The following is a 72089-nucleotide window of genomic DNA, read 5'->3' on the forward strand; positions in this document are numbered from 1 at the left end:
GTATATTTGGAGTTTGCGTGTCTCTCTCATCATCATCATGGTGGCTAGGAGATGTTAACTACCTCGCCTGGTCTATAGGAGGTCGTGGGTTCGATCGCGACCCTGTCGCCTGCTGCTGTATATTTGGAGTTTGCGTGTCTCTCTCATCATCATCACGGTGGCTGGGAGATGTTAACTACCTCGCCTGGTACACAGGAGGTCGTGGGTTCGATCGCGACCCAGTCGCCTGCTGCTGTGTATTTGGAGTTTGCGTGTCTCTCTCTCTCATCATCATCACGGTGGCTAGGAGATGTTAACTATCTCGCCTGGTATGCAGGAGGTCGTGGGTTCGATCGCGACCCTGACGCCTGCTGCTGTATATTTGGAGTTTGCGTGTCTCTCTCCCCGTGGTCACGTAGATTTTTCACGTGTCCTGCGGTTTTTCCCCTCCACGTTTAGAATGAACGACACGCGTTTAGAGTATTTGGCTCCTGCTGTAAATGTCCACGCTGATGATGATGATGAGCCACTTCGCTGAGCCGGTTGCTTCTGAACAAGGAGCTCCACAGCTCAGCGGGGCCTGACCGGGTGACACAAAGAGCGAGTCGAGTCTGGCTCGCGGCTCGCGGCTCGTGATTGTTGGCGAAGTGGCGACCACTGCCACATCACACGGGGACCTCCGTACACCCCCCCGCACCTCCGATTCGCACGCGTGGCTACGTACGGTGCGATAGAAGTTCAACACACACAGCACGGTTGGCTACGTACGGTGCGATAGAAGTTCAACACACACTCGTACGTACGAAGCAAAGCGCAAATCTTCGTAGTAGTTTGTATTTTATTTACGTTTAATACAAGACAAATATCCCCCGTGTAGCCTCAACAGACTGTTGGGGCAAGTGCTGTTAGTGAGTAGCAGCACCGATGAAGGCTGGCACTGCACATGACGGGGTTGGTGGCCAGCACCACCACGCCCCGTCCGCCTTTGTCTCCCTAGCGGCGATGTTTGCTGCACCCCGCACTGAGGCAGAGTTGACCTACAGGGGGAGGGGCCCAGGACCGGTTCGGCTGACGGCCACACGTGTGCTGGCGGGGGCCGCGTGCGGGGATCCAACTAGGGCCTCGGGCTCGTAGTCGCGGCGTGGTGCTTCACCGCTACGCCACCGCTGCCCCCCCACCCCACACTCACACACCTCGCAGGATTGTCCTGGGTGGCCAGGCGGATTCGAACCGCGAATCTCTTCAATTGCGATACCGCTGAGCCCACGCCACCGTCCCCAAAATAGTCACGTCACGGAACCGATATCATTTAAAGAGATTAAATACTTCTGCGATCGGATATCCCCGGCTACTAAGTTTACACCGCTCAACACACACACAACACATCAATACGCACTGTGGCCTTAAATGGAAATATATATGATGGGCGACGTTTCGGGCAATGGCCCTTCATCACAGCGCGCACAAGATGTAAAAGTCAAAACTCTCCAGTCGTGCTCATTCCATAACAGACGGCACAGTGTAGAACATTTGGACATTAACCAATGGCTGCACCAAAAACAATACAATCCCATCACGCTGAATTTGATTCTGCAAAATATTATTGCTACATTCCAGTCCTGAGAATTTAAAGTGTTTAAGTGTGCGATGAACATCGCTGTCTGTTAGCAGGGCGCGTAGCGAGAATGCTGCTCTGTCGACTGTGTGGACCAGACATTACTCGAACGGATCTCAGATGTAGTTCTGTGATGTCCGCTTCGTCAGGCCGTTCTGTATGGATCAGAGTATTTTAAAACGACACTTTTTTCTTTTGCCATGTAAGGCCCACTGAGCTATGTAGCTCGCTATCGTAAATGATAGCTCAACGAAGTGGCTTTTCATCTTCATCACGTGGACATGTCTAGCAGGGTCGGTCTCGAACCCCGCCCTCCTGTATATGCCAGCCGAGGTCGTTCACGTCTCGCCACCGCTCCGTGCTGCTGCGTGGACCAGAGTGGTCACGAGAAGAAGAAGGCGCTTTCAGAGGTAGCTCTGTGACATCCACGTCCGCGGGTCGTTGTCTAGAACGCTGCTCTGGATGGCTCCGCCGTGGGACTCCTCACCTCGTGACGGGAGGCCGCTGGCGGCAGCGAGCAACGGAACGTCGCGTTTGACATTCTTCGCGTAAGATTTCAATTTTAATCCAATTAGACGAGAATACACTCTCCAAATGTGGAACTCAAACGTTGCAACAAATACTCGCACATTGCATAAATTAATAAAGACAGCATCATCATCACCATCATCACCACCACCATCATCACCATCATCACCACCACCATCACCACCACCATCATCATCATTACCATCACCATCATCACGATCGCGCACTACCTGCTGGCGGTACGTGACAAAAGGCAAAGTCAAAGATCCTCCGTATAGCCTTCATATATTTTTGGGACAAGTGCAGTTAGCGAGCAGCACCTATGAAGGTCGGCACGGCACACGATGGGTGGGTCGTAAGTAAAAAGCACCACCCCCGGCCGCCTTTGTCTCACCAGTGGCGATGTTTACTACACATCGCAGCCGGTACTCACTTGAGGTCGAGTCAACCTAGGGGAGGCCCAGGGCCGATTCAGATAATCGTTGACGGTCTTGACACGTGAGCAGGAATCTAACCCGGGTCGCCGGGTTCGTAGCACAGCGCGACAGCCGCTACACACACACACGGTACACACACGGTGTGACACACGCACACGTTACACGACACACACACACGGTGTGACACACACGGTGTGACACACACGGTGTGACACACACACACGTTACACACACACGGTGTGACACACACGGTACACACACACACGGTGTGACACACACACACGGTACACACACACGGTGTGACACACACGGTACACACACACACGGTGTGACACACACACACGGTACACGACACACACGGTGTGACACACACACACGGTGTGACACACACACACGGTACACACACACACGGTGTGACACACACACACGGTACACACACACACGGTGTGACACACACACACGGTACACGACACACACACGGTCTGACACACACACACACGGTGTGACACACACACACACGGTGTGATACACACACACGGTGTGACACACACGGTACACGACACACACACTGTGTGACACACACACACGGTGTGACACACACGTTATACGACACACACACACGGTGTGACACACACGTTATACGACACACACACACGGTGTGACACACACACACGGTGTGACACACACGTTATACGACACACACACACGGTGTGACACATACACGGTGTGACACACACGGTACACGACACACACACTGTGTGACACACACACACGTTACACGAAACACACGCGGCGTGACACACACACACGTTACACGACACACACACGGTATGTAACAATCCCTACAGAACCCATCGGAGACAGAAATGTACAAGCAAGCCACGGGCCGGAGTAATTGGCCGCAAATAACTGACCTATGGCAAGGACAGAGGGGGGGGGGGGTGGGGGGCGAGTGGGGGGGCTCCGCTATTTTTAGGAGTTGCTGGCAGGCGAGGCGCACCGCGGCGCCGCCTTAATCGGGCATCGCCTCGCCGCCACGAGCAGCAGCAGCCGCAGCAGCAGCAGCCATCGGCTGCCACCCGCCCGCAGCTGTCGCGCCCCAGCGTCCCCGGGTGTCGCTGGGGGGCGCGTTCTTTGGAACCTGGGGGGCTGTGGGCTTACACCACCCCAAGCCCCCCCCCCCAGCTCCCCACCCACTCTCTGAGCTCCACTCTGGGCACGCTGAGCGATATGGGGTTGGGGTCACGGTGGAGGTGGAACGGCCCTTTGGGGGGGGCTACTGCTTGTAGCGTGTTCGCTACGAACTATTCCAACTATTTTAATTCATGGATATAGATTTTGTTTTATCTTACCAGGTAAGGCCCCGCTGAGCTGTATAGATTTGTTTTTTTCAGAAGCGACTTGGCCACCACAAATCATCGTCGTCGTCATCGTCGTCGTCCGTGTGGAAATGTGTCGCGGCCAAATTCTCCAAACTCGTGGTGATGTCGATTCTAAATGTGGAGGGGGGGGGGGAACGCAGGACCTGGAGAAAAATCCACGCGAGCACGGGGAGAGAGAGAGAGACGCAGACTCCAAATATACAGCAATAGCAGCAGCAGGCGTCAGGGTCCGGATCGAACCCACGACCTCCCGCAAACCAGGCGAGGTCGTCAACATCTCATAGCCACCGTGACGATGCCAGCAGCAGCAGCAGCTAGAGCCGTACCTCGGTGCGTGCCACAAATGAACCCCAGCACCTCGCTGACCTCGTCAAGGAGTATAAACCTTCATCACGCCAACTGCGCTCATCGCAGCGGCAGCGGCGGCGGCCGCGCTGTCAGACGCGCTGCTGCTGCGGCCGTCTGGAACGCTCTTCCTTCCGACATGAGGAAGCCACTGGAGCTATGATGCACTTTTACATCATCTCGACTGACAACCACGTTTCTCTTAGACCTGCCTTTAGTGTTTAGTTCGTTGTCCCCGCCGCCCCACCTACGATTATCGCGGTTGGCTTCGCGCGGTGCTAAAGAAGTGCAACACACACGGAGTAGTGGGACACGTCGGCTCGAGCACACGGTGAATCGGGGCAGCCGCCCCGGGCCCCGCGCTTGGGGGGGGGGGGTCGGGAGATTCGCCCCGGGCCCCGCACGCCCGCTATGGACAGCTCTGCTGCTATACACCTCCACACGATAAGCCACTTTGCTGAGCTATCATTGGCGACCAGGTCGCTTCTGAAAAAAATAAGTTAATAGCTCAGTGGACTTAACCTGGTAAGGTAAACAAGCTTTAGTTGTATTTGTAAGTGATTTGTTTACCTTTCCTATACTTTGCACTCCCGTCGTGTTTGTGTTGCTTGTTCTTGTGACGTTTTGACGCCATGCCCCGACTGGACATCTGTGAAAAAAGAGCTTCATAGCTCATAAGATTCCTGCTCCAGTATCAATAAATATTTACATTCTGAGCATCAATGTTGGTGTTGTTCAGGATGTCGATATCCCAGTGCTGAGTGTTCACATGTGGGATGAAACCGGAGCTCCCGGAGAAACCCCACGTGTGCGTGCGAGGGGGAAACACTCTATCCCCGTAGAGACGGGACACGGAGTTCCACGTCTTACTTGCTGTAACCGCCTTTCCCTGGCAGAGCCACGGGTCGGCAGGGAGTTTCGCAACACCGTCGCTGTGGTGAGCCACCAACCCTGGCTGCTGCTGCTGCCTGCACAGGGCTACTGAGATTGCAGGCAGCCAGCCACGCGCGGTCAGCGTAGCCACCACTGTGGCCCCGCTCGAGTGTGCAGCTGTTAGAGAGAGAGAGCGCATGCCACGTGAACCACTCCTTGATGTGCACGACAGGCGCTGTGGTGTTCACGCGTGCGTGACATACGTGGACATTGCACCGGGGAGCGGTAGTGCAGTGGTGAGCGTGCTGTGTGTGTGGGAAGTGGTGGTGCAGTGGTGAGCGCGCTGCGCTACGAACCCGGCAGAGACCCGGGTTCGATCCCCGCTCACGGCCACCACCGGTCACGATACTCATCTGAACCGGTCCTGGGCCTCGCCACTTACGGAAACAAACGCGGCCGTGCGTGGTCCCGGTCCCACAAGTGATTGAGTCAGAACCAGATTATCGTAGCAGCACAAGTAGCTACACATGTGAAGCTACATAAGTAGTAGCTATACATATGTAGCTACACATGCAGCTACACATGTAGCTACATATGTAGCTACACATGCAGCTACACATGTAGCTACGGGCCCCGCACTTTCAAGGGCCCCGCGCTAAATGCTTTCAAGCTGTTAATTCCGGTTCAGTGAGTCTGCCCTTGCTCTATTACTATAGTACTATACCGCCTTCAACTTTTACGAACGACTGGGTGTTTAAGGTTAGCGATTTGTTGTATTATCTGGACAGAGGGGAACGGAGGGAAGGCCGCGATGAAGAGAGAGAGAGATCTCTGTAGTAGGACAGGGAGAGAGAGATAGGAAGAGAGAGAGACGTCTCTGTAGTAGGACAGGGAGAGAGATCTATGTAGTAGGACAGGGAGAGAGAGATAGGAAGAGAGAGATAAATCTCTGTAGTAGGACAGGGAGAGAGATCTATGTAGTAGGACAAGGAGAGAGATAGGAAGAGAGAGAGGTCTCTGTAGTAGGACAGGGAGAGAGAGGACAGGGAGAGAGATAGGAAGAGAGAGAGATGTCTCTGTAGTAAGACAGGGAGAGAGATCTATGTAGTAGGACAAGGAGAGAGAGATAGGAAGAGAGAGAGAGGTCTCTGTAGTAGGACAGGGAGCGAGAGGGAGTCTCTGTAATCGCCGCACCACGCCGAGCAACAAGGTTGCTGAGTGACTCCACGGGGCATTTGATTTTCGCGGAGCGGCAAGTCAACGAAATCTTTATTTGCGCGCGGGGAACGCGCGCTGTGGGGTCTGCGGTGCGAACGCGAATCTCGTGTCGGCTGCCTTGACAGGACAGGGAGAAGAGAAGGGGGGGCTGCGGGGGGGGGGGCTCTGGTATAAACAGATGTTTGCTCGCTAATGAAGTTGCCCCTGGGTTGTTCTGGGTTCTCCTCCCACACCAGCCCCCCCCCCTCTGTCTCTCCGCGCTCATTCCGCTCGCCGCGGCCAACAATAATAAATAAATAAATTGACGCGTCGGAGATTGCGGCCGTGGTGAGCAACACGAGGGTCTGACTGTGTGGAGCTGATGATGGGTGCATGGTGGAGTGGTGGGTGGGGTGGTGGGTGGAGTGGTGGGTGGGGTGGTGGGTGGAGTGGTGGGTGGGGTGGTGGGTGGAGAGATGGGTGAATGGTGGGTGGGGTGGTGGGTGGAGTGGTGGGTGGGTGGGTGGAGAGATGGGTGCATGGTGGGGTGGTGGGTGGAGTGGTGGGTGGGGTGGTGGGTGGAGAGATGGGTGAATGGTGGGGTGGTGGGTGGGGTGGTGGGTGGAGTGGTGGGTGGGTGGAGAGATGGGTGCATGGTGGGGTGGTGGGTGGAGTGGTGGGTGGAGTGGTGGGTGGAGTGATGGGTGGAGAGATGGGTGCATGGTGGAGTGGTGGGTGGAGTGGTGGGTGGAGAGATGGGTGGTGCATGGTGAATCTAGAGATGGGTGCATAGTGGATCGGGCGCCGTGGTGGCTAGGAGATGTTAACTCACTCGCCTGGTATGCAGGAGGACGTGGGTTCGATTGCGATCCTGACGCCTGGATATTTAGATTGTGAATATTCTCCCCGTGTCCGCATGGATATGTTTCCAGGTACTCCGGGTTTTTCCTCCACATTTAGAATCAACATCTCGCGTTTAGAGTATTTGGCTGCTGTACATTTCCACGTGATGATGATAAGCCACTTCGTTGAGCGATCATTTGTGGCCAAGTCGCTTCTGAAAAAGAGTTATACATAGCAGCTCGGTGGGCCTTACCTGCTGAGATGAAAATATAACGCTTAATTTTAGTTGAGATGGGTGGAGGGGTGATGGGTGGAGGGGTGATGGGGGCATAGTGGAGTGGTGGGTGGAGTGATGGGTGGGTGGAGTGATGGATGGAGTGGTGGGTGGAGGAGTGATGGGTGGAGGGGTGATGGGGGCATGGTGGAGTGGTGGGTGGAGTGATGGGTGGAGTGGTGGGTATAGTGGTGGGTGGAGTGGTACGTGGAGGAGTGATGGGTGGAGGGGTGATGGGGGCATGGTGAAGTGATGGGTGGAGTGGTGGGTTGAGTGGTGGGTGGAGTGATGGGTGGTGTGGTGGGTGGAGGAGTGGGTGGATTGGTGGGTGGAGTGGTGGGTGGAGTGGTGGGTGGATAAGGGGAGAGAGCGGAGGGCAGTGATGAGTGGATGGGTGAAACTCAGTTGGGGCGCTCACAACAATGGAGTCAGACCGGCACACGTGGCACACGCTGACTGATGGGGTGGCTGTGTGTGATGTGTGGCTGTGTGTGTCTGTGTGGCTGTGTGGCTGTGTGTGTGTGGCTGTGTGTGTGGCTGTGTGTGTGTAGCTGTAGCTGTGTGTGTGTGGCTGTGTGTGTGGCTGTGTGTGTGTGTGTGTGAGGCTGTGTGTGTGGCTGTGTGTGTGTGTCTGTGTGTCTGTGTGTGTCTGTGTGTGATCAAGGGATGGCTCCCTATTGGTCAACCACGTTATGTATGCCGATGATTTGGTAATAGCTGCTCATTCAGAGGAGGAGTTGGAGACGCTGCTGCTGAGACAGGAGCGTGCCACTAAGAGGTGGGGCCTTAGCATCAGCCCCACCAAAACTACGCACCTGCCTGGGTATTTTGTACCATCGGACACTCCACCCCCACAACTCCCAATCGGTGATGGGGCAGTAGTGGAGAGAGTGGAGAGTTTCCCATACCTGGGCAGTGTGCTTATAACCGGCTCCAGTTTAACAGCAGAGGTCTCACTCCGAATCAGTCAAGCGGCAATATCTTTTCATCGGTTGCGTAACGCTGTGTGAAAGCTACCTGGTCTGTCGCTCCGCGCGAAGCCTCAGGTCGTCTCGGCCACAGTCATTCCCTCCCTTCTCTACGCTTGCGAAACGTGGACCCTCCTAATGGAGCATCATCCTCGGTTTGACCAGGCTGGATTTGTGTGAGGAGCTCACAAATCCTTGAAAGATATTGGCAAAGTCCCATCGGTGAGCTCCTCCGGCAGGCAAGGCTGCGTTGGCTGGGTCATGTAGCCCGCATGCCCAGCCACCGCATGCCTAAACAGCTTTTGTTCGGACGGATCGAGGGGGCTAAACGGGCGCGGCACGGGCTAGAGAAGAGATGGAGTGATGTGGTACAGGAGGACGTGGAGCTGAGTGAACTTGCCGATGACTGGTACCAGCGGTGTCAAGATCGGCCTCAGTGGAGGAGGCTCGTGAAGGACGCTACTGGGCAGTTGGAGGCAGTCGCCCTCTAACAACAACGGAGGGCTGAGGAGCGACGCTCACAACAACGAGCGGAGCGCCGGGTCGCTAAAGCACAGCAAGTTAGCACAGTAGGGGGCACAGGTGGTGCATCAGCCAGTCATCTCGGTCACCTCAGTCAGTCGACCCGTGGCACCTGGGTCTGCCCCGTGACCTCCTGCCAGCGGGCGTTCGACACTACACGTGGCCTCAAGGTGCACATGGCCTGGCACAAGCGTCGTGGTGACGTCACCGTCACTTAGTAGCGAATGGCGGTTGTTGTTGTGTGCCTGTGTGTGTCTGTGTGTCTATGTGTGTGTCTGTGTGTGTGGCTGTGTGTGTGGCTGTGTGTGTGTGTGTGGCTGTGTGGGTGGCTGTGTGTGTGTAGCTGTGTGTGGCTGTGTGGGTGGTTGTGTGTGTGTGTGGTTGTGTGTGTGTGGTTGTGTGTGTGTGGCTGTGTGTGTGTGGCTGTGTGGGTGGCTGTGTGTGTGGCTGTGTGGATAGCTGTGTGTGTGGCTGTGTGTGGCTATGTGTGTGGCTGTGTGTGTGTGGCTGTGTGGGTGGCTGTGTGTGTGGCTGTGTGTGGATAGCTGTGTGTGTGGCTGTGTGTGGCTGTGTGTGTGTGGCTGTGTGTGTGTGTGGCTGTGTGTGTGGCTGTGTGTATCGATGTGTGCTATGGGCACGGACCCAGCAAGAGCTGAGTGCCGTTGGCGATGCTCTCAAGGAGCCTGTGGCCGCCGCCAATCTCAGCCAAGCGCTCGCCACGTGGCCTCCTGCACCACTTGCTCCAAAACGTCACAACCAGCAGCAGCAGCTACTAAAATAGCTCTCTCGGGGGTCACTTACACCCCCTCCCCCAGTGTCTCATCCCCCTTCCCATCCCATCGGACCGAAAAAGGGATGCCCATTTGCCAATAGGCCACTATTCAGCAAACTGGTATAAGCTTACAGCCCTGGGCACGGGGGTGGGGGTTGCAGAGCGATCGGTGTGTGTGTGACTCACAAGGGGTCGTCCTCTCTCCGTCTACTTCACTCGCTCACTCGGCCCGTCTCTCGCTCTTGCCACCAACGCCGCAGCAGCCGCCGTCGTCCGCGAGTGCCCGTGTGCCGAAGCTGTTGCCGCGAGTTCGTAGGGGCGAGTGAACGGAGACGACGCCGAGATGGAAGCCATCAAGAAGAAGATGCAGATGCTGAAGGCGGATAAGGAGAACGCCATCGACCGGGCCGAGCAGGCCGAGACGGACAAGAAGGCGGCGGAGGAGAAGGCTCACAGCGTGCGTGGCTCGGCGTGATGAGCGCATCACACCCGCGTGTGTGTGTGTATGTTGAGTACATCGCCTGTGTGTGTGTGTATGTTGAGTACATCGCCTGTGTGTGTGTGTATGTTGAGTACATCACCTGTGTGTGTGTGTATGTTGAGTACATCACCCGTGTGTGTGTGTATGTTGAGTACATCACCTGTGTGTGTGTTGAGTACATCACCTGTGTGTGTGTGTGTTGAGTATGTGACCTGTGTGTGTGTGCTGAGTACATCAACTGTGTGTGTGTATGTTGAGTACATCACATGTGTGTGTGAGTGTTGAGTACATCACCTGTGTGTGAGTGTGTGTATATTGAGTATGTGACCTGTGTGTGTGTGCTGAGTACATCACCTGTGTGTGTGTATGTTGAGTACATCACCTGTGTGTGTGAGTGTTGAGTACATCACCTGTGTGTGTATGTGTGTATGTTGAGTACATCACCTGTGTGTGAGTGTGTGTATATTGAGTATGTGACCTGTGTGAGTGTGTTGAGGACATCACCTGTGTGTGTGTATGTTGAGTACATCACCCGTGTGTGTGTGTGTGCTGAGTACATCACCTGTGTGTGTGTATGTTGAGTACATCACCTGTGTGTGTGTGATGGGTACAGGGTGGTCCAAATATCCTGTGACCCCCACCCCCTAATTAATTAACACTTAACATGCGTTCACCCACCCTTTGCACATTGATTTCTGTTTGAGAGAAAGTTTACTTTTGTTAAACCAAACCATGTGCGTCACATCATCCTCACCGCCGCCGCCGCCACGAGCAACCTCGCCGACTGGTGGCCGCCGTGTCCCTGCCGCAGGTGGAGGACGAGCTGCAGGCGCAGCAGAAGAAGCTCAAGGGCACCGAGGACGAGCTGGACAAGTACTCCACGTCGCTCAAGGACGCGCAGGAGAAGCTCGAGCAGGCCGAGAAGAAGGCGGCCGACGTGAGTCGCGCGGCCGCTCGCCACTCGCACGCACGCGCGCGCGCACAAAGACAAAGGTGCCCCCCCCCCCCCACGGTGTAGTCTCGATAGGCTGTTGGGGCAAGTGCTGTTAGCAGAGTTACCCGATGAAAGGCTCGGGCCGCCCGCCGCTCGGCCGCCTTTGTCTCCTCAGTGGCGATGTTTCCTACACACCGCACCGGACCGGGTCACGTAATCGTCACCGCTGTTGTTGGTGGCCGTGAGCGGGAATCAAACTCGGGGCTACGGGACAGACCCAGGTGCTATGGGTTGACTGATGTGCCAGGCTAGGTGCAGGAGTTCACGGGACAGACCCAGGTGCTATGGGTTGACTGCTGTACCAGGCTAGGTGCAGGAGGAGGTCACGGGACAGACCCAGGTCATATGGGTTGACTGATGTGCCAGGCTAGGTGCAGGAGGAGGTCACGGGACAGACCGAGGTGCTATGGGCTGGCTGCTGTGCCAGGCTAGGTTGCAGGAGGAGGTCACGGGACAGACCCAGGTCCTATGGGTTGACTGATGTGCCAGGCTAGGTGCAGGAGGAGGTCACGAGACAGACCCAGGTGATATGGGTTGGCTGCTGTGCCAGGCTAGGTGCAGGAGGAGGTCACGGGGCAGACCCAGGTGCTATGGCTTGACTGATGTACCAGGCTAGGTGCAGGAGGAGCTCACGGGACAGACACAGGTGCTATGGGGTTGACTGACTGACATGACTGGCAGGTGCACCACCTGTGCTCCCCACGACACCAACTTGTAGAGTTTTAAGCGCCCGGCGGTCCGCTCGTTGTTGTGAGCGTCTGCTCCTCGGCCTTCCGCTGTCGTTGGATAGCGACTGCCTCACAGCTGCCCAATAACCTCACATGCACCTAGCCTGGCACTGCCGATGAGCGTCCCTTTGGCGAGCCTCCTCCTCCACAGGCCGATCTCGTGCAGGAGGCTCGCAGGCCACCGCAACACCACACACAGAAGTGAGTGCAGCATTGAGTGCTCTCAGCCTTATCCAGATCAACAACTCCGTAGAACTGCAAGCAACACGAATCGATTAATGCGGCCAAACCACATTCAGAGTGAGCTGGAGCTGACTCGACTCGGGGTAGCAGGGCCAGTCGATTAATCCCATAGTTGATCAATTAATGAATGCATTAATTAGTGAATTACTTAATAACTTTCTGAATTCACTATCAATCTTTATTATGCTTTGATATTTGCATTGTCATTGTGCTAGTCACGTGTTGGCGTTGCTCTGTGGTCGAACACCTGTGGTGAGACATGGGCATGAAGGAGGCTGTGGTTCTGGTGCAGACCAGCCAGTTTCGAGGACAATGCACACATTATTGTTCTTCATAATAAAGGTGTTTGGGTTAGATCGCGTTATTATAAATGTGTCGTAACCCTCCACCACCCGACACGGCCAAAAAATAAAAAAAGTTCACTACTTTAGCCCACCGGTGTGTTGAAGAGTGAATAATCAACATCATTTACATCCAGCATCAGCAGCATTTGACAAATTTCACGATTATGCTGGATGTAATTACCAGCGAAACGTCGTACTCAAAATTGTAAATGATGTTGATTCACTTTTCAACACACCGGTGGGCTAAAGTAGTGAACTATTTAACGTGACACATTTTTTACTGATTGGCCGTGTCGGGTGGTGGAGGGTTACGACACGTTTATAAATAACGCGATCTAACCCAAACACATTTATGATGAATAATACTGGTCGCGAAAGCCTACATGTTAAACTAATTATTATTATTAAAGGATGTTTATTTGCATGTTTTACCACGAGCATTATGTATGCGTGTATATTTAACTTATTTCGCATCGTACGTAGCCAACCGCGTTAATCGGAGCGGAAGAACAACAAACTGAACAAAAAAATCAGTTCCAAACAAACGAGTTTTCAACTTAGATTTAAAAGTGCATCACAGCTCCCAGTGACGTCCTAACCTATCGCAAGGAAGAGCATTCCAGACGGCCGCGGAAGCGCATCCGAAAGCGCCGCGCGCCGCCGCGAGGACGAGCGGAGTGCGCGAGGCGGCGCGTTGGTGCTCCACCACGAGGTGAGACCACGAGGTGAGACCACGTGGTCTCTCTCACCCGTGAGCCACCTCGTGTGTCTCTCGATGGCCACCGTCTACACGGCCGCGGTGCCTGGTGAACTGGGTGAACTGGCCGACGTGGACGGCGCCTCGCAACAGCCGGGCCCCGCTTGGCTCGTGGAACATCCCGACGGCTCTCCCGCGTTATTTCTGGGTGGGGGGCAAGCGCGGCTATTAGTTATTTATTTTATCTCCTCTTCTTCGTCGTTTTGATACCGGCAAAAACAAAACACGGGGTCCCAGAGTTGTGTCAATCGGCCCAATTGCTATTCGAAGCCGTCCACTCGTCGTTACTGTGGCAAGGCTGTGGACGGCGCCGTCCACTCGTCGTTACTGTGGCAAGGCTGTGGAAGGGGGTGGGAGGCTGATGCTGTGTTTGTGGAGACACGAGTGTGAGCCCCGGGCTTCGTAGTCGCTGCGTGGGATGTGGTGCGGGAGAGATCCCAGAGCGGGGAGCGGTGGCGCAGCGGTTAGCACAGCGGTTAGCGCGCCACCGCTACGAACCCAGCGGCCTCCAGTTCGATTCCCGCTCACGGCCACCAACGCCTGTGACGATTATCTGAACCGGTCTCTGGACACCCCCTAGGTCGACTCAGCCTCAAACGAGTTACCTGGTGCGGTGTGTAGTAAACATCGCCACTGGGGAGACAAAGACGGCCGGGGGTGGTGCTGGCCACCCCCGACCCCCCTCGTGTGCCACGGTGCCGACCCTTCATCGGTGCTGCTCGCTGACAGCACTTGCCCCAATAGCCCGTTCAAGGCTATACGGGGATCTTTGTCTTGAGATCCCAATGTTGACCGTGACACCGACACGGAATGGCGAATTGCCACGGGTGCAAAGGGACCTCGATACGTTCCTGTGGACAGGTGTTGTGGTTAAAGACGTCTTGACCTGCAATGAGAACTTCAAGATTAGTCGTATCAGCATCATCAGCATCATCAGCATTGCCATCGTCATCATCAGCGACAGTAGCCGAGGCAACAGCAGCAACGCCATCAGCAGCAGTAGCATCGGCATCATTATCAACATCGTGAATCAGATCATCGCCATCGCCATCATCTTCGAAACATTGCACTTTGTCGGAATTCATCAACGGCGGTGGTTCCGCGGATGGACTGCGCACCCGCCATGGCAATGTGGAATTTCCACACGCCGTGTCTGAGCCTGCGTGTGATCCAGTAGCGCTGTGGAGGCAGCGTCGAGGATGAGCCGAAGCCCCTGGCGCTGCCACGAGAGGGCGGCACAGAGCAGCGGTCGGCAGCCCAAGTGACAGGGAGAGACAGGGAGAGACAGGGAGAGAGCTGCGATGCACGCCAACTCCACACGGTGGCGAGATGCGAACTGCCTCGCCTGCTATTCAGGCGTTCGTGGGCTCGATCACAAGCCTGATGCCCATATCATTGGAGTTCGCGGTGTCGCTCTCTCTCTCTCTCTTCCCGTGGTCGCGTGGATTTCTCTTCGGGTCCTCCGGTTTTTCCCTCCACAGTTAGAACGGACGTCACGCGTTTAGAGTCTTTGGCTGCTTAAACATGTCCACGTGATGATGATTATGATCACAAGCCGCCACTTCGTTGCGCGATCATTTGCGATCGCCAGGTCGGTTCTGAAAAAGAGCGAAATAGCAGCTCAGTGGGGCCTCACCTGGGAAAAAAACTAAGTTTAGTTGATGATAGGTGTTTCCTCTTTCTTCTGGCAACAAAACAGGTGTTAAGATGTTAAAACACCAAACTGAAACCTTTCACAAGGAATCACGTCTGAATTAACCACAATGCTTGTGGTCACTCTGATAGTATATGCATTGTCCTTGAAACTGATTGGTCCACACCAGAGACACCTTTCTTTTGAGCCTCGTCTCAAACGGTGTTAGACCAGAGGACGCCAAAAGGCGCACACAGCATAAAGACAATGCACTATCAGAGTAACGAAAGCTCGGGGTGAGCATCTACAAAAAGGCCAAAGGAGGTCCCATGATAAAGTTTAGTTGAGTCGATAACAGCGTCACGAAGCAGTCCTTGAAGAGCCACCGCATGCGGCTTCGGAGCCGCGGGTTGCCCACCCCTGGGATAGAGCGTTGTCCCCTCGCACGCGTGGGGTTATCTCCGTGTGCTCCGGTTTCCACCCCCCACGTGTACACACACCATGAATTGGGCCGATACCACCTTGAGAATATATAGAGGGCCCCAGAGCTTGGACAATCGTCGGTAGCGACGGCTCCTCACCAGCACCACCTGACTGCTGCTGCCTTCCTGCTCCTCGTCTGTGGCTCCTCCTCCTGGAGCCTCTGAGTCGTCCTCTCTCTCTCTGAGTCGTCCCCTCTCTCTCTCTGAGTCGTCCTCTCTCTCTGAGTCGTCCTCTCTCTGAGTCATCCTCTCTCTTTCTGAGCTGTCGACCCTCACTCTCCGAGTAGCCATCTCTGAGTCGTCCTCTCTCTCTCTCTGAGTAGTTCTCTCTCTCTCTCTAAGTCGTCCTCTGTCAGTCTGAGAGTCGCCCTCTCTCTCTAAGTCGTCCTCTCTCTCTGAGTCGTCCCCTCTCTCTTTGAGTCGTCCTCTCTCTCTCTCTCTGAGTCGTCCCCTCTCTCCCTCTCTCTCTGAGTCGTCCTCTCTCTCAGAGTCGTCCTCTCTCTCTCTGAGTCGTCCTTTCTCTCTCTGAGTCGTCCTCTCTCTCTGAGTCGTCCCCTCTCTCCCTCTCTCTCTGAGTCGTCGTTTCTCTCTCTGAGTCGTCATCTCTCTCAATATGAGTCGTCCTCTCTCTCCGAGAGCGATGGGTGGACACCGAGTGGCGGCGGTGGCGCAGCGTTGCGAGTCGACACGACGGTGATGGTGACGATTGTCACCCTCACCACCATCACCACCATCACCACCATCACCACCACCATCACCACCATCACCACCATCATCATCACCACCCTCACCACCATCACCACCCTCACCACCATCACCACCATCATCATCACCACTACCACCATCATCATCACCACCATCACCATCACCACCATCACCACCATCACCACCATCACCACCATCACCACCATGAGTATCGTTACCACTGAGAGCTGAGGTCGCCCTCTCGCCACGTGCGTGCTGGCTGCCTGCCTGCTTGCCTGGCTGCCTGCCTGGCTGGCTGGCGCGGCTTCCCAATCCGCGAGCAGCTCCAGAGATGGGAACGAAGCGCCGCCAGAGGGCGCCACGCGCCCGCACTTCCCACTCGGCTCCTCACGGGGAGAGAGACGGGGGGGGGGTAGTTATCGTAACATCATTAGTATCGCGCCTCATCCAAGGATGCTTTACACATCATTAACAACTGTGCATATGAATGCAATGGTGGAGATGAGGTGAATGAAATAGACGCGAGGAAGCGATGTGGGCGAATCTGTGATGACGGTGATGATGATCGTGAATTCGGCGAAAGTGAAATTGATGACGGTAAATGATGACGAATGTATTGAATGAATGGGGATAATGAGTGAAAGCCAAGCAATGAGAATATGAAGAAGGAAAAGTCACGGTGTCGGATATGAGGGGGAGATTAAGGGGGGGGGGTCGTGGGGTGAGCTATGGAACAATAAGTTAGTTTTTTGGGGGGGGCGGGGGGGAGGAGGGGGGAGGAGTGCCCACACTCGCGTTGCTTGCTCTGGAGATTGGGAGGAGATCAGTCGATGGCGGGATGTTCGTTCGACGTTCGGTCGTCGCGTTGACGGCAGCCGTGGCGAGCGAGCGGTCTCTCTCTCACGAGCCGCTGGATGGAGCCGCCGAGGAACCCCCCACCCCCCCACCTCCTCCCGCCCTCCCCGGTGAGGGAGCTCTCGCATCTGGCTCCAATTCCACAACGGCTCACACGGCGGAGCCCAGACAGACCGAGTTGAGAGCGTGCGGCTTTCGGCAGTTGCAACTCTCTCGTGAAGGCAGGGGGGTGGGGAGCCCTCTTGTCAGGAGAAGCGACCCACACGGACCATCTCCTGAGATGCCAGGCAGCGGTCACGGTCCGCTCCTCGCGATTTGGTAAATGCCATCACCAGCAGCCGTGGCCCGTGCAAGAATTCATTTGAGCAGTTAAGGCTCCACTGAGCTGATCCGTGGCTCTTTTGCAGAGGAGGCAACGTGGCGATCACAAGCGGTATCTCAACGAGGTTGGCTTATCATTCTCATCACGTGGAAATGTACAGCAGCCAAATACTCTAAACGCGTGATGATGTTCATACTAAATGTGATAAGGGAAAAAACGGATAACATGCAAACTCAAATATACAGCAGCAGGCGTCAGAGTCGGGATCGAACCCACGACCTCCTGTATACCAGGCGAGGTAGTTAACATCTCCTAGCCACCGTGATGAGAGAGAGAGACACGCAAACTCCAAATATACAGCAGCAGGCGTCAGGGTCGGGATCGAACCCACGACCTTCTGTATACCAGGCGAGGTAGTTAACATATCCTAGCCATCCTGGCACCCATTGCGTTCTGCCACAGCCGACTTCTGAACAGTTTTAGCGAAAACCTTCTTACGTTCCATCATCCACTTGCAGACTGTCCCTGTCCTGTCCGGTGGGACTCATCCACCAGCAGACACACAAAAATGTCACCCAGACAACCACAACCACAACAACATCGTCATCATCATCGTCATCTTCGTCATCAACAATCACTTGAGCAATCGCCGCACATTCCGAATGACTCATCACGCGGTGAACGCAGATTACCTGACGCACACTTTTTTAGTTGAAACAAAAACTCTCTTCAGTAGCTGTGTGCGACCGTGGTCGTCCAGAACAGAGACCGGAGTACAGCGTAGAACGACGCAATGGAACAACCCATCCACAAATACGAAGGAGACGTCGTCACAGCGATGAACTCACGCCGCCTGCTACACGGCGCGGTTTGACCACCCGAATGTGGCATTGCAGTTGTTGCACTGCAACTTACAGCAGCGTTCTTCACGATGTTTTCGTCGATACTTTCGCCGATAAGACACCGTCAGTGTGAGGGCCGCCACACATTTGAAAGCACCGGGTGTGCCGTGCCGGCCTTCATAGGTGCCTGGTATACAGGAGGCCGTGGGCTCGATCTCGACCCTGACGCCTGCTGAATATTCGGAGTTTGCGTGACTCTCTCTCCGTGGCCTACATGTCTTTTCGGGTTTCCCCTCCACATTTAGAGACACGCATTTAGAGCATTTGGCTGTTATCAATTCCCACGTGATGATGAGAAGCCACTCCGTTGAGCTATCAGCTGTGGCAGCCAGGTAAAATAAAGAACATAGTTTCGATCACAACACACGCGATCGCTTGTGTTGTGATCGAAGCATCGTAGTTGTTTTTCTTTTCTTTGAACTTATCTACGTGACTTTACCGAAAGACCCAAAGAATATGAATTCCTGCAGTCACGAAAGCTTTAAGTCGAGATTTAACAAAGTTTAGTTTGTAGGTGCGAGCGACTCGCGAACAGCACTTTGCCCCAGCAGTCTGCCAAGGCGAGGTGGAGGAGGTTGTTGTCTTGGGGGGGGGGGGGGGGGGGTGAGTCCGCTGTTTGTCACTCGACAGGTCAAAGTGCAACTCGGGGACCTCTGCGAGTGGTCGCGGCGCCGCCGCCACCACTCGCAGATGAGTACAGGGAGCGCGGTTGAGGTGGTCGCGGTTAATATTCGTGGGGGTGGCGTGGGGTGGGGTAATTGTTCCAGTAAATTATGCGGCGATGGGGCGAGGAGGTGGTGCTGGATGGGATGGGTGGGAGACGAGGAACAGGGGGGGGGGGTGTTGTTAGGAGTGGGGGGGGGGGGCCGAATTTGCAACGTGACGGCGCCTGATTGAGTGCGGCCATCTCGGCGAGGCACGGGGCGCGATGGATATTTCGCGACTGCATTAAATTAACTTGTTTGAGTGTGTGTGTTGTGTGTGTGTTGAGTGTGTGTGTTGTGTGTGTGCGTGTTGTGTGTGTGCGTGTTTGCGAGTGAAAGTGGCGAGGTGGGGGTGGGGTGAGAGAGAGATCTGGAAGGGCGACGTGGGACTATTCCGCGTCTGATTTACGCTTTGGGTGGAGCAGCCGCGGACGTTCCGCCGCTGTTGTTAGCGCGTGGCACCCCCTCCCCGCTACCCCCCCCCCGTACTTTAACCGGACACGCAGAGGATAATATCTATGGGATCGCTTTTTTCGGCAGTATAAAAAATTATGAACAAAAAGTAAGAATAGGCTTAACCCTTGTTGGCAAAAAACACGGGAGGTGATAAGATGTTCAAACGCCAAACAGATACACGCCAAACAGATACACCTGTTTGCAAGACATCTTGCATTAGCCACACGTACTTGTGGCAAAAACATGCAAACAAACATGCTCTGATCATAACAATAGTAATAAACGCATTGTCTTTGAGACGGATGACCGACACCAGAGAGGTTTCTTCACGGCTTTGTCTCACCACGCGCGGGCTCTCTGTATGGGGTGGCGTCTTATCGGCAGCGTCGGTTTAACAACGGGAAAAAAATCTCGTGGGGTGCCGGTTTCGACATTTGAGCCTCTCATCAGCAGCGCCAGGCTTGGCTGAACCAGTGCTGGCCAACTGCCCCATGATGGGAGGCCAAGGGCCCCTATTTCCTGCAAGACGCGGTTTGTTTTAGGTCATTGTGTGCGCGCGTGTGTACACGTGTGTGTGTATACACGTGTGTATGTGTGTTGGGGAGCGGTAGCGCAGTGGTTAGCGCACTGCGCTACAAACCTGGCGACCCGAGTTCGATTCCCGCTCACGGCCAACAGCAGCGACGATTGTCTGAACCGGTTCTGGGCCTCCTCTAGGTCGCCTCAGCCTCAAATGAGTAACCTGGTGCAGTGTGTAAACATCGCCATTGGGCAGATAAAATCAACCGTGCCAACAGGCCACCCACCGCCTCGTGTGCCGTGCCGGCCTTCGTAGGTGCCTTGCTAACAGCACTTGCCCCAACGGTCTGTGAAGGCTACACGGGGGATCTTTGTCTTAGTTTTTTCGTGTGTTGATACGAGCCGTGCTTTATGTGAATAAACAGAGCGAGATGGAATCCATGTGGCGGTTTCCGCTAACCAGAAATCCCTTAGCAATGCATGTCGGCGATGGCGTGCCTGCAGATAAGGCCGGGAGAACACGAGATTTTGTTTTATCTCTCTCGTCACGAGAATGTCAGTGGCGCCCATTCTGTGCCATCCTTGCGCGTGGTGGCAATGCGTGCAGGTGCCTACAGCAGCGTTGTTCGCTCTTTTTCCGAGGGGGGACACTTTCGCCGATAAGACATCACATTTGAAACCATTGTGGGTTTGACAGCAGCACGATGGTGATGGTGGTGGTGGGGGGGTGTCACTCCGTGTATGTTGTGTCGGGGGGCCGCACGCCAGGGGCCGCACTCGAGGCCACCAGGGGCCACATTAGAGGCCACCGGGGGCCACATTAGAGACCACCAGGGGCCACATTAGAGGCCACCGGGGGCCACATTAGAGGCCACCGGGGGCCACATTAGAGACCACCAGGGGCCACATTAGAGGCCACCGGGGGCCACATTAGAGGCCACCGGGGGCCACATTAGAGACCACCAGGGGCCACATTAGAGGCCACCGGGGGCCACATTAGAGGCCACCGGGGGCCACATTAGAGACCACCAGGGGCCACATTAGAGGCCACCAGGGGCCACATTAGAGGCCACCAGGGGCCACATTAGAGACCACCAGGGGCCACATTAGAGGCCACCGGGGGCCACATTAGAGGCCACCGGGGGCCACATTAGAGACCACCAGGGGCCACATTAGAGGCCACCGGGGGCCACATTAGAGGCCACCGGGGGCCACATTAGAGGCCACCAGGGGCCACATTAGAGGCCACCGGGGGCCACATTAGAGACCACCAGGGGCCACATTAGAGGCCACCGGGGGCCACATTAGAGACCACCAGGGGCCACATTAGAGGCCACCGGGGGCCACATTAGAGGCCACCAGGGGCCGCACTCAAGGCCATCGGGGGCCGCATTAGAGGCCACCGGGGGCCACATTAGAGGCCACCGGGGGCCGCATTAGAGGCCACCGGGGGCCGCCAGTATCCCGCGGGCCTTGCAGAGAAAAACGCCGATCTACCGCGCGGTCCAGATGTCTCGTGACCCCTGAATTTATATAAACATTACTGAAGTGGACATCGCCAGTGATCTGAAGCACCCTGTAGATGTCTATAATGTGGAGATGCTTCCGCTGCTGCTGGCACGCCGGGAGGGCTTCAGCAGGCGGAGAGAGTCCACGTCGCTGTTCCTCCGTCGTTGAAGGCGCGAACGCCGCAGCCGTTGCAGTGAAACAAACCACGGCAGGAGGCACCTGCTGACGGCTGCTTGTGTCGAGATCGAATCGTCGTGATCTATTAACGTTCGACCCACGTGACTTTACCGAAAGAACCAAAGAGTATGGATTTCTGCAGTCACGAAAGCTTCAAATCTCGAGTGATTAGATCACTAACGTGTAAACAAGTCACAAGAGTTTATTTGATGAGGCCACCGGTGCTCATCTCCTGTTTACAACCACGTTGAGCCAGTGGTAGAAATTCCACGTTGCCATGACGGAGGCGAGTACATCCATAGGACAACCAATGTTTGGCTTCCCACTCCCTACACACACAAAAGTGGTGCTCATTTTATCGACCTCGAAGGATTACGTGCTTGTGGAGGTGTTCATTCATCAGTGCAGTGACATGGCCCACGTGGGGGAGGGCGAGTTAATTAATTGCCTGCAGTGTAATTGAGCTGTGGCAGAGGCAATGAAAAGCGGCATTCTTGTCACAACACGTCATTCACAACTCCCTCCCTGGTGGCCATCGCTTCTGCTCGCGTCGCAGAGCTCGTAAATCAAACCACAGCGCTCAAACCTCGAAATGACATCCACGTACTTGGTCGTCCTAACAGTTTTACGGAACCGATTGTAATAATTTAGCGGTTTAAAGGGTAAAATGTCAGTTGACAAACAACGTATTAAGCCGCACACAGGCGCTGTGGCTCACGACCACCTCCCTCGGCAAACTTCGCCCGCGGCAACTCTCCGCCGCCTTGTCCTGTCGCGTGTATTCCTCCGCCACGGGAATACATAAAAAAGTAACACCCACATACATTCACCCACTTCGTGCATTTAACGATGGAAAACATTATCCACTCTCCCCACCTTTTACAAGAAACAACTCGTTGACTAAGACTAGTTTCTGCGGGTGTGTTATAATACCTGACGCGTCTTAGACGTCTTTATTGCAATTATCGCAGAGCGAATGTAGATTAATCGATTCCCATGTTAGCGATTCTTGCGTGAGAATCGTGTGTTTAAAAATCGATCACCAGCAGCAGTCGCTGAGTGGTGAACGCTGTTCACCAGGGGACACATTAAAACAACATCATTTAATTACCACCACGCCCCACGGTTACACACAGAGTGCCGTCGCTAACTCGTATCTACTACACCTGGCTGGCATCTCCATCCACGTGCTATGAAGAAGGGTCATTGCCCGAAACGTCGCCTATGATACAGCACACCCATTATTTTCAGGCCACGCACACGGTGTGATTGACGAATGCGTTGAATTTGTTGTGACTTAACTAAAACTCTTCTTTAATATTGTATTTGACCAGGTAAGGTCCACTAAGCCACGTGGTAGCAGACAAATATTCGGAACCGGTCCTGGCCCCAGTCGCTTCTTTAAATAGACACACATTGTCCTACTGCTGCTGCGGAGGGAGCTGGTAGGAACACGTTGGTGGGTTGCTCGGTCAATGGCCTGCAGGGTCAACGGCGGCGTGGTGTATTCCGCAAAGATGCCCGACTGTGAGGGCGGGCACAAGCCGGCGTGAGTAGGTTAAACGTTGAGTTTTATAAGGGCACCACGGGGTGACCAGCCCCTCCCCACCCAGCCCCACCCCACCCAGCCCCTCCCCACCCAGCCCCACCCAGCCCCTCCCCACCCTCCCATCCCCACCCAGCCCCTCCCCACCCAGCCCCTCCCCACCCAGCCCCACCCTCCCTTCCCCACCCAGCCCCTCCCCACCCAGCCCCTCCCCACCCAGCCCCACCCTCCCCAGCCCCTCCCCTCCCAGCCCCTCTCCACCCAGCCCCTCCCCACCCAGCCCCACCCCTCCCAGCCCCTCCCCACCCAGCCCCACCCCTCCCAGCCCCTCCCCACCCAGCCCCACCCCTCCCAGCCCCTCCCCACCCAGCCCCTCTCCACCCAGCCCCTCCCCTCCCAGCCCCTCCCCACCCAGCCCCTCCCCACCCAGCCCCTCCCCACCCAGCCCCACCCCTCCCAGCCCCTCCCCACCCAGCCCCTCTCCACCCAGCCCCTCCCCTCCCAGCCCCTCCCCACCCAGCCCCTCCCCACCCACTCCTTTCCACCCAGCCCCACCCCTCCCATTTTTTGATGCACGACGGACGGACACAATAATCCGCTGTGGGCTGGTGTAACCAGGAGGTTCCTACCAGTATAAGTCAGTGGGCTGTCCCTGTGGAGAGTTGTTAACTCGCTCGCCCGGTGTTACAGGGCCGTGGGTTCGATCGCGACCCGTGCCCTAGAGTTTGCGTGTCTCTCTCTCCCCGTGGTCGCGTGGGGTTCCCCTCCGCGTTGAGTCAACGTCGCCACGCGTTTGGAGAGGAGAGGCGGTTGCCTGCTGCTGGGAATGTCCACGTGGTGACGAGCAGCCGCTGGTTCGAGCTCTCAGCTGCGATAGGCAGGGCACTACTTCAAATCTAGAATTAGGTCACTACTGATATCATAGCTACAATAGCAGTGGGCCTTACTTTGTAACATAAAATCAACTAGCAGTTGAAGTAAAAATAGTTGATTTGAGTACATTTACCTATTTTATTGATTTTCTTACTTCTCCATCTTTTGCATTATTGTAGTAGTATTTGTTGTATTATTACAGTATTTGTTGTATTATTACAGTATTTGTTGTATTATTACAGTATTTGTTGTATTATTACAGTTTTTGTTGTATTATTACAGTATTTGTTGTGTTATTACAGTATTTGTTGTGTTATTACAGTATTTGTTGTGTTATTACAGTATTTGTTGTATTATTACAGTATTTGTTGTGTTATTACAGTATTTGTTGTATTATTACAGTATTTGTTGTATTATTACAGTATTTGTTGTATTATTACAGTTTTTGTTGTATTATTACAGTATTTGTTGTATTATTACAGTATTTGTTGTGTTATTACAGTATTTGTTGTGTTATTACAGTATTTGTTGTATTATTACAGTATTTGTTGTATTATTACAGTTTTTGTTGTATTATTACAGTTTTGTTGTATTATTACAGTATTTGTTGTATTATTACAGTATTTGTTGTGTTATTACAGTATTTGTTGTGTTATTACAGTATTTGTTGTGTTATTACAGTATTTGTTGTATTATTACAGTATTTGTTGTATTATTACAGTATTTGTTGTATTATTACAGTATTTGTTGTATTATTACAGTATTTGTTGTGTTATTACAGTATTTGTTGTGTTATTACAGTATTTGTTGTATTATTACAGTATTTGTTGTATTATTACAGTATTTGTTGTATTATTACAGTATTTGTTGTATTATTACAGTATTTGTTGTGTTATTACAGTATTTGTTGTGTTATTACAGTATTTGTTGTGTTATTACAGTATTTGTTGTATTATTACAGTATTTGTTGTATTATTACAGTATTTGTTGTATTATTACAGTATTTGTTGTATTATTACAGTATTTGTTGTATTATTACAGTATTTGTTGTAACTTTCCTACCCCCGTGCCCCCCCCCCCCCCCCCCCCTATCTGGTGGGACACGAGTTGGGGGGGGGAAGAGCTTCACAGCTCATCTGATTTAACGAAGATTCTCATCCTGACGACTCGTCCACGCGGAATCGCTGGAATCGCTCGTGGGGCGGGGTCGGTACTTTTGAATTAATTAAATAAAGAGAAGCGCCGCCGCCGTAACGTTCTCGTGACGTCACGTCCGGCGAGCCCCGTGCCCCTCCCCTATATAAGGGCGAGGGGCGCGGCGGGGCCGGCGAGCGCGCGCCTGCAGGTGACCCCCCCCCCCACCCCCCGCGGCGTCTTCCCGCGCAAACTTCGTCTCGCCCCCCCCCCCACTCGGCCCCCACCTCTCGGCCCACGCCGCCGCCATCTTCTCTCGCTGCTCTGCCACTAACGCGTCTCCTCCTCCTCCACCCCCCTTAGTCGCCGCTATCTCCCCGCACGCAACTCTCGCTACTCGCCAACAACAGCAACAGTTTCGTGAGGAGAATTTTTAACTAACGCGAACTAATTTTATAAAGTATATATATAGAAAGGACGAGAGAGTCCTTGTCGGCAACGAACTTGTAAGGATTCTAGATTTGAAGCCGAGTATAACGTAAAAACTTAGTATAACCGAGTATAACTTGTAGGGAACTTTGCGAGGTAACGGAGTGACGAAGCCATGGCCGGAGTGACCTCGATCGACGCCGTGAAGAGGAAGATAAAGACGCTGCAGCAGCAGGCGGACGACGCGGAGGAGCGCGCCGAGACGCTGCAGAGGGAGCTGGAGGTGGAGCGCGAGGGGCGCGAGAAAGTGAGGGACGACGACTTTGTTATGAACACAACTTGTCGTGCAATTTGTTGTTGTGGAAGAGCAAATGGTGACGGCTCGCGGCGTTGTGGTTGGTGGCATCTTCTCCGGCGCCGATTCGTGTCGCGTTGGGCGCCGTCTGTGAGGGAGGGGAGAGGCGCCGCCTCTAACTAACTTATTGACAGACTTCATCTTAAAAGCCTCAAGTGTCTTTACTTGCTGGCAGAAAGGGGTCGAGCTCGACGGGAGCGCGAGAGAAATAACCCCTGTTAACTAGCTGGGTATTTGGCCTACTCTTCCATGTCGGTGTGAGAGTGGTGTGGGTGCTGTCACGCCACGCGGCGACGCATTAGCCGCGATGGTGTCGCCGGCTACCGGAGGAATGTTGACGGCGACGCGAGGTGATGGAATGCGATTGAATGGCTTCGCTCGCCTTGGCACAGGAGACTTGATGGGGGTGGTTTAGACTGACTGTGGTAGAGAGATTAACTCTGTAGTGGAGGGAACATCAACTCTAGTAGTGGAGATATTAACTCTGTGGTAGAGATATTAACTCTGTAGTGGAGGGAACATCAACTCTCGTAGTGGAGATATTAACTCTGTGGTGGAGATGTCAACTCTGGTGGTGGAGGGAAGATCAACTCTGGTGGTGGATTAGTGGAGTGAGATGGGACTGATGTGGAGGAGTTCTCACGGGCGGGGTAAGAGACGAAAAATCCGAGAGCTAACAAACAGCTTCAATGGTGAGGTCTGGACTGTAGTAGTGTACAGTGCCAGTGCTTGGTCTGTGCAACGTCTTGCTCATGCCACTGCTGGATGAAGGCCTTGCACCACGCAGTGTCGGTCAATGGATAGTTGGATCATTTCCACCACCCCTGTTGATGAACGGGGCGAGATGAGGGCCGACAATTGGCTTCAGATGTCGCCGTCCTCGACAAGCCGCTGGTGTTAGACGTGGCAAGTAATTGAAACGTATTTTCATATCCCAGTGTGCGAACCAGCGTGATGAAGTATGGTCAAATAACTCCCCACGACCAGCATGTCCGAGGAAGCACCCTCGGTGAAGAGGTCTTGTCGGGTCACTGTGTGTGTGTCATGAGTTTTACATATTTCTATGCCCGTATGTTTAAACTGGTATGCGTTTCCATGCGATGTATTTGCGTGCACCTTTTGCACGCATTAGCACGTCACTTTGCCTTTGCAAATATACTCTAGAGTCATGCACACGCGTGATATGCATTGTGCATGTGGTGTGGATTGTGCCGGCCCTAAACACGTTTCTTGTCGCCAACAGCGTCCAGTGAGCCATAAACTCGGTGGGGATCTTTGTCTTGGGTTTGTGTGCGCGCAGATGCACGGCGGCGTTCTTATTGCAGGAGACGGTTGTGAAAGTGGCATTAGTGGAGCTGTAAAGTGTTCTTGAATGTACACTACTGTTACTTAAAGTCACGAATATGGTGGCACATTTTACCCTCGCATTCAACGCATTTAAGGAGTGGCTTCGTGCTGGGTGTACTGTGTTTGGCCTTGGTATCATTATTGGGCATCATATGCTTTTTGATTGTATGATTTCCCGTGGACAGACTTGCCTCTATCACAAGAATGTGTAATTGGACAGACGCACCTGACTGACACGTATTTTGCAGGATTGGTTAAGAGCATGTACAGCCATTCTCAGTCCACTGCTGAATGAGGGTCTCTCCATGCCGTGCGGGTCTTGGGGTTCTTTGAGCATACTTCACCATGCCGGTCTGTGCGGGTTTGTGAAGGTGCGGCAGTGCGTAGGAGTTGGAGCATAGCACAGTACCGTACAACAATTGATTTTCTCCACTGCCCTCTATTGTCCAACCATGATGCACTGTAGCCCCTCGGCAGCCTAAATAACACGCGTGTTATGGATGGTGGTTGCCCATCCAAGCACTACTCCAAGCTGAACGCTGCTTAGCCTTTAACATCTGCCGACATTGAGTGCATTCCTTGTGAATTGGTCATGGAAGGGTGAGATGAGAGGCCGAGTTAATATGCAGCACTGTACAGTATACGCGTTTTATTTATTAAATAGCACAACACACACGTTGCTTAGTATATTCACTAAACTTTAACAGGAAGCTTTCAAACCGATTTGTCAACAAGACAGCCGTCTTTATCGCAGTGGGTACTGTTTCTAGACGTTTGGTGATATGCAAATGAGGGTGGTGGGTCGTGGGTGGGGTCGGCGCTTTCTCAAGGAGACGATAAGAGCGCAACAAACCGTAGCTGGCGGGTTGAGTTGCCAAAGTTTTAAAACTCTTTTCATTGCCATTCTGTGTAGTGTTTTATTTTAGAGGTAAGGCTTGAGAGGAAAGCACGGGTGCCTGTATGTTCTATGCCTGTTTCTAAATGGTCTGCTTGTTGAGCTTAAATGGTGGTAGGGATTTCTCTTTGCCATTGATCTCAGATTTCAGGGTTTAGGTAATGTATAAAAGTGGTGTGTGCTTCGTTGTTGGCTCATTTGGAATTGGGACACCACGGTGGCTGGGAGATGTTATCTTGCCCAGTCCACTATACAGGAGGTCGTGCTTCGATCTCAATCCTGACTGCATTTTTATATTTGGGGTTTGTGTGTTCTACATGGTCGTGTAGATTTTTCTCCGCGTCCTCCGTTTTTCCTTCTACGTTTTAGAAACATGCACTTAGATTATTTGCCTACTACATATGTCCACAAGCCGCTTCGCTGAGCTGTCATTTGTGGCCAGGCCGCTTCTCAAAAAGAGTTTTATAGCTCTGTGCGCCTTTCTAAACCGTGCACTCGGCTACAATTCCTTTTTTTAAAGCTTTTGTCACGGTAAATTGTGTTAGAATTTTGGCCCCAAGCGCCTTAACTGCATAGCTTGTGATACCGTTGTGTAATCTTTCTCTTACTGTTAGATATTGGAGTGGCTATTCTGGCAAGTGCTGCTGTGTGTTGGTCTCGGTATGTTGTGGGGTGAAAAAAAGAGGTCACATTGTTGAAGTGTGTACAAAGTTACTTAGTTTAACTTAATTGGAAAGTCATTGCTTGGTGTGGTGCTTAAGGCAAAACTGTTTTCACAGTTAACATCAATGGTGTCACTCACCAGAGTTGAACCTTGTTTAAATACAAGTGGCTTTTACTCATCGGTGGGTCCTCCCGGAGCAATTCTTTCATTGTGGCTCCAAGCATTCAAAACGGTTCAGATGATTTTGATAGAAGTCATTAATTATTTGGATTCGTTTACGAGCATGACTGTAGTGTGGAATATTATGTATTTATTTAATGGAAAAATCGGCCAAGACGTATGGTTCCAGAAAATGTTATTCCTGCATTTGATTTATTTTCTTTTTGGAAATGTCAGGGAATTGGTGGTGGAATTTGTTCATAGTTTTAGCTGTTAATACATAGAAATATTAAGGATATTGAAAGTTAAAATCGGTACAAGTGTTTGTCTGTGTGTGTAAAGGAATCTGTAGCAAAGCATTAAGTGTTCGACCATATAATTTTCATGAATGAATCCTCACAATGGGGAATGCACACGCGTACAGTGGATATGGTATGCCAGAGTCCCAGTGGGATCTTTGCTTCCTGAGGAATTGGACATGTCCATTAGTGCTGGAGGACGTGGGTTAAAATGCTTGCAATCTAAAGCACTCCCCCTCAGATTTTGGTTGGACTCTGATCCTTCCCAAACACAATCCGGAACCCTCTTCTTAATGGTTTACAGTGGCCTGCGTTCAATATGGCCCTGAAATAAATATTACTAATCCGCATAACCTCAAGGAACCAACTATATGACCACCCGCATAAAAAAACATGATTCCAGGACGTGGTGTGTGACTGAAATGGGTGGTTTTAATTGAGAAATTAGACTATTGATTTGGTGGCTGAATTGGGTGACTTTAAGTTGTAGCTGTTGACCGTAATTGATTATCATTAATCGTGGTTTAATACGTGTGCTTATGCTCGCGAAATAATTTTGGACATGGAGTGGAAATCGATGCCTTCTGTACTAAATCATGTAAAATGTCTCATGGTGAATTTGAAGTATACTCGTCACGTTAATTGATGCTCACTAAATTACTGAGACTATGAAACGGAATAATAAACAAGCCCAAGGGCTAGAGGTTGAGTCGTTTAAATTTCAACGTGTAATATTACATGTTTGGAGTGCCATTTTTAGGTGGGGAGAGCCTTTTGTCTAACCCCCCTCCTCCCTGCAATACGTGAAAAAGTAGCGTTTACAATTGCCACTGTTTCCAGAGTGATCTCCTGTAACATTGAAGCAGCTTCGTCTCAATTGATCGTTATGCTGTTTGTTGACCCGTCACGTACTCTTGAGTGTAGTTCATTCAAAACCGATTCAATTATTTTTTACCAGAAAAGGCCACGTGGCACATTTGTATGGGAGTTTGGTGTTATCTTTAGTGAGTCTAATTTTCTTAACTTTTTTAGAGAATAATTTTTCTTATGGGCTAGCCAGTGTTTATTCCATAAAAAACAGCAACACTTTGTTCCAGACAGATAAGCACGTTGTATGAGGTTGGGTCTGGGACCATTGTGTGGCATTGCTGATAAGGGGGCACTTGTACTGCTAAATTAACTACTCCTTTTTGTTGGGTTATTAATGGCCATTTTAAATGAAGTGGCAGACGACCTAAGCTGTTTGTGTGAATATAAATAAGCGTGTTGTCGAACCTTAAAGTGTTAAACTCATCCAGTGTAAGGTTTGTTCAGCCTGTTAATTAACTGCATTTGTCCTTTTTCTTTTCAAATTAATCCTTGGAGTGTTTTACGCATATACTTAACAGTGTTCAGAAAATTTCGGTATATCAGCTATTGCAAGCTTGAATAGCTGACATACGGAAATTCAAAGTAAAGTGCTGCTGGGCAGTGCACAATATCCAAAACGGCAAAATCGTCTGCAGTCTGGGATTGTGTGCTAGAGCACAAGTCACATAAATTGCCAAATTCCTGTTTAACAATGAAGCCTGGGTGTTTAAAAATGCAACAACAAAACACTCCTTTTAAAACTTGTACTGATTTGTGTGTTTTAGCATCCAGCCAAAATAAATGACTCTTAACAAAGATGTTTGAAATACCTCTACACTTTGAAAAGTGCCATGGCCATCAGACTTTCAAGTCAAGTGTACGAATGCAGTTTTTCACTTTAATCTTCTGTGGCTGTTTGGGGGTGGCTGCCCACAATGGGCAGCCTGCTGATAATGCCACATCACAGCCACTGCTGTTAAGCCTGGAACGCCACTCCCTTGCTCTGGCCTTCACACGGGAGTATGAGCTCCCCCTCATCATTCCTTGACGATCAGATGTTTACTTTGCCTCGCATTATATTGCAGCCTTACAAGATGGAGAATGTTTTAACTGCATCATGTCAACGCTAAACACACTCTGGCTTTGTTTAATTTTCTCCGTTGTAGTTTACGGTCATGGACTCCAAAACGCTTTTTATAATTTACGAAGATGGGAATACTTTATTTTAAATGGCTGTGTAACCAGATTCTTTGGTATGTTTCGTACATGGACTATATCAAATCCATCTTACCTAGGGGCAGAATTGGTTTCATAAATTAATGAGTAGTCATAAATCGTTATTACCGATGTCAAATGGTGTGCTTTTTAGTCCTGGAAGGTCAGCATGTGCTTGAAAATGTTACTGAAATGTGCTCGGGTAACATCGTGTACAGTAACACAGAGGTGACTCTGTAAGTTAATTAAAATGTAATATAACCCTTGGCCTATGAGATGGTTCGGATTAAGCAAAGGCCGTTTAGATCGTGTGTCGCGTTCCATTCTGTTTCAAAAGGGAAATACATGAATAGGCACAATGTGACGTTATAACTCTTTTGACACCAAAACTGGTGTGTTTGAGGATTGGCATATGGCAGTCTGTACAAAGTACTTGGGAGCGGAGGGGGGGCTAGGTTCTCATAAAATGGGTGCGGCCATAGCACAAGTACGTCTTAATCTCATGGTTGCAGTTTGGTGTAGTTCTGGCAAACTTGTCCCGTTCACTGGAATTCTCGCTTTCACATTCTTGACATGCAAGGCTGCATGTTTGGGGGGGGGGGGTATGGTGTTTGCTAAACGTGGGTAATTCCTGCAAGCATCGTGTTTTAACAATATTAAGCTCAGTTTTATAAAGACCTTTTCAAATTGTAAATCTCAAGTGTTTTATTCTTACCACATTCCACCTTGGATAATTCATCCAAGGATTGAGTGATTTTAGTGTAAAAAACAATCTACATTCATTTTAATGTTTTTATTTATTTAATAGAGATTCTACAGTGTAAGATCTAAGACATTGAGTAGGATTGTATTCTATTGCAATTCTAGCTTTGTTAAGCTTTTACTATGTTTGATTATTCATTATTATTTCTAGCTTGCCAGACTCTCAATTCTGGCTGATTCCATGTATCCAGATTGTATATTATCCATTACTCTTATGTCCACCTATCTGCCCCACGTAGATGCTCCGCTATAACCAAGACTCCATACACACGCATATCTGCCCTGCATATATGCTAGACCACACACTTAGTTGCCATCTGTGGCCTAGGCTGATCTACTACAGGCATTTTGGTGGTGCATTGGCACTGGCTGGTCCAAACTCTGGTTGACCTTTTAACCTAGGTTGTGCAAGCCTCACGGGCCTTACCATTTTCCCTGAGGGTGAATTGGTACAGTTCCGCACACTAGGAATTGGTCATTTTTTATGGCGATTTTGGTTGAGGCCGGGGTCGGTGATAATTCAAACCGGTTTGGTATCGACGAGTATTACATGGGCATCTCCCATTATGATCCGTTTAGAAGTAGTATTTGAGTCTAAGGAATCAAGATTCAAGGCTAATTAAGTGAGGATTGTCCAGCTATACTGCACATTGTATAGACAAAGCACCAATTTGTTTAGTTGTTTTCCCAAGACAAAATTGTAGTGTTAGATTTACAGCGAGTGTGGGAACCTAACCACAGCTAATGAAGGCTCTCATACAATTTCATTGAGGAAGTTTGCAGTGCGGGTGTCTACATGCGCGTGGGTGTGTTACTGGGCAGGATGTGAGGCTGCGGAGTGGGGGATGCCTCGTGCTCATGCTTAAGGCATGTGCAACGGAAATGGCTCACTAGAGATCTCCACATTGGAATAAAATATATAGCGTCTGCACCACATGTTAACGCAAATGTGAACCATTCTTCCGTGTCATACACGCACGTGCGCCTGTCGAGCAGTTCTGCACACTTGGTAACGGTCACAAAATACTGCTTCCCGGTCAAGACGAACTTCACAAAGACATCTCTGCCAGTGCTGTTAAAAACCCCGACCCCATGTGTCCCATAATTTCCTTCCTGCTGCTACAAAAACCAAAGCTTTATGTGTGGCTAACATCTGACCTCCAAGGTCTCCTATTCTTACAATATCCCAGGCTGGCTTTAGGTGTTCCCATTGTTTGCGGACTTATGGATACCACTCCATTGCTTTTTTCCAACACAAATTTATTCTCTCCTCAGACCCTCCACTGTGTCAAGGGTCACCGCAGTTGTCGTGTGTCCTGTGCATGATTCCCAAACGCTTTACCGCAAGCTTTATATTAGTGCCAAATGCACAACAAATGTATGTTAATAGGAAATGGATGATTTTTTGTTGTTAAAATTAAACTTGACAGCATTCCAGCCATTCTCAACCCAACAAGGAATGAAGGCTTTACCAGTCACCACGGTGGTGAGATGTTGACTACCTTGCCTGGTATATAGGAGGTTTTGGGTTCGATCCCAACCCTGATGCCTGTATATTTGGGGTTTGCATTTTTCCCCCATGGTTGCGTGGATTTTTCTTAGTGTCCTCTGGTTTTTTTACTCAAATTAGAATTAACATGCATTTAGAGTATTTGGTTGCTTTAAATTTCCACATGATAAGCCACTTCATTGAGCCATCATTTGTGGCCAGGTCGCTTCTTAAAAAAGCTATATAGTTGTATAGTCTGGGTAGTTGCTTATAGTTGCACGGTCTGGCTTTAACAAAATCTGTCAATGTTGGGCAAAGTACAGTGGGGGAAACAAGCATTTCTTTTTTTGTTTGCTTGCTATAGCCTACCAGAAACAAAATAAATAACGCCTGTTTCCCATGTTTGTGTCTCCACACAAGAAAGTGTTTTATTTACACAACCCATTAACCACATCGCCTGCTTGCAAGTGCATGCTATTGGCAGCATTGATTAAATACAAACTCTGGACTGGGTTTTGACATTCATTGCCTCATCAGCAGTTAGGTTTGCTTCAAGCAATGCTGGTGAACTGTCTGTTTTTTGTTTCATAGGGAATGACCCGTTTAAAAAGTCGGCACAGCTTCTTAACCGATTTCATTCGTAAGGCCTGTTATAGATTAGCCTTTAAATCATCGGGGAGAAAAAAAACTCAAACTTTTTGTAAAGGATTGTGCTTGAGGCCAAATGGTCTGGTTGTACTGTGCAACGAGTGGGGAAGGGCCCCTTGCCTGGGAGAGGCTCGCACGCTGTGCAGTGTTCCGTGGGCTGAGCAGGCCCCATGCCACACAAGCTCTTTGTGAGCGGGCGTGCCCGAAGTTCGGGCCGGATTCCAGTTGACGCGGCTCCTGTGTCGAGCACGGAGCATTTCATGGCCATATATGGTGCTCGGTGGCTAGGGAGGGGCGGGCGGCGGGGTCGGTTCGTTGCAGTTTTTGCTGCGAGGTGGGAGTGTCCCTTGATGGTCCGTGCAGACGGTGCTCAAACAATCGCTGGAACTTCTTTGCAGAGCGGAAACGGCACATCTGTTGGTCTTGGCAGCGATTGGCCGTCCGCTCCCCAAAATGTAATCCGGTTCCCTTGGTATCCATTAAGTTTCCGTGGTTCTTTGTTAATCGTGGCGCTCTACGGTGCCTGCCTATCTGGTTTTTCATTTGTCATCTCAAAAGCAAAGCTGATTTTGCCATTACATCATCTGGCGTGTGATCTGCAGGGAATAATTGGGTTTCGTGTGAGAAGAAAACAGGCAGCGCAAGTGTATACTGTCGAATGGATTTGTGTTTTAAACCATTTGACAGCTTATTTTTGAAGCAACACTTTGGAATTCGAATTTACGGCGCTGAATCAATCCAGTGGTCGATGAAGGGTGTGGTTTCACCATACTAAAGTGTTTGTGAAGAGGACGTGCAGGCACCAGTCTTGATAAACATACGCCATTGTTGGCTGTGGCCAGGAATCTGACCAAGGTTGTTAGGTTCAGAGTACAGTGCTCGGACAACTGAATCACCACCCCCCCCTAGACCCCGCACTATTCACATATAGGCAATGTAATAGGCAATATTGCAGCATTTTGTAATGGATTAATGTCAATTAGAGGGAGTAGTAAATAAGACTTTTAGTACAATGATGTTGCTGCCAGTTGCTGTCCTAATCGTAAGTTAGCACTGATGTTTGTTTGTAATACGTTTAGTATAACACGATGGAAATTGGTGAACAAAATGTTATGGCTGTGCATCAGCTCGTAATAAAAAAAATTAATTCCTTAAACCAAGTGTCTGGATTTTAAATAACACTTGCAGTCTACAAAACATCACCACAACATGCTAGTTCAATGCCCCAACACGTGAGTTGTATTGCCTGCGGCTTGCGAAACGAGTGTGCACTCAGCTGCAGTAGTGCACCTTGCCACTTCCTGTAACATGTGATGACTTGCCGTTTCCACTAGGATTCCGATAATGTAATCGGTTTACACTTTGACGCAACCGGCGTGTAAACACTTGCGCATTTTAAACGTGGGGAATGCAAAGGGAGGTTCCTGTCGGCTAAATCCATCGCTCTGGTGTTGATGCAAATAACTTAATTTTTGTGCGTAAATGGTGAACATCCTATCGAAATACTGACCCTTACCATGGGAATGTGTAATTTCCAACAATGACTCAAAACCATTATTTAAGCAGTGAGTTCCATCCCATTACTTGTTCGAGCAGGGAGAGTCACTTGAGTTCAACTTTGTCATGTGAGAACCGTATTGTATTTGTGCTTGTTCTGAATGAGCGTTACTTTTATTATTTAACTCCTGTCTGGAATGTTGGCGTGATTGGTTATAAACCAGTCATATGCTTACCTCGCAGCCTTATCTCGGATAAAAACGGGGCAACCATTCATTGTTTATCTGAATGATCTGACTCATTGATTGGTATGGGGCAGAGGTCGACAACCAAACTAACAAGAGACATTTCATTCGTATTCGGTAAAAACATTTTAAGAACTGAAATGCTCGTGTATATCGGAAGACGGTCCTTAATCAATAACATCACGAAGCGGTACGGCTCGAGCTTGCAGGTTCCCGACCCCTGCTATGGGGAGTTGTGACCTTAATCCCAACCTTAATGACCTGTCCCTGGGCACTGATTTAACTTGCAGGTGCAGAAGCTTCAGTAACCTAACAGAATATAGTTTGTACCCAAAATAACGTGGACGGACATGACATGTCCTGCCTATAATGTTTTTTTTTTATGGGGCATGTTTTAAAACTTGAATGAGAAACTAAAAATGACACTACTAAAGATGTAAAAAGGCGTTTAAAGCAGTGCAGGCTTAGAAACGGCATATGCCAGGCAGTCTCAGTTTTTTTCACAGTCCTGTACAATACCTCTTTAAAACATATTGAACAGTACTCTTCCACCTCCAATTCCTAATATTTGTTTTAAATTACATCTTAAATATGCAGTTGAAAATATTTGTCTGCGTATAATATGAATTGTGGAGCACTCCAACATAAAATCACAAACTTGAAAAGGGTTCAATTTGGTCTTCGTGGAAACAACGGGTTTTTGTTACAAAACTGATATACTGGAGGGCCCCCCCCACTCCCCTGAATTAGACCCTCATTTCACAAATGCCTGTTTTTCAAACGTTTCCTGGCATTCAGAAAGGTATTTGAACAGCAAGGTAACATATTTGCTCAGTAGAGTAAGGTTTGTAAACAATATTAGAGTGAAGATGACTCGCTCGCCACAGCCTCACCTCAGCCACGCCCAGCAGCTAGGTTTGCTGTGACCCAAGTTTTCTTGGGTTTACTTAACTGTTACATCATTCAATGCTTTTTTATTGTAACGAGGTTAATTTTCTGAAAGTTTGACTTTGCTCTGTGTGTTGGGCACAAAGCATTTGAAACGTTTCTCGTTATAATAATTGTCCCGTCCCTTTTGTGGCACTGTTCCTCCTTGCAGGCCGAGGCTGATGTGGCGTCGCTGAACAGGCGCATCCAGCTGGTGGAGGAGGAGTTGGACAGGGCCCAGGAGCGTCTCTCCACCGCTCTCCAGAAGCTCGAGGAGGCCGAGAAGGCGGCTGATGAGAGCGAGAGGTGAGATACGTTAAGGAACGTCGGGGCAGTCGTGCACCTCCGCTTTAGCACGGTTGGCTACGGACTGTGGGGGTGGGGGGGGGCCTAGTGTGTGTGGTGAGGCATTGTGCGATTGCCTGCGTTGTTGTAGTTTCTCGTCGAATTTACATTTTCCGCCATCTGGCCGGATGATGCCGGGAGTTGGCGCTTAACCCGTGATCGTAAAGTTGGAGTTCAACTTTCGTTCGGGGAAAGACTCTGGTTTATCACTTCTCTGGTTTAGATTTGATGTGTGTGACACCAATTTGTGGGTTATTTGTAGTGGTGATCCTGATCCTGTAGGGAGACTGGCCTCTTCCAAAGGAATGTGCAATTTTCACCACTGGCCCTCATCAGAAATGGGCACTGCCTAACACTCACTTGAACAGACACTGACTCTCTATCGTTGACCTACATGTGGTGTTCATATCACGAGGTGGTTTTCTTTCCCTATAGAACTTAAATCATGTGTGCAGCACACTAGACCACTTTATAAATGTGTGTAAGTATACAGTCTTGTTTTATTCCTAGTTTTGACGAGTTGAAACAAATCAATTCCCCCTCCATGGGTGGGGGTTAAAAAGTAATGCGACATCAATACAGCTAATCATTCATTTAAATTGTAATTTTCGAGAATATAAATAACTAAATAGATAAGCAGAACCTACGTCTCCTTCATGTATGTCTTTGCATAAAAATGTGTTTGACACAACCCATCATCCCCAGGGATGATTTTTTTTTAAAGTACAGATGTATGAAGGAGACCGTCATCTTAACCTCCTTTGCTTCCTCTGAGTATTCGCATTACAATGCAAACTCTTGCATTGATGATGGAACTTGAGCTCTCATTAATTATTGCCGAAATGGAGATGCGTTCCTTGTCATGTTGTCTGCCATTAATTAACTGTCTGAAGTATTAGTCACGAGCTTTACTACCCGGCTTCGCCTGAGACTTGGATTCTTGTCTTGGATTAATACACAGCCTACGCGGAGGGTGGGGGGGGATGCGTGACGTCAGCAGGCGCACCGCGTGATGCTGCCGCATGTGGGTGACATCACAGATGTGACGTCACCACTCGCCGTGAAAAATATGTCCATTATTGCGCCCCCCCCCCCCACCCCAAAATACAAAAGTCTATTTTTATACTTTTTGCATTGTGTACAGTCTGGAAGCTACCTACATGCCAAATTTAAAGTTCGTTGCATGTTGGGAAGAATGCTAAACATTTCGAACAGACACACATATTCACAAATTGCCCTTTTATATATATAGTTTAGTTTCAGTGCAATACATATTTGTATGGAGTCTATCCACGGGTCGTTTTAAAATGGGACACCTCCAGATTTAACCAACACCCAAAGCGCACCGATGCTGGCGACGTGGTGTTTGTATGTATGTAGAACTTTCTCACTGTACGTAGCCCACCGTGCTGATTGGAGGTTCCAGGGGGTAGACAACAAACTAAACCCAAAAAGCTGTTCTAAAGAAATTAGTTTTCAATCTCGATGATTTGAAAGTGCATAACTCACGATGGCTTCCTAATATCTAAAGGAAGAGCATTCCAGATGGTCGTAGAAGTGCAAGTGAAAGCGTGTGATGTGGTGACCATCTTTGTTCGATGGCTAACCAAAAGCTGCTGCTGCTGCTGCGAGGATGACCGTAGTCCGCCTGATGGTTTATGCTTCTTGATGAGATCAGCCGAGGTATTGTGATTAATTTGTGGTTTCCACTTTGTGTCATTAGTACGACAATATGTTTTCGTTCGGCAGTCGGTAGCCAATGCAGCTTGGCAAGGAACTGGACGGACACGGTCGGATGTGTGTCCTGTCCCACAGAGGCATGAAGGTGATAGAGAACAGGGCTTCCAAGGATGAGGAGAAAATGGAACTGCAGGAGATCCAACTGAAGGAAGCCAAGCACATCGCCGAGGAGTCCGACCGCAAGTATGAGGAGGTGAGGTCTTCTTTAGCCACTTGCTACTTCCCTGTCCACTTTCGACCTGCCTGAGATCACGGATGACACGAGCAGTGGCAAGTTTTCATCGTGCAAGGACAAATTCAAACATGAGGATTGATGCAAACGATTTGCATTATCCACATTGCAGCTGCTAGTGATGCCATGCAGATGTTGACAAGACCGAGATATTAAATACAAAAAAATGTCCACATTGGCTTGGTAAATAACTGATTTACTGATGGCACACTTTGTAAGAGCATCACAATGTTAGGTTGTGTCCTGATGTTAGTGTTGGCATTGTGTACTGCATTTGGGGCATGTGGATGAGGGAAAATAAAGTCCACTTAAGCAGTTGCTGGGTTTACAATTAACTTTAATATTGAGTGGCTGTTCATTCCTTGTTACATTTGTCTGCAACATCGTTAAGATGGAAAACATTCCTTGCTTAAATTAATACATTTGGGACTCATTGTTTCGAAAAGTATATGGACATTACTCAAATAATAATAGAATACGACGTTTCGATTGCTCCATAAGCAAACCATCATCAGGTAAGAATGAGTGATAAAACACAGACACGGAAACAACATAGGTGTGACTCTGTCTCACTGCATGTGTGTCTGCCTATGTTGTTTCCGTGTCTGTTTTATCACTCATTCTTACCTGATGAGGGTTGCTTGTGTTGCAATCGAAACGTCGTATTCTATTATTATTTCATTTTCTACGTGACTTTACCGAAATAACCAAAGAGTGTTCCTGCAGTCACAAAAGCTTTGAATCTAGTTTGAGATGGACACTACAAGTAAAGCTAATGGATGTAAAGTATCTCTGCTACACATACGTTTTATTGGGACATTTCCATTTCAAAAAGGCTCCGTTATTGCACCTACTGCTTAAGAGAAGCGGGGCTTGTGAAAATACTATCACTTTCCTTGTTGGTTTTCCCATCAAACGTGGTGAAGAGGTTTAACAAAATTTTTCTTCGCCCCTCGCCTGTCTCCCCTTGTCATGCCCGCCGGTGCCTCTTCTCCCTCCCTCTCCGCTCCGTCCTCCAGGTGGCACGTAAACTCGTCATTCTTGAGGGAGACCTCGAGCGGACAGAGGAACGTGCCGAAGTTGCCGACGCGTGAGTCATCATTTGTGACACTCGATTTGCTCCATTTTTGTTTCTGCACGAATGGCCAAATGTTTGCTCCATGTGGAGATTGCACCCACGTTGTTATTTTTGTTCTATAGTAAATAAAAGCAAATTAAAACCCTTGCATGTTTTCAAGACTAATCGGTTACAGCATAGAATTATTTTCATTTGGTTGAGTGAAATTGTTGAAATTCAAATGTCAGGATTTCGTTTAAGTCTAGGTCTAAGTTTCACAATTAAACTAGTTTTGCTTTTCATTTTAATCAATTGATTTACTTTAAAATTAAGAAACTAATTTAGAAACTATTAAAATATTTAAGATGTATCAAACCTGCAATTTGTTTTGGCCTATATATAGTGCTCATTCGGTGTTATCAGAAATATTGCCATTTCATTATTTAATGAGATAAAATCCTGGTCAGGGTCAACTTTACTCATCTCTCCTGGGTGTGTAAAATGATCACCCACAACTTGGTTGGTTCCATCAGTGTCCCATCCCAGTGACAGAGCTATTGAATTTCCAAGACCTGGCTCAGGACTGTTATTCAAGATTTCTGCTGCTCAGTGCCAATGTGAGCATATAAGGGGTGTTGCTGGTCTCTTTTGCAATGTCTAACTGTTAATACAAGTCGAAGAGTTTAAATTTATTTTCTGTTTGCAGTGAACACCGTTTAAAGCTCATCGTTATTTTCTACTAATCCGTTTAAAATGTATTCCTTTGGTTTGCAGTTTTGTTGGTTTTAATTCACACGCGTGTGTTTTTACCCCAAAACTAACGGAGTTTGTTATTTGTTGCATGCCGATTTGATTGCTGCCCCGACCCCTCACTGTGATACTAACAGCCAAGTCAGGCAGCTGGAGGAGCAGCTAAGAATTCAGGATCAGCACTTGAAGGGCCTCATGGCTTCTGAGGAGGAGGTATCATCACTTAAATACAAGTGCAATGATTAAACCTATCTTAATTTCTATTTTCCACTGGCACAACGGAGCCGTGTTGGGTCAGACGGCACGTTTTTTTTCCCCCCACTGTCACAAGCCGAGCCATGCTGCTGACGTGACTCGTAATGCGCGCAATGTTAATATACACGAAGATGACGCGGTGACCTCTGCGTTCGGCGAGCGCCGACTCGCGTCGGGAGCCGCACACCCTGACGTGTTTTGGATCCCTAGCTAGAGGCCAGCAAAGTGCCCACTCGATTCTTGGCTCGGTTAAATTCGTGGGGAAAACCACCCGTGCCTTGCTGACTCCTGCCCTGTGGTGGCACGACTCGAATGTGCAAGTGGAACCGTGAGCGTTGAATGAAGGCCCTCGTTTCTCATCGCAATTCCTCCTGCCATTTTTTCCCCCTCACTACTCCTGCAGCTTTGCGTGTCCATGTTGTCCTCCGACACCTTACGGAGGGAGCCTTTCTGTGTCTTCTGCCCTGTGCTGCGGTGTTTATTTTTCTGGACCGTTCGGGGTGTATTTGCACAGCTGCCAACTGTACCTATTTTGACCGAGCTTTCTCGGTCCTTCAAGTGATATATCTCAGTTTTCTGATATTGGTCGTGCGTGTTGTCCATGTGCCATAGTAGAATTTGGTACCTCTAGGTGTGACATGTTCGGATTACTGGTTTTATTTTCAATTTGGATAATTAATATGGATTGTGCAAGCAGGGTTATTCACCTTTTAGTGGCATTTTAAAGAGTGTTATATGTCAGGCTTGGCCATCTCAGGTGGTGGTTCCGACAAGTAATTACATTGTCTTGACCCTTGGACTAATTCGTTTTGTTAGAAGATGTTGAGTCAGAAATACATTGTGTGAATGTTATACAGTAATACTCTTATTCTTCATAGATGTTTGGTCAAGGAAGAATAATATTCCAGAGCCAAATACATCCTCAGGATTTTATGGTTTTGTGCTCATTTTCAAAGCTCTCGCCCAGACTGTGGGGGGAGGTGGGCACTTTAAGAGTTCACTTCTAATTCCTAAGCATCACAGTTCCAGACTAAAGCACCCATAGGAATTACTACATTTCATTGCCAATTCCTCAGCTTTCTGTTCCTCCCCTCCCTGTGGATTGACTCCTCCCCATCACGGGAAGGTGTAATTTACACCGCTAGTTCAGGAGAGCAGCACCTCCCTCCAACTCCCTTGAGCAGGAAACCCTCTGAGTTTATTTGACTCCCTCAGCAGGAACACTTGGCCTCTTCGAAATTTTAAGACTGACAAGAAAACTTTCGATTCTTGTGGGGGAAAAAAAATACAACCTTGCACTCGCCTTGTTGCAGCTACGTTTTCAGTTGGCAGGTTTGCTTTGCCTCAATCTAAAACTCTCTCCTGTTTTGCTGCTGAAACGGTTGCACGGTGACAATCGCTTAGTCCAGACGGTTAAAATATTTGGATAATATTGTTTGTATATAATAATAAGAGCCTCGCTCTCTCACTTAATCTGTGTGGTGCTATTGTCAAGAGTACTCCGCTTGCAATCGCAAGGTTGCAACTTCAAATCCTGATCAGGGGTTGGTCAGCTCGCTCGCTGCCCTTTTACGGCTTTGTAAATGAAACGGGCAACAGCGCAGGCACATAATGAACAGTGGTCATCGTGTGGATAGGCTGGTCACTGCCACACGTGGAAATTCTATCACTGAAAGAGCTGCCAGTGGAGATGAGCGTTGCTCCACAATTGAATTTTAGGTTGGGCCGCGTCATAATGGTCTAGCCAAATTTGTGTAGTTTTAGACACTTCCACCCGACGCATCCAAATTGCTTTAAATTGTCACGAGCACAAGTGTCTTTAACTGTTGAATTATCACCATTTGAGCTCACGAGGGGTTGGCTCTTTAGAAAGGAGATGCTGGCTTGTCACGTTTATTGATGGTTCCTAAGACGATCACCCGCCGTGCTTCCCTTTCCCTTCTTAGCCAGAGTACATGCTGCCCTGGCCTGCCCTGCCCTGCCCCCCCCTCTCTTGCCAATTTCCTTTTTCACATTTTTCTTTCTCATTTCCGCATTTGTCATCCTCTGTTGCAACTGCGACAAACCGCTGCTCCTCCTGCTCGCTGCTCCTCCTGCTCCTCCTCATCGATCTCGCCGCGAGCAGCAAGTGCTCCGAGCTGGAGGAGGAGCTCAAAGTTGTCACCAACAACCTCAAGTCTCTTGAGGCGCAGTCAGACAAGGTAGGGTGGGGGATCGGCTTCTCCCGGACAGAATTCCGTTGAACCCTGCCGAGCGGTGCCTTAAGCGGTGGGCCAAGGCCCGAGAGAAGGTGGTGGCCTTTTTGAGGTTTGTTCGATTTTCGGAATTGGCAGAGGCGTGCATTAAATGCAAAGCAATTGACATTTGCAGCCCCTTTATTAATCTGCTGCTGTGTGAAGGCATCCTTATGCCGCTAAGTCCCGGTAATAGGTGTTTGACTTTTTCTAGACGGGCGTCTCTCAGGATAATGACCTTATCTTGAACACAATTGTCATTAACGCTACCCTAAAAGGAAAAGCATGTAATAGGCTACGTTTCACGTAATGGCCCTTGATAGTAAAATGTGTGCTTTTTTTTTTAGAACAGTGTTATTGAAGAATGTTTTTTGCATTTTATAGGTGTCTACCGAAGACAACACGTAGGTTTCAATTAATAGTTCCTGCCCAGTTACCAATTGGCTACCTGAATCGCCCAGCTCTCTGTCGTACATTGCAGAATGTAGTGAATGACTGACTGGTGGTCAAAAGGCCTTTGCAGAGCACTGTAGAGTTGGGTAAGGGAGCAGCCTATTAAATTGACTCCCGGAGTGGTTCTGTGGTGTCACCTGGGGCTGTTGCCGGATTCCCATGAGGATCTGCGGACTGGGAGTTCCAGAAAGACAATTATTTTTTACCACTAGTCAATACTTGTCCAATAAGACAATTGGAATATAAATAGGTGGTCCAATAATATAAAAAACATATTTTTATTGTTTTAGATATGCCAATCTTACATTTTCTCTCGCTGTCCTTTCTCATTCTGTCCTTTCCTCATCTGACTGTACTTGTACGATTCTATCCACATGTGAAAGAGTTGAATGAAAATGTAATTTTGCAGGTGGGCTTGCCTTGCGGTTCAAATTAATTCTTCTTCTGTGGATCTCATTTCCTTAACAGTATTCGCAAAAGGAGGACAAATATGAAGAAGAAATTAAAATTCTTACTGACAAGCTGAAGGAGGTTTGTAAAGTTGTCGCACCAAAGTTATACGACGATTGGTCTGTGCTGTCAAACTTTGTACCGAACTGCCGAATATTGTATGTTGGCTATGTGTAGTTGACTTTCTGTTGCTAAACTGAACGTTTGCAAGGTACATATCAGCTGCTTTCTTTCATTCAGTAGGCATGGTGACTATCTAAAATATTTACACAGAACTATATTTGAAGAATACCCTGCGTGTTTATTTGGGTTCAAGGTACATATTGAATCTGTCCATTATGAAAGGTACTTGGGGGGGGGGGAAAACCCGAATGCCCTGTTACTCGGTTATACATTTTGATCCGTGTTTATTGAGTATGAAAATGAAATGTAACTTTATTATTCTCGTATCAATGCCGGTTCGTTAACGTAGTGGGCAGTACTGTAACTATGGTTTGTCGGAAGCTCTTAAGTTTTAAGATACTTTTTTGGAAGGGTCTTACATGATTTCGATTTAAAGCTTTCGTGACTGCAGGGATTCATCTTCTTGGTTTTTTCGGTAAAGTCACGTAGAAGGGAAGTAATAAAATAATAAAAATAAAACATAATGAAATAATTCTCACGACGTTTCGGCTACAACGCAAGACGGCTGCTTGCGTTGTAGCCGAAACGTCGTGAGAATTATTTTGTTATGTTTTATTTTTATTACTTCCCTTCTACGTGACTTTACCGAAAAAACCAAGAAGATGGGTCTTACATGAGTTTATTTGGCCGATTTCTTTTTATAAACGTGTAATTATAAATATAACATTTCCATAGATTGTTTAACGTTTTGGAACTGTTGTAGTCTTAGAGGGGGGGTGGGCAGACAAAGGTTGTTTGGGGTGAAGCGTTAATGTCGCTTGGATTTGGCCCAGCTATTTATGTGTTTCACCTGGCACACACGTTCATGTCTCCCTTGTCGACCACATCTAGGCTGAGACCCGTGCCGAGTTTGCCGAGCGTTCGGTAGCCAAGCTGGAGAAGAGCATTGACGACCTGGAAGGTAAGAGTTCCATTCCTCACATACAACGGGTTTTGTCGGAGGATACCAGGAAAAGAGTTAATTCAAGTGTTAACCAAGCAGCCAAAATTGAAATCCGTTTGTGTCGCTGTAATACGATAAAATTGTACACCCGACGAAATCGCCGATTTGAGATTTGCTCATACATGAAAGAAAGTAGGTGTGGCCTTGGCCGAAAGCACGTGTCTTTGCCCATTTATGGTATTTTGGATCGTTAATCGAGCTTAATTGCATCGATTCCGCTCAGGTCGATCTATAATAAACAAACATTAAAAAATACCGGGTTAATTGCTGTCGACTTATTTCCAATCGATCCAGAGATCGAGTCATGATGTAACCACGCCCTCACTTCATTTGGTTGGCTAAGATCAGCAAGATCGGTGATTTACGTCGCAGTCCGTTTTTATTGTTCCACAGCGGCGTCCCTGCTTGCGTGTAACTTTTCCCGCAGCTGATGCCTCCTGAGGGGACTTGTCTCCTCAGTTTTGCCACCGTGTGCAACACGTGGCCTCTGGTGCTTAAATATAGCACCGTGTCTCTTCACGCCTACCCATTGCCACTTAGCTTGATCGTGTGCCAAAGTCTCCTCTCCTTGGTTGAGAGTTTTTGCGAGGTTAATGCCCTCACGCAGGGGTGAAAGTAAAGTAGTAATGTGTGGTGCAGTCTGTTGGACGAGAAGACCTCGGAGAATAGTGTGGTTCCGGTTTCTGAAATGCGTTTTAGTGGAATAGTACGCGAGGTATTGGGCCCCCGCGCACTTGTGTTGGCCGCATGGCATAGTGCGAACAACCGGGAATGCATAGCAAGATGAGCTGAGGAGGGCACATGTGTGAGATACAGCGTGTAAGTTTCACTGGGTGATTGAACATCCCCAAGGGGCTGTGATATTTGAGGAGAGTTGTAGCAACACTGCTTTGTACTTTCTTCCGTAGTTGGAAACATAATAATTTCAGTTCCCACGAGGCATTTTATCCATTTCCTCTAGTCACACAGGCCCCACACCCACAATTTTGTTATCAAATTAAAGCTACACATGTCCTCTAGAACAACGAGTTTTAAAGTTTTTACAGTTTTTATAGTTTTAACCAAAACACTAACAAAAGTAAAAAAATGGTACCCTTGTGATTTTTTTTGTAATTTATATCACTGAGATGGACATGGGAAAAAATGATCAGGGTACAAAGGATTTCCGCAAATGGGTACATGCGAGTGGATCTTCGAGGACAGCTTCGTTGTAATCTAAGGTGGGAATTATAAGCAGAAGGAAGTCGATGCCTGCTCGGTTTATTAGTACATTGAAGCCAACATTGGCTCGTACTCATGCCACATCCAGCAGCTTACCCTCCCTCCTGCCTTGCGCAGATTTGGTGAGATCAGGATCCCTTCAGGTATCACCCGCCACAGTTCTTGTCCACAGCAGACAATTGCACTCAGATGGGTTACTGAGTTGCCAAAATAACAGCAGCCAATAAAAAAAACTCTTAAATGTTGAGTGAAGCTAATTCGGTCTAGATGGGTGAGCGGGAGAGGACGGGGGGGGGGTGCTCGGCTCGCAGTCGGAAGAATGTGAGTTGGGAGTCAACTCGGCCCGTCCACCCTTCTGGCTTCGATAAAATGAATACCACTTTGTGGGCGAAGTAAAGTGGTTGTCTCATGGATATAACCACCGCCGACAATGGAATTTTGAATTTTCAACATTGGCTCGGTCTGGAAAATCACTGATCATTTTTGAGTGAAACTAAAGTGACTTGACAAAGATTGAAAATAGTAGCAGGAGAGAAATGAGGCACCCTGTGAACAGCTGATGTTACCATTTTGGATATGTATGATTAATTGTAGTTCGAAAGAACCATTGAGAAAGATGTTTGCAAACCTCTTATTTCCGTTTTAAGCTGGTGCTAATGTTCAAGGCAGTCGTTTTTTAAGTGAGGATTATTGCACTATTCCAGTTGACCATGCGGGAGGGGTTAACGCTAACATTTCATCTAAGAAGTTGAAGGTTGTGCGCGAGGTGTTGTTTTCATCAGCGTGGCACTTAAAATGTATGGTGGTGATCTAAAGCGTAAGGGAAAACAGGTGCCCAGTGGCTTGATGCTCGCTCATCAGAGAGCTCATGGAAAATGTTTTTGTCAACGTGGCCTCGACTCCCAGCAGCAACCTTTCGTAAACCTGCACCCACTTAGCGACCGTACGTGGTGGGGGGGGGGGGGGCATGCCTGTGTGCGTGCCTTGCTCTTGTGGTGCAGTAGCAAGGATCAAGCATAGGGATTGTTCTATGGAGGCAGCTCAAAAAAACCTACGTTATCTTTTTCACTCCCAACATAAATTTCAGCATGACACCCAAACTTTGCCTTACAAATAATCTTTACGTTGTGTGTGTCCTAAGAATTTGTCACACCGTGTTGTAAAACAATATTTAAATACAGTAATTTTGAACCAAGGTGTACAACACTGATCGGACACCATTGGGGGGGGGGGATCTAATTGTAATGAATTATTGGAAGAGAAAAAAACTTTGTAATTTTATATTCTTTTGTTCTTTCGGTAAAGTCACATGGCTAGAAAATATATAATAGATCACGACGTTTCGGTCACAACACAAGCAACCGTCATCGGGTGTGAAACAAACACAGCAGGGGGAGGTAAGGCCCACTCAGCTATTGAGCAACTATTTCAGGTGACCTGGCCATAAAAGATTGCCCAATGAAGTAGCTGATCATCACATGGGAATTTATGTCAGCCAAATACTCTAAAATATTCTAAAAATAATATTATGAAATGATTACTATTTTACATCCGGGTTAGGTAGCCAAGGTGGAGTAGAGGGCTGATTTCTGTGTCACGCACGGAGCCAGCACCGTTGAGATCCTGAGTTTGAATCTAGATTTCGGTTGGTAGTCAACATTTTTAGTGACTAATAACCGCACAGAAACAACCGCGTTACGTTTAGTTCTCACTTACTTTGACTTGTCCTCCCAGCTGGTAGTTTTGATTGCTGCGTAACACGCTGCCGACGTGAGGCGCACCACCACATGGTGAATAAAGACCAAATTTGTATAAATATCAAAAATAGTTCTGAAGTCTGAGCTTCCTAATTACAAAGTTCTCAATCTCCTAATGTTATACCGATAGCACGTTTGAACATAATTGAGGAGGAAACCAAACCTTGCAACAATTTTAACAAACTTTGAAGTTGTTGAAAGTGTTGTGACCCTTCTGTATAACAGAGTTTTTGCAGCCCGTGATAATGCAGGAGAAATTCAGGCTTGGTGACTCGCTCTCGCGAGCAGCCCACTACCAGGTCTGCCGTGTGAGAATGCCGTTGACAAGAGCCGCATTTTTTCTGGCAGGAAGCACTGGCTTGAAGTGGGTGATGCGTTTGTTGAAGGTCCTTGGGGTTGGGTTTACGCACCCAACCCCCGCCCCCCCTTGTTACAATGGCCCCGTGTCCCTAACACAATCCCGGCCACTGTTTTGCACGCCCAGTTTTTTAACAACGCTCTAATGCCAAGTGTTTGGCAATCCTCATCGCAAGCTTGTCTAGTTGCTACAACAATTTTAGCAATAGGTCAATTTAGAATGCTTTTCTGGGGGGAACAGTGGTTCCTTTCAGTAGTGGCAAAATATTTGTCCATTGCTGGCCAAAAAAGTTGTGCCACATCAGCACTCTTTGGACTGGGATTTATCAATATACTTTTAGGAAGAAAAACAATTTGGGCTGCGGGTGAAGATTTGTCACCTTTTAAGAACACATGCGCTAGCTTTTTGCGCAAAAGTAATTAAATTTTCAGCTTCGAACATTGGCCAGTTAACATTTACACCCCTTACTTCTCTTACGCTTCCGCTCATTGGTTGCTTTCACGACTCCCTCTCACACTAAACTTTATTGTGGGTAAATCTCAAACCCAGATATCTCCGCATTACGAATTTAAATTGTACTACAACTTCGGCACGAGTATTCGCGTGTGTGTGTCTACTCCAGTGTTCTTCGCTAATTTTCAGAGGGAGGAGGGCACTTTTGCCGATAAGACATCCGTGTGAGGGCCGCCACACATTGGAAACAATTGGGGGTTTGACAGCAGCACGATGGGGGGGGGGGGGTGTGTTTTCACTCCGTGTGTGTTGTCGGGGGGCCGCACTATAGTCCACCAGGGACCGCCAGTGTCCCGTGGGCCTTGCAATGAAGAACACCGATCTACACCAACCTTGTGTTTGATTTCAGGGGAGCAGAGGAGCTTTCCTCGCTTATCCCCTCACTTATCCCCTCATGCTGTTTCTCCCTTATTGATTATCTGCTGTTTTTCCTATAGGTTTAATTTATTTTTCTGCATCTCTTCTTATGTTGTTCCTTCCATGCCCTGCTTTGTGCGTCTGATCTCCCCTGTAGACGAGGTCTATGCTCAGAAACTGAAATACAAGTCTGTGAGTGAGGAGCTGGATCTTGCCCTCAATGATATGACCTCGATGTAAATACTCCTTTCCTGCTCTGCCCTTCTTTGTTGTGCTGCTACTGCCTGCTAACCTGGCTTCCTCCCTTCCAGTTTTGTTTAAATCTGGCACACTTTTGTCTCGTCGCTTAAGTTTCCGCGCGTCGCTATCTTCACGACAGCTAGAGCCCCGCAGAATCGTCACGTCAAGGCCAATCTGCAAGCGGTAGATCAGTAGTTTAGTTAAAATTCTGCTTACACGGAGAAAAAAGTCCGTTAAAAAATGGGAGCCCCCTTGTTGTTGGTCACGGATTTTTTTTATTTACGATAAAAAATTATTTGAAGTGTCTGAACCATTTTACCAAACGTCAAATTATGTTTTCCTTTTTAATATGCTCCTCTTAAACCTCTGACCTTACAATTTTTGGTAGAGGCACCACTTGCAAATACACGTCCTCACATTCATAAGAAGGCAAATTTATAATCCAAACCTTCTATGCCCATAATTTAATTAAAATGCGGTGCGACGAAGCCATAATTTTCGATGTCTGTCACCAGCTGCTTTATGGTGTCGTTAATATTCATTGCAAACTGCATTGGTGGAGTGGGGTTTTTATTAAATGTTTTGCTTTGCTTATTACTACAAAGATTGGCAACTTTTCACAGTTTAATTGCTTTGCCGCTTAATTTATGGCCTTGTGGTTGCAGCAGGCACATGCCTAGCACAGATCCTTTAAAACTCAATAATTCTTCATCTGCGCTCCATTTCTTTTTTATTGCCATTTAAAGATAGATATATCGACGGTGCTTTGATGAGATCCCCCCCCCACCCCCCGCTGGTGCCTATCAAGCACATTAAATCAGGTCATTGTGAGCACTGGTGACCCGAACAAACCCTCTGGGGCATTCAATCAATTACGGATGGCGGCGACTCTTTTTCTACTTGCTGTTGATTTTATTAACCGTGTAGTGTGCATGCCCGCGCTCTTTTAACAGATGTGGTGTGGTTTTTTGCTTCTAACAGCGTTTTTTTAACGGAATGCGCTTTGTAGCAAACGAATTGATCAGCTTGCGCAATTCTGAGTAGCCATAGTAGCAACTTGAAATGTGTGTACAACTGCAGCGTTCGTTTGCTCGTGCTGTTGCAGGTTGATATCGTTAAGATTATGGGATCACATCCTTACGGGGGGTGGGGATTTGGGGTTAACTCTAATTGTTGCCTTCTTGAGTCAACAAATGAATACTGCTTTGTTGGAAATGAAATGGGTTTTTTTTAAAGGAGATGTTCACTCCACTGTGAATGTGCAATTTTCACCATTTGCTCTGGGCTTGTGCTCTATTTATACTTGACTTTTACACCACTGTTCTTTGCATTATTACAACCGTTGTTGCTTGTGCATATCCGCTTTGAATGTTGCCTTCTGTCTGCGTTCCGTGTCTTGTGTTTGTCGCGTTGTAGCTAAATCTTCAAGATGGTCTCTCTCCATTGGGGGATCCTGGATGTTGCTGCTTTCGCTGGATTCGGGCCCCTTCTTGCCCTCCTCCCCCCACCTCTGGCCTTCCTTCCTCATGTCTTCCTGCCAGTCTCTCATTTTTCCATTGCACACGCACACGCACGTGTCATCGGCCCCTGCCGAACCCGACGCAAAATCGGTGGATCCTGCACAATGGCAAATACTTGGTAAATGGGAGTGGTGCCGCTGGTGGTTGCTCCGGATTGTTGGCACCTTTTTGCAGAGTTTGGCGGTCGATTTGAGGATTTTACAAAACCATGTTGCTATCGTGCACACATTTGACCCTTGTTGGAACCAGTAAACTTGCCACTCTTTTGCCATCATTGTCCCCTTTCCCCTCCTCCTGTCTTGCGTTGCACTTTCCATCCTGCAATGTTCTTCGAATAAAAACTCCAGCTTCATCTGCGATTCTGTCTGCTCTTTCTTTGGTTGTTTTCTATGGGCGGTGATATCCATTTCCTTTCTGGCTTTCTGCTTATTTTATTTTAATTTTGGTCACTGCCACTTACACCTACGTCCAAGGTAACAATTGATGCGTGATGGAACAACTCCCATGGACTAGCATGAAAATGATGAGAGACCTTGATCAACCTGTGCGGATTTCTTCGTGGGCCCTGTGCGCAAGGTTTTAATCCAGCCTCTGAAGAGTTTTGTCCTGCGCTTTGAGCTGCTTCTTCGCAGTACATTTTTCTTTGCAAATTATTTGTCCAGGTGTTAGTTAAAAATATAATTTTTTATTTGCAAACGGTGCTGGTCTGTCGAGTGCATTGTGTACAAATTTGTATGAATTTCCTGGACTCTTCTAATTTTTTTTTTGCCTTCATCTACGAATACACAATCGGATTATTTATAACGTTTGCACAAAAGTTACTCTATTTTACCTGCTCATCCTTTTCAAACCCTTTTTCCCCGAACATTCAACCACCCCTACGTTCCCCTTTGAATGCAATTTTTTTTGCGAACCGCATGTACGTTTTTCGCGCTGCAACGTGCGGCGTTTGCGTCGTGGCGATGTGGAAAGATTGGCACCACAGGGTTATGCCGCCCACGGTGTGAGCACCGGAAACCCCCTTCCCAAGGTGTGCGGCAGACCCTTGCTCTCCCGCACACACGCTGGCTTGTACGTTTACATTGCGAGCGTTGCGTGTGGGCTCCACCTATCCTGCACCACGCCATCCATCCGTCACCGCCACCCCCACGGACTTGTGCCGTGTGTCCACAGCCAGTGGGGGAGCGCTGGCTGCTGGTGCTGGGCTGGGCCCAGAGTGCCTGTGCGCAAAAGTCACCAGGTCATGCTAAACTAACCCGAACACAATTCTAATATTAATGGCTGTCGTTGTGGAGAACTTAAGTAACGATATAAATAAGTTGATGTGTAACCAAACCCTGGTTGGTAATTCAAGCCGACTTTCAGGCTCGCGCTGAGCTGAACCAGTCGCGATGTCATGGGGTTCAACGAAGAAGTCAGGACTCGTTGCGTCGTTCTCTTGGTTCCACTTCTCCAGCAGTTTTGGCAGAAAAACTTCTATCGTCAAGGCAGGCGCAGCAAGTAGGTGGCTGACCGACTAGCTGTGGAGAGACTTTGCATTTGTCCGCTTTGAGGCCTGAGGTAAACTTCCTCCTTGGCCTCCCTCAGGGCAGCCCTGGCCACACTTCTGAGAAAGTAAACAAGCTTTTTTTATTTTACCAGGTCACCCCCGCTGAGAGCCGTGTGGCTCTTCAGAAGCAATCTGGCCATCACAAATGATAACTCAACCAAGTGGCTTATGTGAACATGTATAGCAGCCAAATACTCTAACGCGTGGTGTTGATTTAGTGAGGGGGGGAAACTGTAGGACCTGGAGAAAATCTACTCGACCACGGGGAGAAGATGCAAACTCCAAATATACAGACCATCTTAACATATTTTTTTAATATTTATATGGACAAAAAAGGTCCCCATATATGTAACCATTTTAATGCAGTTATACATTTCCCCTTAGACCAGTAGCGAGGGCAGGCAAGCAAATTAAACTGCCACCGGGGCAATGTCGACAGTCGCCTAAGCCGCCCCCACCCCATGCATGGGTCCAAAAGGCATTGACATCACCGTTTCTGCTGCAAGTTGTGTGTTTATTTAATCGTTTTATGAACTGGTTGTATAATTCTCCAACTGCAGGAACTGCCCACAGTCGGCTTGTGATACTACATTGTCGCGTTTGAACCTCGTTTATTGCTGACGTTTAAGCAGGAGCGTGCTCTTTGCACATCGATTGCCTCGGTGTGCACCTAGCCTGGTGCGAGTGCCATGGTGATTGCGCCAGAGCAATTGAATATTGAACCACAAGGCAAAACACAAGTTTGAGTGTGCCGTGGGTTAGGGGCGCCACGACGGTGGCTAGGAGATGTTAACTACCTCGCCCGGTATACAGGAGGTTGGGTTTGATCCTGACCCTGACGCCTGCTGCTGTATATTTGGAGTTCTGGTGTTCGCGTGGATTTTTCTCCGGGTCCTATGGTTTCTCCCTCCCACATTTAGAAATGTGTGTTTAGGGTATATGGCTGCGTTCAATTTCCACAAGCCACTTCTTTGAGATATCTTTCTTTGCTGGGTCGTTTCTGAAAAAGAGCAATATAGCTTGGTGGGCCCTAACTGATAAAATAAAAAATAATTCAGTTTATTTTGCTCGTAATTGTTTTACCATATTTCCCCATGCTGGTTGAGTTATCACTTGGCCACTGCTGTTAGCTGCGGCTGGGAATCGAACTCTGGCTGCCAGGTTCATAGCTCAGTGCAGTTTAATCACTACCATTGCTCCACTACCAATCATAGATATACAGTGGTACCTCGCTATACGTCGTTAATTCGTTCCAGAAGGTAGGACTTGTACTGAAAATGACGTTTACCAAACAAATTTTTCCCCTAAAAAATGAAGGGAAAGGAAATAATCTGTTCCATAGTATAAGAAATTATATTTTATATGACATAATACATTAATGGGGTTATATAAAATAATGTAGATACTACTTATTACTAAAATGCATACATTAATTAAAATAAATGCATAAATTAAAATAAATTGAAATAAAAAAAAAAAATTTAACATCACTTTACCTCGCTGAGAAGAGGGTTGTGCACTGAACGAGATCTGTACAGGCAGACTGAGGAGCGGCGCTTTGTTTCAGTCGTGAACAGGGTCTACGCGGGTACGCGGTCACTCATCCCGACCCATACAAGTTCTAGCAAGCGCGTCGTATCCCAAGATCTTTTTTTCTCGTCAAAACACGACATATACCAAATTCGACGTATTCCAAAGCGGTCGGATACCGAGGTATTACTGTACTTAATTTAATGTCCTTTCTATCTCTGAAGATTTAATGTGATGTGCTGCCATTCTTTGTGCGATTCGTGCACATTGCCACAATGATCACTTGATGAGACCTACTCACACCGGTTCCCCATCGATAATGAAACCAGAAAGTTGTCGCGATTTGACCGCGTCCATTATTTTTCTATCGTGTGGACTGTAGCAGCCCATTAGAGGCTGCGTGGGTCTTGTGTGAAACCCATAAGACCGTGTGTGGAAATAACTTTGTTTTTGTTGAACTTCTGTACCGTACGTAGCTAACCGTGCTAGTGTGCTTACTTTTATGTACATGTTTCGTAAGCATAAGCTATTTAGGATGACCTGCGTCTCGTTACACCTTCTTGCCTTCTACCGCATTGTGTGCTTACGGCCCTCAGCCAATGTTGTTAATTCAACGTTCAGATGGTGGCGGCGGTGAGTTGACCCACAGAACAACCACGGTTTTATTTTCGTCCGCAAATTACAACTCTGTTTATCGACCCCCCCCCCCCCCTCTCCGGAAGGATGATGGGCTGAGTCAACTGACCCACAGCCAGTGTTCGAACTCTTAACCCTCCAGTTGCGAGCTGCTCGCTCTTCCACCGAGCCACTTGGAGTCTCCACGTTGGTGGCTCGGGGCCCCCACTTCTCATTTGATGAGCGAGGCGGTGGCTTGCCATCGTCCGTAGCAACAACACACTTGGGACGTGTTTAGCTTGCTCTTGTGGATACCTGTGCATTTTAACACGTAGGCTTTCGCCTATTATGGATACCGATGCATTATTGTAATCTGCAAGTGGTTACAATCTCACGTCCGCTCTTTACAGTTCTTGCACTGTATTTAGAGGGGGAAATGGACTTTCTCTCACTGTCTTTGCCTTGCTTCTAACCCTTATCTGCGTTCCTTTTGTGCCTCCCCAAGAATGCTATCACAAGGAGAAGGAGAGTAACCGCGTGCTAACGCGCGAGCTCAGAGTCTTGCTGAATGAATTCAGCGACTAAGTCGGTCTGGTACTTGCCCTCCTCCCTTCCTCGCTCCTATCCTTCATTGCTTAGTCCATGGGCTCAGAACAAATATCTCGACCCTCACGCCTGCTGCAGTTGGCATGTCTATCTCTCAGTGGTCGTGGGGATTTTTCTCCCGGGTCCTCCGGTTTTTCCCTACACATTTCGAATCGACATGGGTTTACAGTATTTGGCTGCTATACATTTCCACGTGGTAAGCCACTTTGTTGAGCTATTATTTGTGGCCAGGTCACTTCTGAAAAAGAGCTGCATAGTTAGTGGGCCTTACCTGGTAAAATAAAACATTGTTTACTTTACCTTGCTGGTACCACCTGATGTGGCAAAACCCGAGTTGTATCAACATCTTCATATTGGCAATTTAATTAGTACGTTATCACATTCCACTTTTATGCGCCAAATACAGAAACCTGTATCCCCAAAATGTAATGCATAACTATCCTGGCCCATGGTCTAACTGCTGCTGCGATCCATTCTCGTGCGACGCACACAAACGTAATAAAGCAGCAGGGCACTGCTGTGCGCAAACGAGCACACACGTGACGCAAACATGTGTGTCACGCACACAACACAAACTTCTCCTGCACCAGCGTCTCCTCCTTGTTCTGATGTTTCTCTTGAGTCTCGTCATGTCTCCGTTGATTCTCTGGGACTTGACATCAGGTGGAGGGGGATGGTCCCCTGCCCTCTCTTAGCACCTCCCCCTGGGATGAAGTCTGTAATGTTGATTTGGAAGAGGTATTTTTATCAACGTTGATAATGCCGAACCAATGCCTTGGAGTTATTAATGTCCGTACGTAGCCAACCGTGCGAATCGGAGGTGCCGATTGATGTCCTTTTTTTGTTGCATTTTTAGAGACTGGCCTCCTATTTATGTACAACTTTTGTTTTGCTGCAATCGGCGCAATGCACAACACAGATTGGTTAGCGTGAGAACGCTCCAACTTTAGTTACACTTCCCTTGTTTTACTGCGGCAGCCATCGGGGGCGTGTGTGTTTCTCTCCGGCTGCGGAGCTGCGTCCTCTGCCCCCCTGGGTTTTTTGCCGTGGAAATTTAAAACTCCGACTCCAGAATTTATCACCACGACTGGGGGGGGGGTGGGGGGGGACCCTTCCCCAGCCTCCGGCACACGCTGTCGAGGCCCAGCGTCGTCCCGTCGTTGGTTCCACAACCGAACGAGCGGCAGCGTGCCCGGCTGCGCGCCAAATTCATGTTTTCTCCCTCGCCTGGTATGCAGGAGGTCGTGGGTTCGATCCCAACCCCGACGCCTATATATTTGGAATTTGGTCACGTTGATTTTTCTCTGGGTTCTCTGGTTTTCCTCTCCACATTTTAGAAACGTACATTCAGAGTATTTGGCAGCTATAAATGTCCACGTGATGAGTCACTTCGTTGAGCTCTCCTTTGTGGCCAGGTCACTTATGAAAAATAGATGGCTCAGCGCGGGCCTTGCCTCGTAAAATTCCTTCAGTATAAATACATTTCCGAATCTGTATTTGTGTAAACGTCACGGGGGGGGGGGGGTTCTAATTGTGCTTTGACCCGAGCGTCGTGCCGCTCACTCGCCCTGTCGCCTCTCCCCTCCCCTTCCGCCCCCCGCTGCCCACTCGGTGATTTCTGTGCGCAGATAAACTGGGTCACGCCAAGGACGAGAACCTGAAGCTGAACCAAGCCCTGGAACAGACCCTGCAGGAGTTGCACAACTTGTAAGGGGGGGGGGGTGGCGTCAAACCTTCGGCCCACCCGCCTGCCCACCCGCACGGTCCTCTTCCCGTCAAGGAGATCCCTCCACCCTTGCACTGCCTCCAGCCACCCTCCCCTCCTCCTACCCCCTCCCCACTACTCCCATCACAGTGCATCTAACCCCCCCCCACACCATCGACATCGCTGACGCACGACTCTGCACAAACCCAGCACCTCTCTCAGCCTCTATCTCTTTCTTCAACTTTGTAATTGCTCCTTCCTGCAGGACAATTAAGGGACTGCATCGGCAGTGTTGTACAAGCACAAACCTAAAATATTTGGCTACCTGTCTTTGTTAACACTGCCTTATAACATTACTACGATTGTGACTCTTATCATGTCTGCTGTAAGACGGTGTTAATGGACGTTTTAAGTTTGTCACCACCCCCCCGCCTGTCTGTCGATCCCTGTCGCTGCGTGACGTTGTGGGTGGGGGGGGTCTGCGTTGTTGGCTTTGCTGGGAAGTTGCTGGCACTCTGTTTGGCACCGGTGGTGGGTGGCGCACAACCACCACCGGCGGCACCACACCTCCCTTCCCGTGCACTCCCACACGTCTGCTACAGATGGCAGCGTGTGGTTTAGCAGATATTGTTTTTAAATTCGTGGTTGACATTTTGTCGTTGCTAGCATTGTGCGTTAGTGACCCAAGCTGAATCACGGACGTCGCTGCTGCTGCTGTTGTCTCTCCCCCTGTTGGAATTGGCCGATGGAGACGCGAACGAATCTTGGAGACGATGAGGGGAATGAAGGCCGAGGTGGTACATTGTTTGAAGGCCCCCCCCCCCACCCAAAGGGGTTTGTCCCCTCATCTCAACGCTTCTCACCGCTGGCTCAGAATTGTCCTGTTGTTATTCTCACTCTGACTTTGGCCATAATTGGAGATTGATTTTTTTTTAATTCGTCACACCTTGTTCGCGATCGGCACAACTCCCCTCCCTTGTCGTCAGCCTAAATAATGGCAAACCGTTAATTATCCCTTTTTTAAAAGGTGGAAACCCATTCCGTTATCGTTTCAGATAGACGATTCAGGTGGGAGTTGGGTGATGTGAGCGTAGCTGTGCCGTCGAGTCCCGTCTGTTTAGAGTTCGTGAATGTGAATTAAGCCTCGTGTGTTTGTGTTCCTAAAAGTAGTTTTTTTTAACCTCGTTGCTTCTGCTCTGGGGGGGGGGGTGGGGTGTGTGAAAGGAGTGCTCCCTTCCATAACTTCCTTACTATATATGAGATATGATGTCCCCCCCTCCTTGCTTCTTGAAGACCTAAGGTGCACGGCAATTTCACTGCAATCTACGCGAGCCTGACGTGAAGGTGATGGATTGGTCGCATCGCACAATTGCCACGCTTTTTGCCCCATGCAATCGGAGGTTGCCACGCCCGTTCCCCACCCTGTGGACGAGAGGCAAAATGTCAATCGTGGCCGTGACCACAATCCAACATTGGTCTGTTCGGTGAGCGAATTAGTCGGGCGTGTGTGTGTGTGTGGTGGAGAGAGTCGTGGTGTGTAGTAAATATCGCCATTTGGGAGACAAAGGCGGCTGGGCGTGGTGTTGGCCACCCCACCTCTCGTGTGCCGTGCCAGCCTTCATCGGTGCTCAATAACAGCACTTGTCCCAACAGCCTGTTAAGGCTACATGGGGTATCTGTGTTTTTGTAGTGGTTAGCGCACTGCTCTAGGCAAAGTAAGCGAACCTCGGCCACAAGCAAACATCGGTGGCGAATATCTGAGCCAGCACTGGTCCTCCCCTAAGTGGACCCAGCCATAAATGAGTAGCTAATGAAGCATGTAAACATCAGCACTGGGGAGACAAAGTTGGCCGAGACAGCTGGTGGGAAACGTTACTCCTTTGTGGGCAACATCTGCCTTAACTGCCTCTTTTAGTAGTATCTGTTTCCCTAGGTCGAGTCTGCGTCAATCGAGTACCTGTTGTGGATTGTAAACATCACCACGAGGGAGACAATGGTGGCTGGGCGTGGTGTTGGCCACCCACCCCTCGTGTGCCGTGCCGCCCTGCATAGGTGCTCGCTAACAGCACTCGCGCCAACAGTCTGTTCGGGCTCGACGGGGTATCTTTGCATTTGTTATCAGTAGGTGTGTCTGGCAGTCTTGCCTTTGATTACATTGCACGCGGTTGCATCGTGTTTCACCACGAATCGATTGGGGTGCAGTGCAATCGGATTGCATTGAAATTGCGCCGTGCATCCCGGGACACAAGTGGGTGCTACCTGTGAAGATCATGGTTGCAGTATATTATATTTTATATTTTAATCTCCAAATTAAACTACCCACTTAGAAATGTACTTTCTGGTATCTAGTTAAGACAATTCTATGCAACATGTATCAACTCTCAAATTCGTTTGCCAAGATTTGTTTAGGCGTTGAACACGAGAACAATTTCTCTCTCCGTGGGATGTGTGCGATGTTTGCTTTGCTCCGCAAGAAAGCCGTCCCCGAAGTCCATTCCATGCCAGAACCACACAAAGGCCCTGTGTAATTTGCTCCTGTTTAAACTTCAGAACTGTCATTGCTTTGCTGAAACAACATTCCAAGTAATGAACACGTGGCGTCTCTGTTTGCGATTGTTAATAAAGACGTAACTTGCTGTTGCGCAGTTCTCCCCCCCCCCCCCCATTCACACTTTTGTTTTTGTCTCGCCTTGCTCACAAGTGATGGTAAACAAATTCTAACGTTCTATCGATGGTGGTGGTGAAGGTGGTCATCACGTGGAAAAATAACCTCGTCGTCACACATACAGTGAGCAGATGGGAATAAATGAGGAATATTAAATTGTTTCAAGTTGCGATTTTCGACCGCAAAGGGCGCAACATTGCAACCAATCGAATCATTCCTTCCATCGTGCGGGTCCAGCGCGTGTGTGTGATCTTAATTTTTTGTTAGGGGAAATTCCACATTTCCGTGACTGGAGCATGAAGTTAATTCCGCGTGAGCGACCTCCGTTGTCCATCTTATCAAGTGGTTTGTGTGCCTGCGTGCCCCGCCCCCTCTCCGTTTTTGGTTTATAATCGAGCGTGGAGACGGTGAGCAGTCAACCCCTCCTCACACAGCAGTCACGAATCGAACTCCACTCTTGGGGGGGGGGGGGGGGGATCAAGCAACCGACCGCAGCGCCAACACGGCAGGGTCGGACAGGTTCATGCCATGTAAACTCATAATTTGTAAACCCAATTCATCGGTCAAATTATTAGTTTTCTAGTTTATCAATAATCCCTTGAAACAAAAAATATCTCGGTGTGGTTTTGCTTTAAGTGAAGTCTGTTCATGAAGAGAAACAATTGTGGTTCTTGCAAAATTCAGTTGTGTTTTGGTGCATCTTAAGTTTAAATGTTTTTGTGTCTGCTTCATCGCCCCCGTAATAATACTTATAATGTGTGTACATAATCTTACAGAACACCGTGAGGAAACCTAAACCAACGTGCAGGGACGTTTATGGCTAAATAATTCGACTGAAATCATTTTAATTCCCGAGGTCCCGTGTAGGCACGCCCGAATGAAGTTTATGCGAATGGCAAATCCAGTTGAGGTGCATTAGAAATGTCTTTGTTGTTGTCCTGTAGCAAACGTGAAATACCAGTACTTCGTCGGAGCTGATGCGGTTTTTATCAAATTGTTGATGTGCCATGTAAGAAAAAACAATTGTTACTCTAAGTTCTTAAAGTCATGCGTTCATACTTGTATTCATTCTTAGTAAACATTAACTCAACACATTACACAAGTGTCTGCAGTCCGTAAAATAAACCATTTTGAATAAAAAATATATTCACTCGCATGCATTTCTTATTTATTATAAGACCACCACTGGAGACGCCACGGAGTTGAAAGCTCATCGGGTGAGAAATGTTGACTCAGTGAGAGCGACGGTGGTGATGACAAACTCGACTATTTACCTTTTTCACATTACCAGGCGACGTAGTTAACATCTCCTAGCCACCGTGATGCTTGTTTGTTTCGAGGGGGGATGGGACCAGAGGGGGGGGGGAGCAGGGGGGGGATCAGAAGAGGGAGGGGGTCAGAAGGAGAAGATCAGAGTTGGGGGGGGGGGATCATGGAGGAGATGGATCAGAGTTGGGGGGGGGGGGGTCAGGGGGTGGGGCTGAGGCTAGTTACGCGACTGTCCCTCTGGAGGAGTGAAAGCGGCAGATCGATTCTCGCCGTGGCGAGCGAGGCGCGTTCCAAGCCGGCCCTCTGCGACTGAAATAGATGCCGGGGGGGGGGGGGGTGGGGGCTGCCTCACATTCCAGTGCGCACCCCCCCTCCACTCGGAAAGCGAGAGGGACGAGGGGAGCGAGATCGTGGTGGTGGTGAGTGATGGTGGGGTAGGTGGTGAGTGTGGTGAGTGGTGGTGGAGGTGAGTGGTGTTGGTGAGTTGATGATGGTGAGTGGTGGCGCAGTGGTTGGCACTGCACTGGGCGCTACAGAGTTCGATTCCCGCTCGTGGCCAACTCCAGTGGCGATTCTCTGAACCGGTCCTGGGCCTCTCCTAGGTCGACTCGGCCTCAAATGAGTACCCGGTTGCGGTGTGTAAACATCGCCATTGGGGAGACAAAGGCGGTCGGGCGAGGTGCTGGCCACCCACCACCCCCTCGTGTGCCGTTCCAGCCTTCCTCGGCGGCTGCTCGTCGCTAACACAGCACTTGCCCCCCAGGCTACACGGGTGGGGGGTGTTCTGGGGGATCTTTGTTTTGTGGTGACCGATGGGGTGACATGCGGCGAGGAAAGATCGCCTCTAAATAAAAACTCGCGATCCACGCACGACAGCCCCCCCCCACCCCTTCCTCCCTTTGGCACAGACGCAGGATGGAGGGACGCGCGCGTATTTCTCTCTCCCGGGGGGCCGGATGGGGGGTGGAGAGCGGCGCACGGAGCGCCTGGCGGCCCCGGAACGCTCCCGAGTTGCTGCTGTTCCGGGAATTGTCGAATTGTTCTGGCGCGCACTCACACCGGGCCCCACGAAGAGCGGTCACGCAGCATCGCACGGCGCGTCCACGTGCCGTGCTGCGGCCGTCTGGAACGTTCTCGCTTCTCTTCCTTCCGATATTGCGAATCCACTGGGAGCTATGATGCACTTTTAAATCATCGTCGTCGTCATCATCTAGATTGACAAACGTATTGCTTGCTGCTGTGTTTAGTCTGTTGTCCCCCCCCCCCCCCGATTAGCGCGGTTGGCTACGTGCGGTGCGAAAGAAGTTCAACACACGTGCGTGTTGCGGCCACCGAAGGCTCGTTGCTGGCAGTAGGATGTCACGGGACAGACCCAGGTGCTTGGGGTTGACTGGCCGAGATGACTGGCAGATGCGTCGCCTCTGCACGGTGCCAATTCATCCACTCGCACAAAGCCGAAGATCCCCGTATAGCCTTAGTAGACTGTTGGGGCAGGCGCTGTCAGTGAGCAGCTACCGCTCCCCACACATGTTCAACATACATACAAAGAAGTGCAACATGCATGCCACATACATCTCGTGTCGGTCCTCACAGTGACATTTGCCCTCTTTAACACCTAGTCGGAGGCTTTCGCGACCAAAATAATCAAAAATAGGGTTGTTTGGGTGAGATCGCGTCGATATATAAATGTTTCGTCAAACCCGCCACCACCCGACACAGCCACAACCTGTAAGGGTTGTCACGTAAACAGAACGTGGCCAATTCGTCACTAGCACAGCGGTGTGTTGGAGAGTAAACCCCACAACATTTACAATTCTAGTTGTCAATGTTGGGTTCCCTCTCCAACACACCGGCGTGCTGTACTAGTAAAGGTCGACTCAGCCGCAAATGAGTACCGGGTGCGGTGTGTAGTAAACATCGCCGCTGGGGAGACAAAGGCGGTCGAGCGTGGCGCTGGCCAACAACCGCCGCCCTCGTGCGCCGTGCCGGACGTCGTAGTCGCTACGACGGTGCTCGCGAACAGGGCGAAACGGGGGGGGGCGGTCTTTGTCTTAGGAGTTAGACGAGGTGTCTGATGACGACGATGATGAGACGATCTTTGCGCGTTAGTCACCCGTCATCACGACCATCTTCCGCCAGCGTCAGCAGCGTCAGTGGAATCAAACACGAGCAGAGAAATTCGACTCCTCGACCCATTCAATGTAAGTCGCCCTCCTAACTCCTGACCCCCCTGCCCCCCCCTGAATGTGAGTCTGGATCTGGGCTCCCGATCTCGCCCTAATGCGTGGGAAAGCGAGAGGCTTCGTGCGTGTCACGGTGGCGTGCGTTGACCGGCTGAGATGACTGCCCGATGCACCACCCGTGCCCCCCTACTGTGCCAACGCGCTCTGCCCTCCGCTGCTGCTGCTGTTGTTGGAGGGGGGCTGCCCCCAACTGCCCAGCAGCAGCAGCGACCTTCACGAGCCTCCTGCACAGAAGCCGATGTTGACAAGGCTGGTACCGCTCATTGGCAAGTCCACTCAGCTTCCACATCCTCCTGTACCGCATCAGTCCATCATCAAACACAAGACAAAGATCCCCCGTATAGCCCCAACAGATTCTTAGCGAGTAGCACCTATGAAGGCCGGCACGGCACACGAAGGGGTGGGGTGGCGAACACCACACCCGACCGCCTTTGTCTCCCCACTGGTGATGTTCACAAACCACACCAGGTACTACTCAATTGAGGCCGAGTCGACCTAGGGGAGGCTCAGAACCAGTTCAGTTAATCGCCACCGGTGTTGGCCGCTCGCGGGAATCGAACCCGGGTGGCCGGGTTCGTAGCGCGGCGCCCACCAAGCCGCTCGCTCGCATCCCACGACACAAGCAAGTCGAACCCGCGTGGGGGAGCGCTCCGCACCATTCGACGTCGTAGTCGTCTCCTCGTGGTGGCTGCGCGTGGTCGTTTAAAGACGTTGCGAGTGGTGGGACGCCTCGGGGAATGGAGCCGCGCGCGTGCGTCGGTTTTTGGTCTTCTTCTCCTTAATAGGAAGTTGGCGGTGCGCCGAGAGACCGGCTCAGGGTGTGAACTCTGAACTTGGATGCGCGGGGGGGGGGGGGGCGAGGAGTCGGATTCAGCTGCGCTCGCCGATTTTGCGGGCCTGGAAATAGACGGCGGCGTTCCACTTTACACCACCACCACTCTGCACCACCACCACCACTCTCCACCACCACCACCACTCTGCACCACCACCACTCTCCACCACCACCACTACCACTCTGCACCACCACCATCACTCTGCACCACCACCACCACTCTCCACCACCACCACCACTCTGCACCACCACCACTCTCCACCACCACCACTACCACTCTGCACCACCACCACCACCACTCTGCACCACCACCATCACTCTGCACCACCACTCTGCACCACCACCACTCTGCACCACCACCACTCTGCACCACCACCACCACTCTGCACCACCACCACCACCACCACTCTGCACCACCACTCTGCACCACCACCACCACTCTGCACCACCACCACTCTGCACCACCACCACCACTCTGCACCACCACCACCACTCTGCACCACCACCACCACTCTGCACCACCACCACTCTGCACCACCACCACTCTGCACCACCACCACCACTCTGCACCACCACCACTCTGCACCACCACCACCACTCTGCACCACCACCACCACTCTGCACCACCACCACTCTGCACCACCACCACTCTGCACCACCACCACCACTCTGCACCACCACCACCACTCTGCACCACCACCACTCTGCACCACCACCACCACTCTGCACCACCACCACCACTCTGCACCACCACCACTCTGCACCACCACCACCACTCTGCACCACCACCACTCTGCACCACCACCACCACTCTGCACCCCACCACTCTGCACCACCACCACTCTGCACCACCACCACCACTCTGCACCACCACCACCACTCTGCACCACCACCACTCTGCACCACCACCACCACTCTGCACCACCACCACTCTGCACCACCACCACCACTCTGCACCACCACCACCACTCTGCACCACCACCACTCTGCACCACCACCACCACTCTGCACCACCACCACTCTGCACCACCACCACCACTCTGCACCACCACCACTCTGCACCACCACCACTCTGCACCACCACCACCACTCTGCACCACCACCACCACCACTCTGCACCACCACCACCACCACCACTGCGCGTGGTGACTTCTTAGACCCCGTGTGCGCCTCCTCTCCGCGACGCTTCGCGCGACTCCTTCAGCTTCTCTGCCTCTTCATCTTCGTCGACGGCTCATCGCGGTCCACCATGAACCGTATCCACTGCGCTACCACTGCACCTCCGATAATTAGTAACGGATTGGCCACGGTACGGTGCGAAAGAAGTCCAACACACACTACAGACAGGGCAGCAGACGAGGCCACGGTATCCAGTAGCGGTGTGCGCCCGTGGTCATCCAGAACAGAGACCGGAGGACAGCGGAGAACGACGCAATGCAAGAACCGATCCACAAACACGAAGGGGACATCGTCACAGCGGCCACGATACCCGAATCCGCGACTGCTCCTGCCGCGGTTGTCTGAGCTTGACCACCTTGAACAACAAAACAACAACAACAACAAAACAACAACAACAATTATTAAAATGTATCATGCGTATTACTTCATAGGATCCCAATGCTCAACGCGTGAAACACAGGAAACAAAAGCCGAAGCAGGGCCCAACCGACCCAACGAGAGCGGGAAGGCCACTTTAAAGAGACTTTCAAGAGACGAGGCTTCAAAGCGGACCGACTCTGATCTAGCGCCTGGGTGCCACGCGAACACAAGCCGCATCACCGACAGAGCGCGACCGATAGACGTGGGAGCGCTGAGCGGTTGGAGATACCAGAAGGTGTTACTGAGCTGTGATGGACTATGTATTCATGTATTAGGTCCTGCAAGTAATGTGGGGTGGTGAGAAATGTTAAGTCCTTAGAGGTCATTGTGAAATTGTAGTTGAGGCTCTGCATCTACATCAGCAGCCGTACAAAAGAAGAAGCAGTCTAAACTATAAACTTTAAGAGTGTTTATTTTTATTTGACGAGTTAAGGCCCATTGAGATGCTACCGTGGCTCTATTTCAACAGTGGCCTGGCGATCACGAATGACAGCTCAACGAAGTGGCACATCAACATCGTCACGTGGGAATGTTTATCAGTAGCCAAATGGTCTAAACGCGTGGTGATGTTGATTCTAACTGTGGAGGGAAAACCCGGAGAGCCCGAAAGACAAAATTCACGGGACCACGGAGAGAGACGCAAACTACAAATACACAGCAGCAGGCGTCAGGGTCGGGATCGAACCCACGACCTCCTGCATACCAGGCGAGGTAGTTAACATCTCCTAGCCACCGTGATGATGCTGAGAGAGAGACACGCAAACTACAAATATACATCAGCAGGCGTCAGGGTCGGGATCGAGTCCCGCGCACGGCCAAAGTCAGTGACGAATCTCTGAGCCTCTATTGGGCTTCCTCTAGATTGACTCAGCCTTAAATGAGTACCCGGTGCGGTGTGTGTAAACATCACCACCGGGGAGACAAAGGCGTCCGGGCGTGGTGCTGGACACCCGCCCGTGATGTGCGCCATGCCGGGTGCTGCTGTTACTCGCTAATAGCACTTGCCCCGACCGCCTGCTAGAGGCTATGTGGGTAGCTTTGTCTTTTGCAACAGCTGCCCTGTGTACCCACGTACCCACGTACTCAGGGCATGTTCGCCACTCTGCTTTGACATGTACCGTATGTACCGTCATGAAGGTCCATTGACCGAAACGTCGCCTACTATATACATTATCATTCTCAGGCTACGCACACGCGGTGCTGTTATTGACACGGAATTTGTTCTCACAGCGCGTTACACAAATCCGACTCGTGAATCGAATCGCCACTGACGGTGCCCGCCCACTGGTTCAGACATCGCTCGCCGCTGACGGCAGCCGTGGGCGTGGAATCGAACTCAGGTGAGAGCGGGCACGGCGGCGCTGTGTGCGCTGCTGACTGCTTCACGCCACCGATCCGCCACTCATCCTCGAAGACGAACCCTGGGGCTACACTGCCCTCTGCTGGCCGACGCGCTGCGGTGGTGAGCATCGGTCCACCAGATAGAACAGCCATCTTCAAGCATCTAAACTCGAAAGGGACTCCTCGACTGACGAACATTCGACTCACGAACTTTCAGAGATACGAACAAACCTGTCCGTATGTCGAGTTGCCTGTTCGGACCGAGAGGCGTAAGTTCAGCCGCCGCGCAACAGATGGCGGCGGTGGCATCGACATCTGCAGGAGAGGATACAACTTTTAAAGCCATTCCCCGTGTTTGGTGTCCACGCCGTACACAGCATGTTTTAAATCGACAGGAGTAAAGTTGGACTTATTATTTGGGTCTTTCTGTAAAGTCACCTAGATAGGTGAAAACAATAACAGCAAAAAACTACGACGTTTCGATCGCAACACAAGCGGTCGTAATTGAAGATGTGGTCCAACAAGGATTGAATGCTGATGTACCAGCCCTGGTGAGACACTGTATTACCAATACATACTTCTCCTGGAGTGGAACATTCTACAAACACAATGAAGCCACCCCAATGGGTTTTCCCTTTTCTCCGGTTGTGGCCAACATTTTCATGGAACAGTTTGAGACGGACGCCATCCAGGCACCCACTCTACGCCCGCCCTTGTGGGAGAGGCACGTGGACGATACGCTCGTCATCTGACCACATGGCCGACCGGCTCTGAAACAATTCCTCACCCACATCAATTCCATACACCCAGCCATCAAATTCACCATGGAGGTGAGACCAGATGGCTCAATGAGCCATTCTGTCTACAGGAAAGTCACCCATACTGACGCCTACATGAAACCTGATTCCCACCACCATCCATCCCAGAAGAATTCCATCATCAAAACGCTACACCATAGAGCTCAATGTATCTGCGACCATGAACACCTAACCAGTGAACTCAAACACAAACCTTACCATAATAATATAAAAAAAAAACTCCGATCCAGGGACCTACCTTGGCTCCTCCCCCTCAACCAGTATATGAACAAGGTCGGGTATCTTGGAATTTCTCTTCACTTGATACAGCAAGCGAGCTGTGACGGTTCCACCTGAAGACGGAAGCTTGTGTTGCCTCCGAAACGTCGTGATTTTTTATTTTATTTTTATTAATTTTATTTTTTATCTACGTGACTTTACCGAAAAAACCTAAGAGTATGAATCCTTGCAGTCACGAAAGCTTCAAATCTATAATCTTAGAGACGGTGTTGATGGCACATTTCTGGGACGTCGTACTTGACCGGTTCCGCATGCACCTACAGGAAAGTGACATTGACATCGCTGTAGCAGCACAGCTTTTGTCTTCGTTGAGGAATTTTGTAGCGGGACAGCGAGACGAGTTTGAGGCTTTTGAGAGAGCAGCCTTAATGTGACGGGTGTCTCTCAGTCATCTGAGCACGATCTTCAGCGAGAGAGGAAACGCAAAACATTTACAGATGAGAGCTCAGAGCCAGGCGTGACACTTGAGGGGAGGGAGACGTTCAAAATAGAAACATTTTGTGTGGTCATTGATAAGCTGGTGGCATGCCTTGAACATCGCTTGGACGCTCACAAGTGTTTGACCGGTCTCTTTGGAGTTCTGTTGATGTCAGATCAGGTGTCTAACAGTGATGTCATAGTGGGCAAGGTCAATGCACTCTCCGCTGCATACCCATCAGACCTGGACATGCATTATGCCAACGACTCATCCAATTCAAGCAGGCACTTAGTCTGCAGCGTGCCCCAATGTGTCCGTGGCACTTTGGATGTTTCTCACTTTTTGTGGCACTTTGGATGTTTCTCACTTTGCCGTTGACAAACGGCGAGGGTGAGCGCACATTTCCCCTCCGAGGCAGAATAAAAAATGAGCTGCGGAGTAACGTGTTGCCAAACCCGTCTCAGCTCAGTGTCACTCACGTCGAGAGAGTCAGACCTTGTCAGACAGCGAGATGTTGACGATCTAGTGGATGGTTTGGCGAGGAGGAAGGCAAGAAAGACACCAACATAGGAAAGGGGGGGGGGGCTCCAAGAGACACGTTCCGGGGGGCCTCACGGGACCACGGTGCGGCCTGGCTGGTGGTGGTGGCTGCTCACGTGCGCGCGCGTGGCTGCCTGCTGTGGAGGCATCAGCGAGGGGTAGGTGGATCACGCAGAGACGGTGTTGTTGTGACACTCCCTTCCCTTGCTACCCGTGGGTGGGCACCGAAGAGGAGCCGTATCCCGGGCTCTGCCAGGAGAGGGCGGTACACAGTGAGCGTGACCCGGCCAAGGTCACATCGCAGCGGTACACAGTGAGCGTGACCCGGCCAAGGTCACATCGCAGCGGTACACAGTGAGCGTGACCCGGCCAAGGTCACATCGCAGCGGTACACAGTGAGCGTGACCCGGCCAAGGTCACATCGCAGCGGTACACAGTGAGCGTGACCCGGCCAAGGTCACATCGCAGCGGTACACAGTGAGCGTGACCCGGCCAAGGTCACATCGCAGCGGTACACAGTGAGCGTGACCCGGCCAAGGTCACATCGCAGCGGTACACAGTGAGCGTGACCCGGCCAAGGTCACATCACAGCGGTACACAGTGAGCGTGACCCGGCCAAGGTCACATCACAGCGGTACACAGTGAGCGTGACCCGGCCAAGGTCACATCACAGCGGTACACAGTGAGCGTGACCCGGCCAAGGTCACATCGCAGCGGTGGCACGCGGTAGCGTGACCCGGCCAAGGTCACATCTCAGCAGTGTCATGCGTGTAGCATGACCCGGCCAAGGTCACATCGCAGCGGTGGCACGCGTGTAGCGTGACCCGGCCAAGGTCACATCGCAGCAGTGTCATGCGTGTAGCGTGACCCGGCCAAGGTCACATCGCAGTGGTGTCACGCGTGTAGCGTGACCCGGCCAAGGTCAAACGGAGGCAAGTGCGCGATCATCGAGTACAGAATCCCCTGCGGACTTCATGCCCCCCCCCCCCCCCACATAACCCCCTAAACACCCCCCCACCCCCAGAGGAATATCCTGAGCTATATTTAAATGAAGGAGCAGAGAGCGCACTGTAAGCTCACTGGCTGTGAGATTAAACAATCTCGCACCCATTGTGAGTGTCTCCCAGTGTGTGTGCTTGGATTATATTACGGGGAGCGGTGGGGCAGCGGTTAGCTCGCTGCGCTACGAACCCGGCGAGCTGCGTTCAAATACCGCTCAGGGTGGTCGTGAAGGCTGTGGTGTTGGTGGAGGAGGAGGTGGTGGAGGAGGAGGTGGTGGAGGAGGAGGTGGTGGTGGTAGTGGTGGAGGAGGTGGTGGTTGTGGGGGAGGAGGTGGTGGTTGTGGTGGAGGAAGTGGTGGTTGTGGTGGTGGTAGTGGTGGAGGAGGTGGTGGTGGTAGTGGTGGAGGAGGTGGTGGTGGTAGTGGTGGAGGAGGTGGTGGAGGAGGAGGTGGTGGAGGAGGTGGTGGTGGTAGTGGTGGTGGTAGTGGTGGTGGTAGTGGTGGTGGTAGTGGTGGAGGAGGTGGTGGTGGTGGAGGAGGTGGTGGAGGAGGAGGTAGAGGAGGTGGAGGTGGTGGTGATGGTGGAGGTTGTGGTGGAATGGTGGTGGTGCTGGAGGAGGAGCGGTGGCGCAGTGGTTAGCGCTACGCTGCGCTATTACGAACCCAGTTCGTTTCCCGCTCACAACCAATAATACCGATGACGAATATCTGAACCATGTCGGGGCCGCCCCTAGGTCGACTCAGCCTCAAATGAGTGTGTAAACATCGCCAGCATGGAGACAAAGGCGGCCGGGCGCGATGGTGCTGGCCACCCACCCCCTCGTGTGCCTTGCCGGCCTTTATAGGTGCTGCTCGCTAACAGCACTTGCGCCAAAACGTCTGTCAAGGCTACCCGGGTGGGGGGGGGGGGGGTCTTTGTCCTGTGAAGACGATGGCCCTCGTGAATGAAGATGAATCGTAACTTACGATCTCTCACACGGATCCGCAGATGCTGTGGTAAGAACAATCGTAACTTTAAACCGTGGTTGTGGCTTAACCCAGCCCATCATCATCACTAGTATCATCCACCCGGGGTCGATAAAGCGAGTACCACTCTGGTGGTACTTAATTAGGGCAATTCAAGTGGTTGCTCGGTGCGTTGACTCGCCATCTCCTCCACGCCATAGGAATGTGGAATTTCCACCACTGAAAAGTCCTCGCGGCCCCAGCACCGCCAGCTCCGTCGTTCCGCGTTGTGCCGATGTCGTCCTGCTGCCCGCTCGTGACTCAAACCAACTTTGTCCTCCACGCTGCACGCGCCCGATGATTGTTCAACACGTCCCACATGACGCGCCCAGCAATTCACGCTGTGTGCGTCACGGAGAACGCGTGAATAGAGAACACAAATCTCCTGTGTCACCTGACCACACGCGTGGGGCAAGTGCTGTTAGCGAGCAGCACCTATGAAGGCCGGCATGGTACACGAGGGGGTGGGTGACCAGCACCACGCCCGACCGCCTTTGTCTCCCCAATGGCGATGTTTACTAAACACCGCACCGGGTACCCATTTGAGGCTGAGTCGACCTATAGGGGAGGCCCAGGACCGGTTCAGAT

At 50.0% G+C, this 72089-nt stretch overlaps 1 protein-coding gene across 6 annotated transcripts; it reads left to right on the forward strand.

Annotated features, from left to right (window-relative positions):
* Positions 1-9866: 9866 nt before the first annotated feature.
* On the forward strand, positions 9867-58891 carry LOC133351652 (tropomyosin alpha-3 chain-like). 6 transcript variants are annotated; one of them, XM_061568102.1, is made up of 10 exons: positions 9870-10192; positions 11028-11153; positions 37052-37185; positions 39040-39157; positions 40216-40286; positions 41141-41216; positions 44414-44476; positions 45410-45479; positions 49885-49963; positions 51384-51839. In XM_061568102.1, the coding sequence occupies exons 1-10, from the start codon at positions 10079-10081 to the stop codon at positions 51385-51387; spliced, it is 855 nt and encodes a 284-aa protein (XP_061424086.1). In that variant the 5' UTR covers positions 9870-10078; the 3' UTR covers positions 51388-51839. The 6 variants fall into 6 exon arrangements, with proteins under 6 accessions (XP_061425645.1, XP_061424086.1, XP_061424899.1 ...); XM_061567436.1 differs by lacking the exon at positions 41141-41216 and adding an exon at positions 43384-43459 and having other exon boundaries at positions 9877-10192; XM_061569661.1 differs by lacking the exons at positions 49885-49963; positions 51384-51839 and adding an exon at positions 57416-58891 and having other exon boundaries at positions 9867-10192.
* Positions 58892-72089: the final 13198 nt, after the last annotated feature.

The sequence above is a fragment of the Lethenteron reissneri genome, chromosome 1, assembly GCF_015708825.2.
Source record: "Lethenteron reissneri isolate LAM-NWPU_2019-01 chromosome 1, ASM1570882v1, whole genome shotgun sequence".
Taxonomy (NCBI): domain Eukaryota; kingdom Metazoa; phylum Chordata; class Hyperoartia; order Petromyzontiformes; family Petromyzontidae; genus Lethenteron; species Lethenteron reissneri.

Bases quoted from the DNA above. Each gene is read 5' to 3' on its own strand.
- LOC133351652 (XM_061569661.1), top strand. From the start codon at position 10,079: ATGGAAGCCATCAAGAAGAAGATGCAGATGCTGAAGGCGGATAAGGAG. The intron at 37,186-39,039 runs GTGAGATACGTT...CCTGTCCCACAG, and splicing joins GCGGCTGATGAGAGCGAGAG to AGGCATGAAGGTGATAGAGA. The intron at 41,217-44,413 runs GTATCATCACTT...TTTCCTTAACAG, and splicing joins TCATGGCTTCTGAGGAGGAG to TATTCGCAAAAGGAGGACAA.